Source organism: Vigna unguiculata, chromosome 9, assembly GCF_004118075.2.
Source record: "Vigna unguiculata cultivar IT97K-499-35 chromosome 9, ASM411807v1, whole genome shotgun sequence".
NCBI classification, from domain to species: Eukaryota; Viridiplantae; Streptophyta; class Magnoliopsida; order Fabales; family Fabaceae; genus Vigna; species Vigna unguiculata.
In genome coordinates this window covers 9,962,173-10,027,321 of record NC_040287.1, presented here as the reverse complement: position 1 = coordinate 10,027,321, position 65,149 = coordinate 9,962,173, and the positions used below count along the sequence as shown (strand labels likewise).

Below are 65,149 nucleotides of genomic sequence, written 5' to 3'. Positions count from 1 at the left end.
TGTCAAAAAAATCCTTACCCGCGGGTATCCGTGGATAAAACCCGCAACGGGTAAGAAACGGATATTAAAAATGGATACCCGCTACCCGTGGGTACGGATATTTTTGATACCCGCATGTTAATGGGGCGGGTATGGGTATCATAGTATCCGTATCCGTGGATACCCGTATCCGCTAAACTTTAATTTAGAAAAATACCCTTATATATATATATATATATATATATATATATATATATATATATATATATATATATATATATATATTAGTAAAAAACATTATGAGTCTTCATTTAATAATGTTGGTCAGATTCTTACCCCAATTACTTTCAAATACTGTGGAGGCATTGATGTGTCTCCAAGACTGGTTATGGACCAACATGGAAGGTAATGAAATTAACACTTTTACTTAGATATTTTAATTAAGTGATTGTTAGAAATTTTTAATGAACTTCTTATGTTTTCAGGCTCTTCTAGATTAAAATTGGACAACATGAAACTTTATAAAATGTTACAAGAGGTGTACATTGATGAAGTTAGTAATTTCTTTAATATTTTATTCAAAAATAAACTACAATATAAATTGGTCGTGATTTTTTATTTGTTTGTTTTTCAATAATCAATCAGAGAAAAGAGACTTCTTGATCCAAGCACCAATTATGGTTAAATATTTATTTTTTAAAATACCCGCGGGTACCCGTGGATACCCGCAGATATGAAAAAAATAGATGGGTACCCGCATAACGGATACCCAACGGATATGGGTACAGGTACGGGACGAATATTTATTCAGCAGGTAGGGTAGTCATTGCTTAAATAATCAATTAGATTATCTAACTGAAACAGTTTAGGGTTTTGAAATGAATAATTTAATGGATTGTGTTTAAATTTTAATCAATTATAACAGATTGTTACAACAAAATATATTTTAAACAGAACTTTCTTTTTCATGTTTGAAATACATTATTCTTTCCAAATATTAGAGAGTATGAATGTTAGATATATGAGAGTTTAATAATGTAAAAATCAATTTTAATTGTCTCAAGATTCGTCTAGAAAGATTGTTCAAGATTATAGGTTTCTTATTGTAAATCAATCACAATTAAGATTATATTGTTTCTTTACTTCTTTTTTTGTTTTGAATTCATAATTCTTCGGTGTGAAAGTGTAGGTAAATGATTCTACTTATTACCTTTTAATTTTCATTTCTCTCTTGAGATGCGTTTCAAGAGAAAGTTGTTTTATTTTTGGTCTAGTCGCATACCAGAATCTTGTAATTAGACATTTATGAAGAATTAGTAAAAATCGAATTAAGGTTGTTTGGATTAAATTCAATGAAAATTCTGAAAAAATCAAACTAGTGTAAAAAAAAATTGTGATTCTTTGTTAAAGACTATTAAACAATGCATTTAAAGATTAACATTTTTCAATAATTTTTAAAACTCATTTTTACTATCAATTCACCACCTCTTAATTGTATTTAAGGCATTATAATTTCTAATAATTGGTATAAAGACAATGTAATGAGTGTGGATCTTGGTAGGACAATTGTCAATTCTTTAAGAAAAAATCGATGTGTGTTGTATAATTATACCATTGTGTAGGCCGGAGAGAGTCATAACCAAAGAGTTTGATTCCCAATGAATAATTGTTGAGAGAAAAATGATTGCATCATGTATCAGTTATCCCATGATAAAGATTAGGTAGAAGAAGGTATAATTGAACCGTAACGCTTGAGCCGAATCACTTTAGTATATGTTTAACATTTACTACTTTGGTTGAACATGTACATTCTACGCCAATGACATAGGATGAAGATTGACCCAATAATGAATTGGACGATGCTAGTTTGACACCAATACTACCATAAATACTACCATAAATACTACCATTTGACACTCATATAAATTAATATTTTATTTAAATAATAGTATTTTATTAAGAAAAGTTAGTGTCAAATGGTAGTTATTTGGGAATGGTGGTGTCAAAGGAACTTTTTCCTAATGAATTATACCACGAAGAAGCATTGCCATACATTTCGTTGCCCAAACAAACCATTAAAAGATGAGACCTTTTGAAATGTTGATCCATTTGTATATTTAAAAACTCTAACAAAGTTATGTTTAATTCTCTCTAAGGATAATGGGCCTTACAAGACAATGCATTAAGTGATCTTGGATCTTAACCACTCAATTAATATGTTGTATTTTGCTTTATCAGTTATATTATATACATTCCTAAACATCAGGTTTACTTGAATGGGCCTTGGATTTGGGTGAAAGTCGAGGCCTTTTTATCATCCAATTGATAACGTTGTTTTTTACCTTTTATTGATGTTAAGTTTTGTGAATAAAATCAACTCCTACCTAACTTTTATCTTGTTTAATCATCTAGTTTATGTTATTTTTGCATTGTTTCGTATTTTAGTTGTTTTATGTTTTTTTACTTCTAATCTCTATTATGAGTGTGTGAAATAAAACAATAGGAAGCAATTCTGGTGGAGGAAAACAAGTTGAAACTCAAGAAAGCATGATTGGACATGAAAGATTGACTTTTACACAAATACCCATGTCGAAGGGCACCAAGATCAAGTCCAGCACTGCAAACATCGAGAAAGGACTCACCTATATGTATATACTGCCTTGGACCAACCTTGGAAGGCCAAAAAATGACCATTGGGCACCAAGGTCACTCGTTGGGCGAGCTGGTAGCTCGCTGGGCGAAAATGACAGACCAGAACTGCAGTATTTGAGTCGCTGGGCGAAAATATGGCTCGCCCAGCGAGTTGCATGTCCGAGAACGTCAATTTTAGGCCTCGTTGGGCAAGTGTGAAGCCGTTGGGCGAGAATATCAACCCCAATACACGAATATGGTTATTTAATCATGTTTCTACAAGAGTATTAGAGGATTCCTCATTTTTCACGAATAGAAACACCTTGGGTGCTTGGGAGAGACTCTTGGAGGCTATTAAGGGTGTTGGGAAACTCTCCCTTCTCCTTCTTGGGTTTCCTTCTTCATCCATGGAGGTTTTACCCCTTTTGGGTTGGAGAGGATGATGGGCTACGAAATTGAAGGCGGAGATGCGAATGGGAGGCGTAATTGAACCATGGAGCAATATTCAAGAACCTTGGGAGATGGATTGTTTCTACTTTATGGTTCCAATTTCTTCCCTATTCTTCAATTTTGTAAAACCCTAGGTTCTCCACCATGGAGAGCAATTTCTATTTGTTGAGATTAGATGTAAACCATTGAATTCTTGTGTAAAATTATGTTGTTAATTTATATGCTTTTCCAATTCATGTTAGTATTTGATTTCCTTGCTTAATGCTTGATGTGGATTGTTCCCATGCTTGATTTGTGATTCTTAAGGTATTGGGAAACATCTTTAGAATCTAGATTTGAAATTAAATACCTAATGGATGCTTGTATCTAGGAATAGAACTTGGTTCATTAGTAATCTTAAATTCTTGAAACTAATGCATGATTTCACTTGTTGAGGATTCAAAGAATTGAAACTTGATGAGCAATCATAGGCTCAAAGGCTCTAGGAATAGGATTTGAGTATTCTTGTGAATTGATTTTAACATGAATATGGAATTGAGATAATTTAGAATGCATGAGAATGAAATGGTTGAAGTCTAATCTTGACAAATTGTAAATACACTATGTTAATTTCTTGTTGCACACCAACTGTTTCATAAAATACAAAAAGAGTTTCCATATTGTTTGTGTGAACTTTGTGTCTAATTGAGTCGTGAATTGCGAGAGTTGTCATGTGTTGCACAAGTCCCTTGGAAGAGAACGATAACATACTTATTGCTTGCTATGTGTGACCAGTGTACTTACCGTGTTGGTTTTTCACTCAATTCTCATGTATGTCACCAGTCATATATTCTATACGTGAAGATATATGATTATACAACTTTGTTTTAGTTTATAAACTTTTTAAAATTTCTATCCTAATGTGACTGCTTAAATATTATGATCTTTTTATTACAACTTGTTTTCTATCTTATGACACAATAATGATAATGACAATTTAGTTACTTGTAATGTTTTGTTATTAATAAGTTTGATAGAGCCATAGTAAATGATTCGTCACTCTTTTTGTTTATATCAGTTGATATTAAATTATTAATATCACGATTTATTAAACATTTCATATAATAGCCCGTCAAATTTCTCAATAACATAACTGGATTACCAATGTAACATGGTCAGATAATAACGTTACTGCTAAAAGTGGTGATGGAGAACAAAAATTAAGAATTTTAACTGGTCAAAATTTGAACTATGGTATGAAAAAGAATCCAAAAGGTTTCAAGAAGAAGATAGTACACCATCAATCTAATGAAACAAGTATTTTCTTTATTTGGATGCAACTTATAATATTCCGTACATGCCTTTTATTTCATCAAAACTATTTTAATTCATAGTACAATATATGCTTTGTCTCTCGTACTTTGTTTCACTCTCTTCATCTTTAATGTATATTGTAAGAAAGGGAAAGATTAATGATGGAAAAAAAAAAAAAGCTCTCTTCTTGAGATTTGGTTGAAAGCAAATTCAAGCTCAGACTAAAAAGCATGGAAGCATTGAATGAGACCAATCATTACAAGGAAGCACATTTCATATTTCAGAAAACGTGGAAAGCAATTTGCTAAAAAAGTAGATTCCGAATCTTTCTTTTTTCTCTTTTTGCCAAGCATCACTAGGCAAAGCATGCAGGTAACTAAGTCAACTAGCATGCCATGCATTATGAAATTCTTTCTACTTGTAACATCATCTAATCAAGTAAATATAAAAGCACTTATATCCCTATTTCTTACCTGAAATTCCTTGATAAATTATCAACTCCGATACTCCTGTGATAGTTTTTTCGAGAGAGAAATCACTAAATAGATACAACAACAAATAAGACCATACCTAAATCCATACCTAAATCCAAACAAGAGACTTCACATTCAACTCAAAACCTTAAGACAATAAATTTATAAGTTTATATGATACTTAACTTTTTTATCTAACATGGAACTTAGACTTATTTGATTTTCAAACAATAATTTCATGGCTAGTTGTTTTTAATGTATTCCTAGTGACCGATTAAAGTAAAATTATGAAGAAAATCATCATGTTGATACAAAGGGTAGATTTCTTTTATGTGAATAACCAGAACCAACAGGAAATTTACAGAGCAGACAGGATTTTACCACAGTAATGGAAAGTACAAACTTGATAAACCTTCAAAGCAAAATACAGATAACTCAGCCGTATGATTATGCTGAAATAACTATTAATTACTTCTCAATTATTAACCCCAAAATTTGTCTAGCAAAATTTTTCACATACAAAACAAAAAGAGGGAAAAGTGGATTGAAACAATGGCATGTATGTTCCTGAAAAAGAGTCACCAACTAAACTTTTGTATTGCCACTGTAATTTGAAAGTTGCATGCATGCTATTACTACTCTGTTGCTGTGTTCTCTGTCACCCCTTCATCATTTTCTTGCTTGTCGAGTTGGCTAAAGTTACCTTTCTGCTTGAACAACTGAGTGTGATGGTGCCTACAATAAAGACGGTGTTCATGGGCAACATAATTTGATGGGCTAATTACACATCCTCCATAAGTGCACCTGAAACAAGCCTTATGGTAAGATGTTCCATCAACAGCTACCTGATGAAAAGGAAAAGTGGATATTAATATAAGACATAATATGATGTAAAACACTAAAATTGTTGCTCAAGTTAACAACAAATGTTTCAAAAATGGATCTTTTACTCTCTCTCTCTCTCTCTCTCTCCCTCATCTTTATGTCTCACCAATTCACCCTCATAATGATAACAATAAAAAAGACATGAATTTAGACATTTGCTAGATTGGTTCTCTCTATTATGAGTATTAGAGGTTTGGCTACATTTTTTCATTTCTGCATGAGCCGAATTTTTAAGACTAAATAAGTTCTTGTACAAATTCTAGATCTAGATTTGAATAAGGAACACTATATAAGTTCATACATGGATCCAAAATTCCTTAACAAATGTCCCTCCTTCAAAAGCTGTGAATATAAGACTCCCTTTCGTAGGAGTAAAAGTTTCAATGAGGTTTGAACTCGAGACATTAGGTTCGTTCCAAGATTCTGATACTATTGTTTCATAAAAGTTAACCCATTCATACAAAGATCCAAAATTCCTTAACAGAACTAATAGCTAATACTGTAAAGCAAAGAAATTAGGTGTCCTGTGTCTTCTTTACAAGCATAAAGGTCCAACTTTGATGAAAGCATATAGAGAACTAGAATTTAAGGATTCTGGGAATTTATTATAATTTAGATCGATCAGTTTTGCTTGATATGAAGCAAAAATATTGATAAATATAGTTATGTACCTTTTCAATTGGGTAAACTGTTTTCTTGCAAGCAACACATTTTTCCTGGGTTCCAGCAAATAAATTTGAAACCTTGCTATTGGTTTGGACCTGAAAAATCCCAGAGAGAATTTACATACAAGAAGAGTCAAACAGAAATGTTTAAAAACAACTCCATTTGAGAAGACTGAATAAAATTCTAAGATGAAAAGAAATATTTTTGAAGTTAAAATGATGTGGAAAAACCTGATCAGCAGATCTTTCAAGTCTAGCAGTTCTTGGAATACCTACAAGCAAGAAATATAGAAGTTAAAGAGAAAACAAGAAGATGAATTGTAAGTATTGTGTGTGAGAAAGAGCTAAATAACAGCAACTCACCTTCAAAACTTTTCTCCAAGCTACCAGTCTTCTTAAAGAGTTGATCAAAATGAGGCTTACAATATAAAACTCCCTCAAAGGAACAATAGTTACTCAGCTGCAGGGATGAATGAAGCAAAGAGGATTAAAAATGTATCCACCAATTTGATCTTTCACAATTTCAATCTTTAGGCTTCAGACAAAAACAACCATTTGAACTGGCACTATCTCCTATTTCATGTGACCCGATTACAGATTCTAACATTCAGAATCAGAACATCTAAAATCATTGAGTCAAAAAGCATACAAATGCATGATCATACAAGAGCAAGAAATTGTAGGGTTAAAAGACAAATTTGGGATGGCAAATGACATTGAAAAGAGTGTGATTTTCTTCATTTCTTTGTTACAGAAATGGAGAAAAGGGGCAAATAGCAGCTGCATAACCCGAGCTTCAATCAATAAAAATATAAAGCCTTGATTCCATTTCTTTAGATCAATCAAGAACCTTCTACTACTCAGGATCATAAAATCCTTCTCAAAATCATGTATTTACTTCATCCTAGTCAATCATCCTCAATGTTATGACTAAACTACTCATTTTCTCTAACAATTAGATTGAAATTATGTCAAAACCCTGTGTTTTATAAATGCTAGAAATAGAACAAATTCTCTACCAGGCAATCCAAATCAAGTTTCCTTATGAAGCACTCACCATTCACTGAAGCAATAACATGAAGATTAAATCATCACTAATAGAAGAAAAGAAACCAAGTGAATAAAAGAATAACAAAAAAGATGAAAGTTTTCAAATAAAACATGTGGGGATCAAACTGAATGCATCCTTCTCACTCATACATAAAGCAAAAAACTGGAGAAAAATAAAGTTTTGATCTTGGTGAGTTGTGAAGCAAGAGAAAAAAGTGTGATCAAACCTTTAGGGTACCCTTGCAGTGGTAGCATCTGAAACAAGATTTGTGATAGATCTTGTTGTCAGCAGTGAGCTGATCCACCAAATACACTGTCTTCTCACATGCTTTGCACTTCTGGGTAGTCCCTGCAAATGATGCCATCTCAAGTTGAACAATTCAGAACCTCACTGAATGAAGAGAATACCTTTTTCTTTTGTTCTTGCTTTCCTACACTCCCAATTTCTTCTTTTCACTTTTTCCTTTTCACACTCAGAGTTGTTGTGTGTTGGTAGAATTAACAGCTCAGATTCAGACAAATTCAGAGGAGCAGTTGAAAATGCTTGTCCTCCATATGATGCACCTAATTTTCAAACTTGCTAGAGACAAAAATAAAATAAAAAGCTAAAAAGTTTCACTAGTAAATCATAACGATGAATAGAATGGTTTGGTGAGTTGTAATTTGGTGATGACGTATTTGGGCAATTAAATGACTATGGTGCCACTTATGTTATGATGTTTACACGCAGCATGTATATCAAATTCAGTAGTGACACTTTTCTTTATATTTTGTACCAAGATTCGAACATATCATGATGTTTAATGAAGTTGTCGTGTTTCCACTGACCTTCACAGTAGTGGGTGTGTGCAGCACTTATTCACTCTTTAGTTCTCTCAAAATAATAATGACAATTAGGTTATACTGCAAAATTTAAGATATTGTTATTTTAGTTTCTACAATTAATAAAAATTAAAAATTTTATAAAGCAATATAGTATTTCACTTATTTAATTTAAAATTAAAAATCCTGCACTCTTATTAAATTAAAACATTTTTACCTATTAAAAATATAAAAATAATGAAATAGAACAAATAGAACATCTATATTACAAAGTTAATAAACAAAGTCTTAATTTTTTTCACTTGGCCATTTTAAAATTTCTTTGCAACTTTTATTTCAATAGAAAATTATTATAAAATATATATTTTAATTAATATTTTATTTTATTATTATAATGTAGAGTTTTATTTAAAATTAACTATCTTATAAATTGTATGTTATAAGATCAAATGAAAATCTTTTACATGTTAACTTATGACTCCAAACATGATTCTTATAATAGAATTGCTTAATATAGGAATTTACTTTAGGTTTTTTTTCTTTCTAATTAAATATTAATGTCGCAACTTTTTTATCAATATATTTATTTTTTTTCCCTTAATTTTGTGTTGTCATCTAAAATTTGATCATAATTTTTTTTTTATATCAATGATAAGTCAAGTTTGAGTTAAGGTTATATATTAAATCAAAATAGATAATATAATAATATATAAGAAGAATGATGCATAAGTTTATTATTTTAAATTTTTTTAATCAAGAGTGATATCACATTTTTTTTAAATATGATTGATTTCTGATTGATTTCTTATATATTTTTCATTTACTCTCTCATGCACACTAATACTTAACCAGTTTTATACTTTATTTTTTTTAATCTTAAAAATTCAACATATATAGGAGAGAATTGACTACTATGTTGGTCAATCAAATGAGATTTGGAGTTGCATATGTTGTTATGAAAGTGAATACTTCTTATTGATCAACCACTATCATACACATTTTTTGTACTTAAGTTTTTAAATAATTGTTTTTTTCTTCCATTAATTCAATTCACAACTACTTATTCTATAAAAAAATACTCCAAAGGTTATTAAAAATTCGATTACGTTTTCTATGGATAAAACACGCAAAAGAATAATTCCAACATGTTTTTGATATACCAAATTCTAAAATTTGAAGTAAGTTGTTGAACAAAATTACAAGATGATAAAAACAGATAGTTCAAAAATATATAATTTGGATGATCCAAATAAATCAACAAGCAAACAAAATTTGAATGAATTAATAACTATATGTTAGATTTAACACAAATAAAGTCAAATTGTAAAATTTTAGGTTGTTGGGAACATTTACATAAATTCCTATACATATTTTACACCAATATTCAATTAATAACTCTCTGGTTTAATTAAAAAATTGAATGTTTTTGCCCAAATTTTCCATTACATTTTTTTCTATAACCTTTGTTTCTATTTATAGCTCCTTTTTCTTCTTTTTTATGAAAGTACTACTTATTTCTTAATTATGAACATCTTTGTCGTGATTCACAATTTTGCTAGTTATAATAATTTTATTTTCATATTCTAAAAATGATATTAAGTTATATATATATATATATATATATATATATATATATATAAAAGCTTAATTTAATTAAGTTATAATTTGTGTTAGTAACTATATCCATTACTTTAATATTTAATACATTTTTATAATTAAAAATAATGGTCTGATGGCATGTTGATGTGTATCCAAATTTAAAAAGTTATTTGTTGATGAAATTTATTTGAATTAGCCATTTTCACTGGTATTATATTTTCTGTCAAAATTCTTATCAATTGATAGAAATAAAAATTACAAAGGAATGTGAATATATGTTTGACCTGTCTTAATTTTCTTTCTTATTTTAATTTCTTACTACGAGCATTGAACATATCAGACGTAGTATTTTTTTTCGCACATCTCAAGTACTTTTGTAATATTTTAGTATTTTAAATATAATGAATATACAACTTTTAAGGTTCATATATAGTGGTTATTGATCACATTCTCAATAAGAAAAATAAGAAACAGAGTACTAACCACTAAACTAAATACACTTTTCTGTGTGTAAAAGGTGCATTTAAGCATAAATTATAACTCGTGTAAATAGCAACCAGACAACAAAATGATAAGCATTATAATAGTCTTCTACCCGAAGATCAAAGATGACAAAAATATGTGTATGTGTGAGAATTTGATAAAATTCCCGCGAATATTTAGTATTATAATATTACTATTATCAGATATTTTAATATCAGTTTATACGAATATCATATTATTTCTATTCATGAATATTCGTTGCTTGTTAAAAAAATAAAATTACAATTTTTTCTTATTAAATTATTTTATTTTAAGTTGCTGTCTACTATATTTTAATTATCTACGTTGGCTCCCAATAACTTCTTTAATTCCGCTAATAAATTTATATCTAGTATGATACTCACATATATAAAAAATATAGTATAATGTATCAAACAAATTAGCAAGATTAAGAGGATTTGGAAATTTTACATGACTAAAATATACCGTAGAAATTATTAGCTTCTGCAAGTACATGACAATAAAAAGCATGGCGAGATTTAACTTTGGTTTGGAAAACATGGTGCTTCTGCCATTTCTTTTGGTTTCGAAAAATTTAACTTTAACCCGCAGATTTAAGATTTGGAGATCTTTATTCGACATGCAGTGGAAATTTAGGCACTAAAGATTTTGACTAATAAGCTTCTTTTCCTAATACTGCACCTTAAAGAGTAGAGACAATTGCTTTAAATTACATTTATTACCCTCTATTAAACTATTCTAATTGCACCGTTGGTATCATTGCACCACCACCTTGGTATGGTTGAGCCCATCTTTCCCAACGTGTTGAATGCTTCTGATTCATGTATCATAATTTTAGTATATTCAATATTATTTTAATTTTTAAATATTCACAATTTAATTTTTGTGTGTCTTAATATATTTGTGGGTATTCAAAGTGGGTCGAAAATAATTCAAAGATTATTTTTATGTGGATAAACGGGATGGATGCGAATAGTTTTTTTTTGCAAGTCATATTGCGGAGCAACACTATTCATATCTAACTCGACCCATGTTATACTCACGGGAAATAATACAATTTAACTCATTTTTATGACCATGAATTTGGAATGAAACATGGCTATTTAGACATGCTTTAAACACTAAAAAATTGTCATTTTCATTAAAAAAAAAAAAACTTTTTCCTCTCTAATTTAAAAAACAATTATAGGATAAAAAACACAATGCTCATGAAAATATCAAGAAAAAAACAAGGTAGAGGGTTAACATGATTTTGATACCGAGTGATATCAAAACACTTCTAATGATCTAAATATGATGAAAAGTTACATAATAAAACATACTAAGATTAGGGATATCAACGGGACGGATAGGGTACGGGTAGTAGTTCCCCCGTACCCTACCCGCTGGATGAATATTCGTCACGTACCCGTATCCATATCTGTCGAATATCCATTATGTGGATACCTGTCTATTTTTTTCATATCCGCGGGTATCCGCGGGTATTTAGAAAATTAATTAAAAAATAAATATTTAATCATAAATTCAAATAAAATACATCAATGTCATAAATTTTAAATAAAGTTCAAACAAACTCAAGTTCATACAAGTCCAAATAATTATAAAAATAAATATAAAATGACGTTCAACACTATGAAAATTCTTTAATTAGTGTTTTGATCAACAATCTCACTTTCTCCGATTGATTCTTGAAAAATAATCAAATAATAAATCCCAACTGTCACGTGCCAAGTATTCTTATTTTGATTCCATCATTTGACAACAAGCATACCATAAACGTCATTGTCTATATAGGGTTTGATGTATATGTCTAATCTCAAAGAAGGAAAAGAGAAGAATGTCAAGGGGTGTACTTGGAAGAAGACAATGTACCAATATTTGAACCTGGAAGAATGAAGAGAGAAGAAGATAAGATGTGTAGCTTAGAAAATATTAGATCAGAATGTTTTTTACTAATATATATATATATATATATATATATATATATATAAGGGTATTTTTGTGAATTAAAGTTTAGCGGATACGGGTATCCACGGGTACGAATACTATGATACCCGTACCCGTCCCGTTAACATGCGAGTATCAAAAATACCCGTACCCGCAGGTAGCGAATATCAATTTTTAATATTCGTTTTCTACCCATTGCGGGTTTTATCCGCAGATACCCGCGGGTACAGATATTTTTGACATCCCTAACTAAGATCATACAAATCCAAAAGGTAAAACTCTCATTACTTCTTTTAGTTTCTAAATCTTTGTCCTCTATACATGATTGGGTTGTATAATGAAGATAAGAATTGGCTAAGTGACTAAGGGTGTGTTTGGATGAAGTGACGTGTTGTTGGTGAAGAAAGAAAAGGAGACGAGTTCATGTTTGGAATAGTTGATTTGTGAACGAGCAAACTGATTTGTGGGAGATCTGGATAATTGCATCTTGCGAACAATGAGAAGATTTGGAGTCAAATGCCGGTTAATTATAATTTTAGCTTTGGAAGATTTCAAAATTTGCATTGTGCAATTGATACATTTTTAACATGCATTTGTTGCATCTTGCAAAGATTCTCTCTAGCAAGATTCCTTGCCAAAGTTGTGGGTGAATAGTTTAGATTCCTGAACATGCATTGACCAAGGCTGGTTTAGTATTCAATATAGCATTAAACACGTGAAGGATGTAATTGTTGAGTGTATTTATGTTGAGTGTTTCACCTTTGTGGTGCATTTGAATTGAACGTGAAGTTATAATCCTTGTTGCTCGTGTGCTCTATGACTATGTTTCTAGGTGGCCTTGTGTTGATACTAAGGAGTGTGGCTAAATTGTAAGGTGTTGTGTGGTGGAGTGGCACCAATGTAGGAAAGAGTTTATGTCGTGGTTATTTTGGCCATTTGGCCTCAGTTTAAAACTGGAGGCATATTCATCTGAGGTACAAAGGATCACCTTTCTACCTCGGTTCTCAACCGAGATATATCCCGTCATTACTGCCTTGGTTCTGATGGCAACCAAGGCGTAATATACGTTAAAAATTAAAAAAAAAATGCATAAATGATCCTTCTCTCATCTTCTTCGGCCTTTCACTCCGGCTTTCCACACCATCTTCACCACACGAAGCACGTTGAAACAGCTGGCAGAGCATATCTAGAAGTGCAACCACAAGTAGAACGAGAATGACACAACACCTTTGAACAACCATTGACGTTGCTTCGTTCACGTTCCCGCACTCACGAAACGAACTAGTTCTTCCCCAAAATCCTGTTGCAGCAAGACAGAACGAACTCAACGATCCATAACGCCCAAGGATTCTTCCATGCATACGAACTAGAGAACTTGGCCAATACGTGTCCACCATGCCAGAAAACTCAACGCTGCAACATCTGAATCAAGTTGTGCGAACCCTAATCACGAGATTCACCGCATAGTAGCGCCTCCATGAGATCTCAATAACCACCGCAACCAAAGTCACGAACACAACAATGTCATGAACCCATTTAGAATGCAAAGTCGTTAGCCATTCCATTGCTACACTTCTCCAACTCCTTGGTGAAACTTACGTAGAGGATCAGAGAGGGAAATAAGAGGGTTAGGGTTTTCGTGCACCGGAGGAAGGAGATGGACTGTTTCTGGTTTTGGGAATTTTTATCCCACCTTCAGCCTTAGTTCAATTGAAAATTGAGGCATATCATCATCTTCTGCCTTGGGTCCTAAGCCATAGAGTCCAAAAAAAAAAGAAAAAAAAATTGTTGACACTTTAATGCCTCGAGCTAGTAGCTACCGAGGCATAAAATGACTTTATTGTCTCAGGTCAATAACAACCGAGACATAAAGCTTTTGTTTTAAATTCAAAAATTCCAAGTGGCGGGAGGGTGAAAATTTGGATAGGCTTTAGGCCTTGGGTCCATTAGAACTGAGGCATAAGACTAGTTTCTACCTTGGGTCAACTAGTAACTGAGGCATAAAATGTTGTATAAATTACAAAATTATCACCGCATGTTTATATGTCTCGTTTTTACAATTATCGAGACATAAAACCTGAGTTAGAAAGCCCAAAATGTACTAGTGTGGTTTTAGTTGTTCGTGGTGCTCCAACTGGAGAGGTGTTGTTGAAGTTGTTTTCCTTCATCTAGGTCTTCAATATGATAGTAAATTGTGTAGACTAGATTAACTTAATTTGGCTTCCTAAAGTTCATTCACGAGACATGTTTTCTAAAATCAATAGACCAAAATCATGTTGAAATTTAAAACCATGTTACTGCACTTAATAAAATAGGAATTTGAGTTGGGTGATTTTGAAAATAAAACTCATAAATGATGATAATTATATAATTTTATTCTTTTTTATATATATCTTTCCCATTATATCATACACAAAGTTTCCTTTCAAATTCACTTAAATCATAGTTTTTTTTCTTAATCCAAACAACGTCACATTCACTTCCAAATCTACTCAAATGCATTCAAATCCACCGCTCCAAAACTATTCTTCCATCCAAACAAAGCCTAAAAATGTAAAGCATGTGAAGACAATGCAGAAATCACACACCACATAATTCACAGTATATTAATAAGTTGAATCAATATGGAAAACGAACTACAATCATCGTAATTATGTGAAGAGAAAAATCTAAAATTTAAATATCCATTACATTACATGTTGAACTTGAAGAGTAAAATAAGTTTAAAGAAAACATATTTTGTGTTGGGAATTTTAGGGCTTTTGATAATATGAGAGATATAAGAGATATATGTGATATGTTATACGGAGGAACATGTTTTTGTATTTTATTGATATACTCTATATATAGAGCAAAATATAACAAATATCAAGTATAAAATATTTAGAATATCTCACTCATAATCTAAAATAATAACAAATTTCTAAAACTGACACATATCTCTAAAACTGAAATATTTTCTAAAAACTAATTTAAATAAAAAAGATATTAAGTAATATTCTCAACATTCCTCCTTGCTTAATATCTGTTTATTTTATATCTTCAGATTTGATTCTCCATCTTTTGATGCTTGATTTTCTCCTCTTTTTGTGCTTGCAATATTTGTTTTTCTCCTTCTTCCATGGCATCACATCTTTCTTCAATTTGGCATCATCCTTCATATTTCTTCTTATATCAGCATCATCTTCTTTTTCTTTGTTCGGTGTGGATTTCATTGGAGTGCCATTGGACCTTTTGTGAATATTAAAATGTGAACCTCCATCTACTTTCTTCACTTGGACATCTACTTTCTTCCAAAGATATTTATCTTCTAATTTTGATCCTTCTTTCATGTTCACTTTCTTTGTATCAAATTCCTCCTTCATAAAATCCAGCGCAAATCTTTTGTCTTTCATGTGGACTCTAAATACCTCTATGTTGTTTGCATTTTTTATCACACATACTTTATTTTCAAAGGAGACCTTATAACCTTTCTCTAACAATTGAGCAACACTTAACAAATTCTGGGTAATCTCAGGAACATAAAAGACATCAAAAATTAATTTGATACCTGAATGAGTTTTAATTGAAACTGTTCCTGTACCTTTCACAGCAAGTTGTTCTCCATTCCCAATTCTTACCTTGGAAATATTTGATTTATTCAGCTCCTTGAAAATTTCTCTATCATGAGTCATATGGTTTGTGCAACCACTATCTATAATCCAATCTTTTGAAGATTGGTTGGTTGTGACACATGATGTTGTAAAAAGTAGATCTTCCTCTGATTTATCCTCATCTGATTTATTCTCCACAATTTGAACATCTTCTTCAGAATCTTTAGATTTGCATACCTTTTCCACATGTCCCAATTGACCGCATTTGTGACATTTGACATCTGGCCTCCACCAACACCAATTGGGTTGATGACCTTTTCTCTTGCAATGGGGACAAGATGGAAAAACTTGTGTGTTGTTGTATTTGCTCCTTCTATTTTTCTTGACTATGAGAGCATTATCTTCCGTGTAATTTAAATTACCTTCAACCGCCTCATGATCTTCTCTCATCAATCTTCGTTGTTCTTGTGCTTGCAAGGCATGTATCACCTCTGTAAAGGTGATTGTAGACAAATCTTTTGTATTTTCTAAGGAAGCAATAGATGCCTCATATCTTTCCAGCACCGACACCAGAATTTTCTCAACGAGTCTGGAATCTGAAAACTCTTTTCCCAACAATTTTATCTTGTTGGCAATACCCAACAATTTGTTTGAGTATTCTTTAATCGTCTCTGACTCTTTCATTCTTTGCATCTCAAACTCCCTTATCAAGTTCAAAACTTTCATGCCTCGAATCTTCTCGTTCCCTTCATATTCTGCTTTCAAGTATTCCCATATTTCTTTGGGAGACTTTAAAGTCATGATCCTGGTCATAATCATTTGTGAAACACCTGCGAACAAGCATGATTTTGCCTTTGCCTTTCTCGTTTTCTTTTCTTTATGCGCTTTCATTTGAGCCATGGTGAGATTTTCAGACAAGGGAACATCATCTTCCTCCACAACTTCCCATAGATCTAGCCCCTCTAGATATGTTTGCATCCTTACCGCCCATAGATCATAGCTTTCACCATCAAAGAGTGGAATAGCAACGTGTGACATATTTCCTTCCATTCTATCGGCAGTAAGAACAATGGCTCTGATACCAGTTGTTGGGAATTTTAGGGCTTTTGATAATATGAGAGATATAAGAGATATATGTGATATGTTATACGGAGGAACATGTTTTTGTATTTTATTGATATACTCTATATATAGAGCAAAATATAACAAATATCAAGTATAAAATATTTAGAATATCTCACTCATAATCTAAAATAATAACAAATTTCTAAAACTGACACATATCTCTAAAACTGAAATATTTTCTAAAAACTAATTTAAATAAAAAAGATATTAAGTAATATTCTCAACATTTTGAATGTATTTGAGAGTCCTACCCAAATGTATTTACAAGAGTTTAATTTTAGCACATAACCAATCTTAAAATTAACCAACACAATTTTTTAAAAACAATTTAAGTCCACTTTAATAGATTAAGATATTAAGTAATCGATTCAATTTTTGGTGATATGTTTCAGAACATGATAATTATTAAAAAATAGTAGAAAAAAGTGTTCCAAAAAATAATTGATTAGAATTTTTATAATAGTCAATTATCTTTCTTTTAAGTTGTTTTTTGAAATAAATAAAATGTTGAAATAATCGACTAACATATGCTTTAACTTATTAAATCAAAGAATATTTTTAAATGATTTTCAAATTTTACGGAGAATAATCAATTATCAACTTAAGATAATCGATTGAATGAGTGTAATAAGTTTTTAAATTGTTTCTGCACTCTTTAAATAAAAATTTTGATTCACTCTTTTAAACATATGATGTACTTTCAAAAATAATATTACATTTATTTTTTATCTTTCTGAATTATTTTCATTTTGTTAAAAGTGTACATTCAAGATTGTTCAAAGATATTTTTCGGTGGTTGAGTTGTGCAACAAAATTTCTTGTGATGCTTTTGTTATGTTATTTTCTTTTTAATATGTTTCTTTTGTTGAGTTGCTATCCATTGAGGAGTTGATCTTGTGTTATTTGATGTCTTATGTAGGTTTTCTTTGTGCTAAGTGTTTGTATAAAATTAGGGGTTGCAAAATGGACCAGTCTGATCCGTTTTGGCCCGATTCGCCTGTGGCCTGCTAAAAACGGGTCGGGTCGAGCTGGTCTGTCACTCAAAAACGGGCTAGATATTATATCCCGTCCCGTTTTAGGTCGGGCTGGTGGGCTGACCTGTTTTTTTTTTTAATTTTTTATTATTTTTTTAAAAATTTTTAAATTTTTTTTTAACTTTTTATAAATTTTTGTTTATAAATGTATTTTGTATATATAAATTTATTTATATAATATAAAAAATATTACTTTTTAATTATTTTTAATTTTAAACATAAAAAAATTAAAAAAAAATAAAAAAATGGGTTGGAGGGCTGGTGGGCTAAAAATTTCAACCCGGTCTGCCTTTTTTTAGCAGGCTGGCGGGCCGGTCCGACAGGTCTGACCTATTTTGACATCCTTGTATAAAACATATAAAAATAATATATTGAAGTTATTGTAAGGTTAAATAATTAGATATAGGATCATTTATAATTAGAATCACTACAAATTTGTGTGATTTTTTTCTTTCTCTTTCTTTTTTATCTTATTAATCTTTATCCATTTTGATTCTTAAATCAATTACAATCAATTTTGATAAAAAGAGTTTTTTTCAAAACTCTTAAAGCAAAGGATCAACCTTTTAAAAAGAAAATTCAAAACCAATTTATCCCTTTTCCTCTTTTCTTTTCTAACATTACATAGATTACCAAAATTAAAATGAAGATTTTAAATCACATAGATTTGCTAATCATTGAGATTTGATAACATCAACTTTAACTCTCTTCCATTTATCTTCAACTTTTTCTACTTTACATTATTTTATTCATTTGTGATATGTGTCATTTCTTTCATATAAAAGCTTTTTATTTCTGCGTCTCCTTTTATTACAATTAGCTCAAAATCAACATAAAATATTTTATTAAATTTTGATTTCAATAATCTAAAACAGATTTTTTACATGGGTTAATTGTGGCTAATTACGACACTTTACAGTCGATTTAAATACTAGTGAGATAGAACTTATTTTACATCGGTTAATCATATGACGTCATTTTTGTTGATTTATATCGTTAACAAACATAAAAAAAGAAGGATTTTACTTCGATTTAGGGAGAAATTAACATAAGCATTACCTATTCTTACATTAGTAAAATTTTAAACGACATAAAAATGACAAAAAAAAAATTAAGTAGAAAATACACGTTTTACATTAGTTTAAGGGTAACCAACATAAATGATAAGTAACTCTTCACACCAAATCTTGCATCGAAGATTGTGAAGACATACACAATACACAACAAGAAAGTATTGATGAATTGTGTATTTTTACAAATAATTGTCTAATAGAAAAGATTAGACAAAGTGTTAAATTGACAGATACACTGTCAAGTAATTTTTTGCAAGAATAGCATCTAATAATGATTGTCAAATACAACGTTAAAAATATTTTTCAAAACGTATTTTGCAAAAATATTCCTTTTTTAAGTTAATTGCATGTCAATAATATGAAATATTTTAAATTTTTTTTACGTCGATTTACCATCTACACTTTTTAAGTCAATTATTTTACAAATCAAAATAAAAAATTTAAGGAGTGAAACTAAATTTCATTTCTAACTTGTAACATCCCAAATAAATAGATAAACCCATTTAATAAAAACGCCACATACATAATATCCAGAGAGTACGAAGATTTGGTATATGAAGTACTCCGTATCCCAACATATCCATAAAACGTAAAAGAGGCCCCACACGGCCTAAAATAGAAAATACTAGAGAACTAATGGTACTAGATCTTGTACAGACAAGAAAAACATAACTAATAAATTCTTCAACGATGGGTCCCATAGTGGGCCTAATACCCGTCCAATCCATCAAGTTGTAGCATTCCCGCTATCATTACCACTGTTAGGAGTTCTTCCATCTGCTCACATCAATAAAATTGATGATCATCGCAATGGAGGAAACCACACACAATCATACAAACACGCGAAAGGGGTAAGCTAGAGCACAAGATAATTATATTATAACACAAGGTTCAATCACATAGTCAAGCATAATTAATGAAAAACCACAGAGGAGATACCAAACCATTACCACTCCAAATAGTAGAAAATTCGGATACGTATAATGATGCGCCACCACAAAACAGTGGAATTATGCCCTAGCGGTGAGGCGTCACCACGAGGCCTTCGCGGAATTACACCCTTACAAGAAGCACCACCACATTATCCTCGTGGAATTACGTCCTGTTGTGTAGGCATCACCATGAACCCTCACCTCGAGGTTCGTGGAATTAAGTCCAATGAATGAGGCACCACCATGAACTCCCCTAGGAGGACCCATGGAATTACGTCCATTAAAGGGCACCACCATAAGCTCTCCCTACAAGAGCTATGGAATTACGTCCTACTCACACGCGTTTCACCAACCAATCAGAAAGTTCCCTTAATACAAACATCATGCATAAACAACAATTCATACATCTCATGCTTCTCAGTTCAAACAACAAGCAACCATACCAGTGGGCCATTCACACTGAGCATAAAACCTGCCCCAGTCTCGCTCAGGCGAGAGACCCTCTTGCTCAGGTGAGTTCCTCCTCGCCTAGGCGAGAACTCGAGCCCTTGAACAGCGGTCACTGCGAATTCTCGCCCAGGCGAGTCCATCCTCGCCTGAGCGACGGTTTGCACGTGAAAGCCTGGGCGAGCTCTGTCAGTCTTGCCTAGGCGAGACACGCTCGCTTGGGCGAGAAAGACAGTGTCCACCACTGTACACTTCGCAGAAACACAAAACACACGCCGAAAGAAATCATGTTCTCCCTTCTATCATACAATCAACCATGAGCATACATCACACATATGATTCAGACCCAGAAGCATACGAAAATTACAGACACTATAAGCTCAAGCTCCCCTTACCTGGAAAGGGTTTAGCAAACGACTTTGACACCTGACTCAACAAACCTAACAACTTTGAAAACGAACTCAAGAGGTGACAAGAGAACGAGATTTGGCTAGCTTGAAAGGGGCGTAGGATCAAACCCTAGCAGAGCTTTGGAGGAGGTATGGAGCGTGACGGCTGCGTTCTCTGTAGAGTGAAAAGAAAAGATTAGGCTAGGGCAGACTTAGGGTATGTTTCCCCTCGTTGGGCCAGCCCTAGGCCCAATCAACTTTGGGGCAGCCCTTAAGGATTATGCAGAAAATAAATGGGCCTTACATTCTCCCCAACAGGAAAAATTTTCAACCTCGAAAATAAAACTTACTAGGTAAAAAGATGGGGGTGTGATTTCCTCATATCCTCCTGTAGCTCCCAAGTAGAGTCATTAGCCCTCCGATCCCAGATGACCTTGACCAATTTGATTGTTTTTCCTCTGTGTTCCTTAACCTTGATATCCTCTAGAGCAATGGGTGGTACTTCCATAGTGAGGTCCTCCCTGATCTGTATATCCTCAGCTTCCAACACATGAGCCGGATCAAATACATACTTCCTCAACTACGACACGTGGAATACCGGGTGAAGATTTGCCAACTGAGGAGGCAAAGCTATCTCATAAGTTACTGGTCAAATCCTCCTCGAGATCTGATAAGGGCCTAGAAACTTAGGAGAAAGCTTCCTTGAGCGGAGAGCCCTTCCCACCCCAGTGGTTTGGGTCACCCTCAAGAACACATGATCTCCGGCTGCGAACTCCAAAGGCTTCCTCCTGCGGTCAGCATAAGCCTTTTGTTTGCTTTGCGAAGCTTGCATTATGTTCCTCACCAATCTCACCTTCTCGGTGGTCTGTTCCAATAACTCTGGTCCAACCAACACCGCCTCCCCATCCTGATACCAACACAAAGGAGTCCTACATTTCCAGCCATAAAGAGCCTCACACAGTGCCATCCTGATGCTCGCATGAAGCTATTGTTGTAGGTGAAATCAATCAATGGTAACACTTCATCCCAAGCGCCCAAGTGATCCAGTATGCATGTCCGTAGCAAGTCCTCAAGTGACTGGATCGTCCTCTCAGACTGACCATCTGTCTAAGGATGATAGGCTGAACTCATCGTGAGCTTGCTTCCCAAAGCCCCCTGTAGTGTTTGCCAAAACCGAGAAATAAACTGTGGATCCCTATTTGATATGATGCTTGAGGGCACTCCATGTAGCCTCACAATCTCCTTGATGTACAATTGAGCCAACTTAGTCATAGACATTCTCAGGTTCATCGCCAAGAAGTGGACACTCTTAGTCAATCGATCCACTATGACCCAGATAGTGTCGTGTCCCCTAACAGTTCGTGACAAATGGGTCACAAAGTCCATCGAGATGCTGTCCCATTTCCACACCAGTATGTCTAAGGGCTGCATAATCCCACCGGGTCTCTGATGCTCCACCTTTGTCTTCTGACAGTCAGACAGGCAGACACGTACTATGTCGCCTCCTTCTTTATGTCTTGCCACCAGAAATTTTCCTTGAGGTCCTGGTACATCTTAGTCATGCCCGGATGCAAACTAAGATGACTTTTGTGTCCTTCCTCTAGGATCAACTTCTTCACCTCAACATCGTCAGGCACACACACTCTGCCCTGGAATCTCAATATGTCGTCATTACCCAAAGCAAAGTCCTTTGCCTCTTCCGACCCCAATTACTCTCTCACCTTGTTCAGACTAGCATCCAATAACTGTCTTTCTCTAACTGAGTTCAGGAAGTCACTAGATATGGTCAAATTACTACATCTAATGAATCATGATTCCAACTCCACCTGCAGTTTCATGTCTCTGAATTTTTCCAATAGTTCCACCTCTTTGATCATGAGGTGAGTGGTGTGCACCGTCTTCCTACTCAGAGCATCGGCTACTACATTCGCCTTCCCTGGATGGTACAAAAGCTCAAAATCATAATCCTTCAAGAATTCCATCCATCTTCTCTGTCTCATGTTTAACTCCTTCTGATCAAATAGGTACTTCAGACTCTTGTGATCACTAAATACCCGGAATTGAGCACTGTAGAGGTAGTGCCTCCAGATCTTCAAGGCAAACACGATAGCCGTCAACTCCAAGTCATGAGTGGGGTAGTTTCTCTCATGTACCTTGAGTTGCCTCGAAGCGTAGGCCACTACCTTCTTCTCCTGCATCAACACACAGTCCAACCCTAGATGAGAGGCATCACAATAGACCTCAAAAGGTCTTCCAATATCGGGAATCACTAGGATTGGAGCACTCGTCAACCTCCGCTTAAGCTCTTGGAAACTTTTCTCACACTTGTCCGTCCAAGTCAAAGGTTGGTCCTTCCGTGTAAGTTGCGTCAAGGGCGCCACTATCTTGAAAAATCCCTCAATAAACCTTCTATAGTACCCTGCTAAACCCACAAAGCTTCTTATCTCCGTTGCTGATTTGGGACTTTCCCACTTCATCACTGCCTCTACCTTTGCTGAGTCCACTGCTATCCCTTGGGCGAATATCACATGCCCCAAGAATTGCACTTCGTCCATCCAGAACTCACACTTGGACAATTTAGCATACAGTTGTTTCTTCCTCAGAATACCAAGCACTACCCTCAAGTGCTCGACATGCTCCTCCTGAGTCCTGGAATAGATAAGGATGTCGTCTATGAAGACTACGACAAACTTATCTAGGAACGGTCTGAATATCCAGTTCATGTAGTCCATGAACACCGCTAGAGCATTGGTCACACCAAAAGGCATAACCACACACTCACAGTGTCCGTACCGGGACCTGAAGGCCATCTTCTGCACATCATACGCCTTCACCAATATTTGGTGATAACCCGACCGCAAGTTAATCTTCGAGAACACCGATGACCCATGCAACTAATCCATCAGGTCATCTATTCTCGGGAGGGGATACTTGTTCCTGATCATCATTTTGTTTAACTGCCTGTAGTCCACACACAGGCGTGAACTCCCATCCTTTTTCTTTACCAAGAGCACTGGTGCTCCCCAAGGTGACGTATTAGGTCGTATAAACTGTTTCACCAAAAGCTCCTCAATCTAACTCTTGAGTTCCACTAACTCCGCCGGCGCCATCCGATATGGGGCCATCGACACCGGGCCGGTTTCCGGTACTAGGTCAATAGAGAATTCCACTTCTCTACTACGAGGTAAACCTGGCACTTCTGCCGGGAACACATCCTCAAATTCATGCCTGACTGGTATAACTGACGTCCTCTCCTCTTTCTCCAACTCCAAACGTGTGAAGATTATGTAACATTGTGCACCCCCTTGTAGTTCCTTCACAACCCCCTGAGATGTTAACAACTCAGGCTCCTCTGAGTTGGGGAAAAGTAGCTTCTTCTCTCGACAATCTATAAGAATGGGATTGGCAGAGAGCCAATCCATTCCCAAGATCACCTCTAACTCCTATAGAGGTAAGCAGATCAGATTTACTTTATACCTGCGTCCCTCTACCTCCACTGGACACCTAGCACACACGGACGATGTTCTGACCATACTCGATGCCGGAGTAGACACCACAAGTTCACACTGTAGCTCACACACCAGCAGACTCAACTTTTTCACACATGCATCTGACACAAATGGGTGTGTCGCTCTAGAGTCATATAACACACAACAAGCTTTTCCAACTATCATACAATGGCTTATAACGAGGTTACCTGAACCTGCTGCCTCCGCCCCGGTCATGGCGTACACTCTGCCACAGTCGCTTGAGGCTTGTTGCCTCTATGCCTCTACTGGTTCTACGCAGGAGTCTGTATTGGAGGTCGCGTCACTGCCCTAGTAAGGGTGGGGCAGTCCCTCCCAAAGTGACCTTCATTGCCACAGTTGTTGCACCTCTTGAAGCCTGCAAGCTGGGGACAGACATTTCTCTTGTGCGGTCCCCCACACTGGTAGCACTAAATCCTGTCTTGTTGGAAAGAAGACTCCCTAGACCCCTGAGACTGGAAATGGGGCCTAGTATAGGGTTTCCTCCTCTCTTCTTGCCTATGCTTGGACCCAGATGGTCCTCCCACTCTCTGCTGGGATGGGTGCTGAGTTTCCACCTCTACCTTCATCTTCTTCATGACCCTTGCCTTCTCCACCAAGGCGGAAAAGTCCTTGATGGATAGCGGGGCCACCATCAAACGGAGATCTCCACGGAGGTCGTTCTCGAACTTCCTGCATCACCACTCTTCATCCAGCGACATGGTGTAGAAACGATTGAGATGCTTGAACTTTTCTGCATACTCAGTCATAATTTTGCTTCCTTGGGTCAACTGCAAAAATGCTACCTCTTTAGCATATTTGACGCTGTCCGGGAAGTACTCGGAGAGGAACTTCCTCCTGAAGACATCCCAAGTAACTGGTTCCTGCCTCTCCTCCATAATGGACTTCATGTTGATCCACCAGTGCTCAGCCTCACCCGTGAGCATGTACACTGCGAATGCCAGTCTACTCTCCTTTGGGCACATCTTAGCATCAAATATCCTCTCCAGGTCCTTCAGCCATTGGTCTGCTGCGTCTGGACTGGTCTTGCCTCCAAATTTCACTAGGTGGTGTTTCAGAAACTCCTTCAGACTCTACTCCCTGGTCGTAGGTCATGGCTCCGAGCCAAAAGCAGGGACAACTACCCTGTTCTCCTCCAGCTAGCGGAGGGCCTCCATACGTTGTCTGTGAGCGTCCTTTGCAGCCACCCTAGCAACTTCCATCTACTACATCACTAGTTGTTGCTGCTCTAGTGCTACCGCCTGTCGCTGCATTGATGCTTCGTGTTATTGCATCATTGTCGTACTTTGCTGCGTCATAGCAGCTACCATTACTTCAATCGCTTTGGCGATATCTGGCACATCGCCCTGGGAAGATTGCGGAGTCCTACGAGATGGTGCCATAGTTCACTAGCACACAGGAAATCACTTGGTTAGGCTCGATAGGACAAGAATTAGCTAAGAACACACAAAAAGATACAGACAAAACTAAGTGGACACCAAGTCCACAGACCTAAGGAACGATCGCTCTGATACCATAAATGTAATATCCCAAATAAATAGATAAACCCATTTAATAAAAACACCACATACATAATATCCAGAGAGTACGAAGATTTGGTATATGAAGTACTCTGTACCCCAACATATCCATAAAACGTAAAAGAGGCCCCACACGGCCTAAAATAGAAAATACTAGTGAACTAATGGTACTAGATCTTGTACAGACAAGAAAAACATAGCTAATAAATTCTTCAGCGATGGGCCCCATAGTGGGCCCAATACCCGTCCAATCCATCAAGTTGTAGCATTCCAGCCATCATTACCACTGCCAAGAGTTCTCCCATCTGCTCACATCAATAAAATTGATGATCATCGCAATGGAGGAAACCACACACAATCATACAAACACGCGAAAGGGGTAAGCTAGAGCACAAAATAATTATATTATAACACACAAGGTCCAATCACATAGTCAAGCATAATTAATGGAAAACCACACAAGAGATACCAAACCATTACCACTCCAAATACTAGAAAATCAGGATACGTATAATCAAGCGCCACCACAAAATAGTGGAATTATGCTCTAGCGGTGAGGCGTCACCACGAGGCCTTCGCAGAATTACACCCTTACAAGAGGCACCACCACGTGGTCTCCATGGGATTACGTCCTGGCCGTGAGGTACCACCACATTATCCTCGTGGAATTACGTCTTGTTGTGTAGGCACCACCATGAACCCTCACCTCGAGGTTCGTGGAATTAAGTCCAATGAATGAGGCACCACCATGGACTCCCCCTAGGAGGACCCATGGAATTACGTCCATTAAGGGGCACCACCATAAGCTCTCCCTACAAGAGCTATGGAATTACATCCTACTCACACTTTGTACACGTTTCACCAACCAATCAGAAAGTTCCCTTAATACAAACATCATGCATAAACAACAATTCATACATCTCATGCTTCTCGGTTCATACAACAAGCAACCATACCAATGGGCCATTCACACTGAGCACAAAACCTGCCCCAATCTCGCTCAAACGAGAGACCCTCTCGCTCAGGCGAGTTCCTCTTCGCCTAGGCGAGAACTCGAGCCCTTGAACAACGGTCACTACGGATTCTCACTCAGGCGAGTTCATCCTCACCTAGGCGAGATCACGCCTCGCTCAAAAATAAACTTTAGTCGCCTGGGCGACAGTTTGCACGTGAAAGCCTGGGCGAGCTCTGTCAGTCTCGCCTAGGCGAGACAAGCTCGCTTGGGTGAGAAAGACAGTGTCCACCACTGTACACTTCGTAGAAACACAGAACACATGCCAAAAGAAATCATGTTCTCACTTCTATCATACAATCAACCATGAGCATACATCACACATATGATTCAGACCCAGAAGCATACAAAAATTACAGATACTATAAGCTCAAGCTCCCCTTACCTGGAAAGGGTTTAGCAAACGACTTCGACACCTGACTCAACGAACCTAACAGCTTCGAAAACGAACTCTCAAGAGGTGACAGGAGAACGAGATTTGGCTAGCTTGAAAGGGGCGTAGGATCAAACCCTAGCAGAGCTCTGGAGGAGGTATGGAGCGTGACGGCTGCGTTCTCTGTAGAGTGAAAAGAAAAGATTAGGCTAGGACAGACTTAAGGTATGTTTCCCCTCGTTTGGCCAGCCCTAGGTCAAATCAACTTTGAAGCGGTCCTTAAGGATTAGGCAGAAAATAAATGGAACTTAAATAACTAATGTGTAAACTTAAGAGAAAAAAAGGTATGCATTTTCTACAAGAAACATATCAGGTCTGAACTTAAAAAAGTAGCCATTTTCTAGAGAGAAAAAAAACTTTATTTTTCTACTATTGTCCTCAAATTATATATTTAGTCGTTTAGGTTCATATTTAAAAAAAATATATATTCATTTATAATCTTACTTGAATTGTTTACCTACATTTTAATATAAATTTGATTACATTTCCCATGATGTCAATCTTCAAATTGTCAACTTTTATAGATCTTTTATACTTCCCTTCAAAATTAAGTTTGTTATTCATCTTGTCATCTAATATTTCGATTGTCACTTTCTCTGATTATAAATCTACAAATTACAATTATCTTCAATTCTGATCGGAAGGAAATGTCCTTAAGCCTAATAGATGCTTAAAATATTTAGAATGAACTTCGCTGTAATCGTAAAATTGTTTTAATTCTCATTGGGCAGGGTGTTGCTTTTAAATGATAATTTTTAGATATAAAATATAATGTTACCATGAGATACGGACATCTATTGATCAATGATTCTTTTATTTGTCAAATCATGATTAATGGCAAAACCCTGATAACATGAATTATATCAGTAAAACTTTATATTAAATAGATATAAATTGACCCAAAAAAAATTAGGGTCAAAATAATAAAATGAATTCATTAAGAGAACACTAACATATTTAAGACTAATATACATTATTTAAAAAAAAACGAAAAATCTTCTATGTGTTCATTTTAATATAAGTTAATTTGTATTTGTAGAAAAAGTAATTAATATTTTTTCTTCTAAAAATGCTTATAGAGAAACTTATCAAAGCAAGATAACATACATATACAACTAGCATAATATAGATTAGAATTCCCATTAAAATGATTTGGCCAACACCACATTACAATTCCCTTCAATATGATTATCAGACAATTAACACTTCAGGCAAAGCCTGATTATAGAATTGCATTTAAACATCTCATAGAATCGTCACAACCAACCCCTTGGAAAACTCGGTTGAACGAGTCCTATCTGTTTCTCACACAAAAACCACGAAATTGTAATCATCACACAGCATATCTGAAATGGTTAAAAAACTAATAACTCACATGCAATTTGGTTCAAATATTTTTCCACTTATTCTAAAATGGCCAATAATAGTCCGAATTGTTGCCACCAAAGTACAACAAAACACAAAACTAACTCCCATATTCGCTTTATCAAGAAACTTCAGAATGTTACTGTTTCTGTGCTTCTTCTCGTGTAGCTCTAACATATATTTCGTAACAGCATCCTGAAACATTATAAACAAGCAAACAAGAAAATTGAAAAGACGGAACAGGAAGAGAAATTAACATGATTGTTTCAGGAGGAGTAACATACTACAGACTAGCGTATATTCAAATACACACAGATAGGTAATACGGAATATTTAGTGCATGTAGAATCGTCTATTAATAAGTGCTGTCATCATATTCACGCATGTTTCCAGTTGTGAACAATGCCAGAACGCAGTAAAAGGGGTCCATGAAAAGAAACAACTGAGAAATCAAGATTTAAACAAGCTAAAATATTTTCACAAAAATCTGAAACATTTTAGCAAATACTAGAATATTCTTTTCAATGCTAAAGTTACTTACATTTGAGGAAACGATCTACATAGAAAGGAGACATGTACACAGAATATTACTCAGGAAAGAAATACGTCCTATTGGCTCTATCATAAACAGGCCCTGTATGTAACAATGATAATATCTAAAATCCAAAAGTTACACACGCAAAGGACTAAACAGTACCATGTCCTCTTTCCAATTTCAGAAATTTTTTTCAAAATAAATCGTTTGTAATCTATCATATTCAGTAATCCAAATTTACTCCTGAAATAATCATGTTTCAGCAATCAACTGCTGAGACAATAAGGCCAATTGTAGTTCCAAATCACCGAGGGCTTTGCCTAAGCCAAAAATCAAATCTGGCTTAGACCATTTCCATCGAAGTTGCTCATGTGTTTGACCTCGGAGAAACCAATTTCAAACAGATTTGAACAATCTATTTTTCCTTTGAAGCTTACTCAAAAAAAAGACTCCCCTATGTGCATTAGGCTGGTTAATTTAATTTGGAAAACACCACTACGACCTCTTCATGTCACACAATCCCTCCTCAAACAACCAGATAAAATTAAACCATAAAAGAAAAAACTGATATCTTATCAGACAAAACTTAGATCAAATTAATTTTAAGAAATTACACGGATTATTTTTTCTAAAATTGGGCAACTTAAATCAATGGAAGCTATTGATATTGGAATAAAAAACATTCACAAGTCGTTACCTGCTTTGAGAACTTAATAGAAAGAATATAAAAACCATGATCTAAGTTTTCATCAAAATTATGGTTTTCAAAGTTCGTTTATTGGGAGTACAAGGATAAATTTAACGTTTAGAATGATGCATGAATCAGAGTAAGGCCAACAAATTTAAATGAAACAAAAGCAACATTCAAAGAAAAATCACGAGGCCCGATCAAATGATTTAGCAACTAATAGAGTTAAGATTCCAGACTGCTTCACAAGTACGTAAACTGTCACAACAAAGTCCAGTTCAAACAAGCATAAAATCTTTTAGCTCATTAACAAGCGATTTCAATCCTTAAAAGATAACAAAGTACCCCTCACAGTTCATTTTTTCACATCGAAGTCTTTCAACTTCCATTTCCAAACTCTCACTCCTTCAATCAAAATCAGAGTTTAAAGACAACATACCTGCAACAACAACAACTGTCAGAACATCTCCAATTCTTTTGAGCTTTTTTACACTCTTCTTATATGATTTGAAGGGTTTCAGAATTGAATCTTCGGCCAAGAGCTGAAACAAAACCCAAGCAGTAAAAATGAATGCACAAGCAAACAAAAAAAATCACAAAACTTGTGTCTGCTAAGCAATACAAATGTGCCAAGACCGATGGGCATGTTAACTTAAGTGAGGTTTTACATGGAATTCGCAAAAGGTCAAAAATAATATATATAAAAAGAAAAAAACGCAAATGCTTGTTTTATTTCCTTCAACGATACCACAAGTAGAAAATGCTCTACCTATTCATTGCAATACCTAAGTCAAAAGACTGATTCGTGGAGACAGATCAAAATCACATTTCAGAAATTTGCCTAATCCTAATGCCAATATTTGTTTAAAATCAGAATCTATTAAAAGAAAACCCTCCATTTTTATTCATTAACTTCATGAAGGAGGTCTTTTTAAACCGAAATTTTTTTCCCTGTTTAAATCAAAGTAATTATGAGTAGAAGTAGGTGATCTAGATGCACAAAATTACTTGATCGTGAAAAAATAATAACAAAAAAAAAAAAAAAACCTTACAGCTTTTTCACGAGGCCCAGGTTCAACGTGGAATCGACGGCGCGGAAAAGCAGCGGAATCTTCAGTCTTCTGATTTCTCAAAATGGATTTTCAGTATAAGAAAAAAGAAAACCGAAAGTTATATGAAATTGGTAATGATTATGATTCAATTTGTTATAGAAAAAGTATAACGATACCTGGGAATGAGATCGAAAATGGGAAGCAATGGCTGTTTTGTTCAGCAAGAACGCCATTGTTTAAGCGTTTTGATGCGAAACGACGTCGGAAAAAAGCTGAGATGGTTGAAGGAAGAAATTACGAACCAATAAAACCACCCTAGACATGGGAATTTTCCGTTAAAAATGTACTTTTATTCTATTATTAATTAAAATGTGTTTTAAATTATTAAATTTTGCAACTCCCTGTGAACTTATTTTATATTTTTTAATTCATCTTAATCATAAAATATAAATTTAACTGTACTTTTCTCACTATTCTTTTATTCCTCTATTATTTAATTTAACAATTTTGAGTTCGTCATATTTCTTTCTTCTTTTTTTTCAATTCATTAGGTCGTCCGTGTATTCTTTTATTTATTAAATTGTACTGTTTTTAAAATCGAAAGATACTGAATAACTTATTGGTAAACTTAAAATATAAAATAATGTTAAATATTGGGAATAGTCCAAGTGTGAGTCAAAAAGTCCCACATTGGATAGAAAAGACAAAGTTAAACACCATATAAGAATAAAGACCCATAACAACATTGCCTTAAGGTTTTGGTGTAAAAGTGGTGTCTAAGGTCTTATATGTGTAAGACTAATGTTATATAACCATATAGAACCACAATCTCTCAATGACCATAACTATGCCATGACCATGACTATAAACCATATATGAAAAAATATAACCTATCAGTGGTATCAGAGCCGATGGTTCGGAGTGACTGACCGCATAACCACCACCATAAACAAAAGGGGTCACCGATGTGACTGACCGCATAACCATAACCAAAGGGGTCACTCATTGATAGGTTATATTTTTTCATATATGGTTTATAGTCATGGTCATGGCATAGTTATGGTCATTGAGAGATTGTGGTTCTATATGGTTATATAACATTAGTCTTACACATATAAGACCTTAGACACCACTTTTACACCAAAACCTTAAGGCAATGTTGTTATGGGTCTTTATTCTTATATGGTGTTTAACTTTGTCTTTTCTATCCAATGTGGGACTTTTTGACTCACACTTGGACTATTCCCAACATCTCCCCTCAAGGGTGAGTCCCTTGTTGTTTTTTTTTCCTTTTTCATATGGTATATTTTCCCTTCAGGTGTATGAGTGTTGAGAATATTACTTAATATCTTTTTTATTTAAATTAGTTTTTAGAAAATATTTCAGTTTAGAGATATGTGTCAGTTTTAGAAATTTGTTATTATTTTAGATTAGGAGTGAGATATTATAAATATTTTATACTTGATATTTGTTATATTTTGCTCTATATATAGAGTATATCAATAAAATACAAAAACATGTTCCTCCGTATAACATATCACATATATCTCTTATATCTCTCATATTATCAAAAGCCCTAAAATTCCCAACAACTGGTATCAGAGCCATTGTTCTTACTGCCGATAGAATGGAAGGAAATATGTCGCACGTCGCTATTCCACTCTTTGATGGTGAAAGCTATGATCTATGGGCGGTAAGGATGCAAACATATCTAGAGGGGCTAGATCTATGGGAAGTTGTGGAGGAAGATGATGTTCCCTTGTCTGAAAATCCCACCATGGCTCAAATGAAAGCGCATAAAGAAAAGAAAACGAGAAAGGCAAAGGCAAAATCATGCTTGTTCGCAGGTGTTTCACAAATGATTATGACCAGGATCATGACTTTAAAGTCTCCCAAAGAAATATGGGAATACTTGAAAGCAGAATATGAAGGGAACGAGAAGATTCGAGGCATGAAAGTTTTGAACTTGATAAGGGAGTTTGAGATGCAAAGAATGAAAGAGTCAGAGACGATTAAAGAATACTCAAACAAATTGTTGGGTATTGCCAACAAGATAAAATTGTTGGGAAAGGAGTTTTCAGATTCCAGACTCGTTGAGAAAATTCTGGTGACGGTGCCGGAAAGATATGAGGCATCTATTGCTTCCTTAGAAAACACAAAAGATTTGTCTACAATCACCTTTACAGAGGTGATACATGCCTTGCAAGCACAAGAACAACGAAGATTGATGAGAGAAGATCATGAGGCGGTTGAAGGTAATTTAAATTACACGGAAGATAATGCTCTCATAGTCAAGAAAAATAGAAGGAGCAAATACAACAACACACAAGTTTTTCCATCTTGTCCCCATTGCAAGAGAAAAGGTCATCAACCCAATTGGTGTTGGTGGAGGCCAGATGTCAAATGTCACAAATGCGGTCAATTGGGACATGTGGAAAAGGTATGCAAATCTAAAGATTCTGAAGAAGATGTTCAAATTGTGGAGAATAAATCAGATGAGGATAAATCAGAGGAAGATCTACTTTTTACAACATCATGTGTCACAACCAACCAATCTTCAAAAGATTGGATTATAGATAGTGGTTGCACAAACCATATGACTCATGATAGAGAAATTTTCAAGGAGCTGAATAAATCAAATATTTCCAAGGTAAGAATTGGGAATGGAGAACAACTTGCTGTGAAAGGTACAGGAACAGTTTCAATTAAAACTCATTCAGGTATCAAATTAATTTTTGATGTCTTATATGTTCCTGAGATTACCCAGAATTTGTTAAGTGTTGCTCAATTGTTAGAGAAAGGTTATAAGGTCTCCTTTGAAAATAAAGTATGTGTGATCAAAAATGCAAACAACATAGAGGTATTTAAAGTCCACATGAAAGACAAAAGATTTGCGCTGGATTTTATGAAGGAGGAATTTGATACAAAGAAAGTGAACATGAAAGAAGGATCAAAATTAGAAGATAAATATCTTTGGAAGAAAGTAGATGGAGGTTCACATTTTAATATTCACAAAAGGTCCAATGCCACTCCAATGAAATCCACACCGAACAAAGAAAAAGAAGATGATGCTGATATAAGAAGAAATATGAAGGATGATGCCAAATTGAAGAAAGATGTGATGCCATGGAAGAAGGAGAAAAACAAATATTGCAAACACAAAAAGAGGAGAAAATCAAGCATCAAAAGATGGAGAATCAAATCTGAAGATATAAAATAAACAGATATTAAGCAAGGAGGAATGTTGAGAATATTACTTAATATCTTTTTTATTTAAATTAGTTTTTAGAAAATATTTCAGTTTAGAGATATGTGTCAGTTTTAGAAATTTGTTATTATTTTAGATTAGGAGTGAGATATTATAAATATTTTATACTTGATATTTGTTATATTTTGCTCTATATATAGAGTATATCAATAAAATACAAAAACATGTTCCTCCGTATAACATATCACATATATCTCTTATATCTCTCATATTATCAAAAGCCCTAAAATTCCCAACAAATAAATCCAAGAAAAAATATTAATACGAATATATTGAATGCATTTGTCTTCTAACATGTCTTTTGTCTATGATAAAAAAATCTAAAAAGACTTCTTCTAACGCAATACTAGACAGTATAGCAAAGCCCGTATGATAGATTTTAAAAAGATTCACTTAAATCTAATTAAGCTGTAATGATAAATGTTTTATGGAAAATAATTTTTTTACAAACAAATTTTTGATAAAGTTGACAAAGTTACCTGAATAGGATAACTTTTTATTCTTTTATGAAAGTTAAAAAATAAAATAAGAAAATTTTAAGATTATATTTTACCAAAAATAATCTACTATATATCTAAGAAAATGTTAGGATAATGAAGTTACTGAATTAGACACTCCCGTTTATTTTAGTCATTTTGGTGTTATAGTGTTTTTGGTGGTGCAGAGAGTTAAATGATGTGATGGACATTTGCTATGACATTTGAAAATTCTTCTTCTGCAAGGCAAGTTACCTGCGTCGTTCTTCTCCAGGTTTCCTTCTTTTCCCTTCCTCCTTCTTCTGTATTTCTTCATCTTCTTCTTCCTTCCTTTCTTAGTTCCGTAAGTTCATTTTGTTATATTTGAAAATTCTTCTTCTGCAAGGCAAGTTACCTGCGTTGTTCTTCTCCAGGTTTCCTTCTTTTCCATTCCTCCTTCTTCTGTATTTCTTCATCTTCTTCTTCCTTTCTTTCTTAGTTCCGTAAGTTCATTTTGTTTAACTTCTGAACTACATTTTATGTGTTGATCTTTGCTGTTGATATTTTATTTTATTTTCTTAAAAGTTAAATATTTTGTATTTACTGTTTTTTGTTCTTGATGCATCTTTCTTCTCTATCCTTTGTTTTTTTACTTCGTCATTGTGCTGTATTATGTTTTAAAACACGTTTATAGAAGTTTCTTTTTGTTTTAGATATTATTTGTTAATCGTTCTTAGAAGACGTTGTGATGTTTTTGTTGAAAAGAAATTTCTGATGTTATTTTTTGTTTATTTTTTGTTCCTTTTTTTTTTCCTTTTTTTTTGTACTTTGTTATTGTGCTGTATTATCTTTTAAAAGACGTTATAGAAGTTTCCTTTTGTTTCAGATATTATTTGTTCATCTTTTTTGGAAGATGTTGTGATGTTTTTGTTGAAAAGAAATTTTTTTGGTTATTTTCAGGACTTTTTTTTGTTAATTTTTTCAGTTTTATATGATTAGAACATATTGAAGACTATTTTGTTTTGATTTTTTTGAAGAAGATTCGTACCTTAATATTTTGTTTACTTTATTTTTGTTTTCTTTATTTGAAGTCGTTGTGTGTTTGGTTGAAACTTAACACCTAACTTATTGTCACATATTAGATGGCAAAAAAATTTGATATGATCAAGGATATTGATGGAAGAAGGGAGACGTTGAAACTTGCTGTTAGAATCGTAGATTTGTGGTATGTTGAGTCCTGGGATTCCAAATGAAGTATGGAAATGGTTCTGATGGATCAAAAGGTAATGTAAAGTACCATATTTTAGCATGTTGTAAATTTTACTTTATTAGATGACAACTATATTTAACCATATATGTTTTAATTTGTTGTTCAGGGTGATGTTATTGTTGCAATGATTAAGAAGGAAGATATGGGTGTTTGGGAAGAGAAGCTAAAAGAGGGTGAAAGTTACATAATGCATAACTTTAAACTCTTGAAGAACAGAGCTCAATATAGAGTTTGTTAGCATCCATTTAAGCTGTTGTTTATAGGAGCAACGTCTATACGACCACAACCCATTGCAAGCATACCTAGAAAGCTTTGGAAGTTCAAAAGTATAAAGGATATCATCGATGGAAAGTATTGTTCTGATTTGTTGGTTGGTAAGTTTATTGTTGTATCGTTATGTATGTGTCCTATATTTTGTTTTTTTTTTAATTTATTAATTTTTTTGCATGTTAGATGTGATTGGTATGCTGGACAATGTAGAGGAGAAAGGCCATTCCAAAAATGTTGTGTTTGACCTCAAAGATTTGAGGTTTATTTCATTATGTATGGTGTTTTATATTTACAATAGTTTTTTAATTATTTGATAACTATTTTGTAATTTGTTGTTGTTATGTCATTAATGCAGTGGTGCTATAAATTTTACATAATAGTGTCAAATAGTGTCTTAAGGAAATTATTTGGGGATCCGGACACTTCTTAAGGAAATTATTTGTAACCATCCTTATGTCAAATAGTGTCTTAAAACCTGAAGAGCTGTGGAGTAAAACATGGGAATGGTTGTCTGATGGAATACTATACAACGAACGGATTATTGCTAGAAATCAAGGTACAATCAATTAAAGCATATCAAATGTATGTTTCATGTTCCAAGTATGTTAACTGAATTTTTGTGTTGCAGAACTCATTCTCAATATTGAAACTCTTCAAATTTTGACTTTGATTGAGATTGAGAAGCTCTTGCAGAATAACAGGAGAACATTAAAGGAATGGCCATCTATGCCTTATCCCAATGATTTTGTGGTAGATTATTGTGGAAATAGATTGGTATATGCAGAACTTGATTACAACAAGGATCATGAGCTACATGTATTTGAATCTAACTTTAACCGTATGACAGGTTTGTGTTCTTTTCTCCATGCATTATTCATGAAGACATTAAAATTTAACTTAATAAATTCTGACCAATTGCAGAAGAGCAAAGACATATTTTTCAACAGATTATAGATGTTGTTCATCATGATCAAGGGGGGATGTTCTTTTTATACAGTTATGGTGGAACCGGGAAAACTTTTATGTGGACTACCTTATCTTCTGCTCTTCGATCTGAAGGAAAAATAGTGTTGACAGTTGCATCAAGTGGTATAGCTTCATTGTTATTGCCTGGAGGTAGGACAGCTCATTCTAAATTCAAGATTCCCGTTCCTACACTGGAGCACTCTATTTGCAACATTACAAAAGGTAGTGAACTATCAGACTTGATGAAATTGGCAAACCTAATAATTTGGGATGAATAACCAATGGCTCACAAGTATTGTTTTGAAGCATTGGATCGTACTTTAAAAGACATCATGAGGGAAAAGAACAAAACTGATTCAATTTTTGGTGGCAAAGTAGTTGTTTTTGGAGGAGATTTTAGACAAATACTACCTGTTATTCCACGTGGAAGCAGGTCTGATATTGTTCATGCTACTATCAACTCATGCTATCTTTGGGATCATTGCCAGATTATGAATTTGACAAAGAACATGCAGTTGTTGCAAAATGGGTTACAACAGTCTACTATAGCTGAAATTGAAGAGTTTTCTTCCTGGATAATAAAAATTGGCAATGGTGCATTGAATGAACCAAACGATGGATTAGTTGACATAGAAATCCCATCAGAATTACTAATATCAGAATATAATGATCCTATCCAAGCCATTGTTAATAGCACATATCCAGGATTAGTGCAAAAGTACAAAGATGAAGGGTTCCTCATATCAAGAGCTATTCTAGCCAGTCGAATTGAAACAGTTGATCAAATTAATCAATCTGTTTTGGAATCAATTCCAGGTCAGTCATTATTCATAATTAAGAATTTACTAAATCATCACTAAGATTTGTCAACTTAATCTGATTCATGTGTTTCAGGAGAAATTAAAGAATATCTAAGCTCCGACTGCATAGATACCTCTGAGCCAGCTGAAGCTGAAGCATACGATGGTATTACACCTGAATTTCTAAATTCTTTAAGAACATCTGGACTGCCAAATCATAGTATCAAGCTAAAGGTTGGTGCTCCAATTATGCTGTTAAGAAATTTGGATCAATCTCAAGGTTTGTGTAATGGTAGCCAATTAATAGTGACTAAACTTGCAAACCATGTAATCAGTGCAAAGATTATTAATGAAAAATCAAAAGGAACTGAGATTTATATTCCACGTATGTCCATGTCACCATCCCAGTCCCCTTGGCCATTCAAGCTGATTAGAAGACAATTCCCGATCATGTTGTCTTATGCTATGACCATTAACAAATCTCAAGGACAATCTTTAGATTGTGTTGGGTTGTATTTGCCAACATCAGTTTTTAGTCATGGTCAATTATATGTTGCAGCTTCTAGAGTTAAAAGCAAATCCGGATTAAATATTTTAATCCATGACAATGAAAACAAACCTTTGACTACTACGACAAATGTAGTTTTGAAAGAAGTTTTTAACAATGTATGACTGTATTGTATGGTAACATACCTGTGTTCCTGTATTTTGTGTAAAATTCCTGTCAGAGGCTACTTTTGAAGATATCAATCGTTGATTGTGCTGCATTCATATGCTAAATTGGTGTCCTGTTTTAAGTTTCTGTTTGAATGCATTGAAGGAAAAGATGGAGATGTAAGTAAATTGGTTCCTTCTGTCATTATTTACGTTGGTTTATTATATCTTCTTTTTACCATTTTTATTCCTTGAATACGTGCTTATTTTGGCAAATGCATTAAAATTCTAATCTACCATACACCAAAAAAACCAAACAACATATAATAAATGCATAGATTCAACAAACGACTGTTATTACTTATTATTCACACCAACATAATTATTTGGCACACCTACCACAATCAAATCAAATAGTGCCCATGTACCGTCGTATAATAATTACTTATGAAAAGAAGTATTTGTCAAACTTATATTCAGCCCAATTGATACTCAATATACTTACTAAACACACCACCATAATTATGCCATGGACCTTCATAACATAACTGTCACGTTATTAATTTTTTCAGGTAAACCAAGACTCTAAAACCTATAACTAGCCCAATTAATAATGACTATTTACTAACCAAACACCCATCATTCTTCACCGCACCTCCCACATAGTTGACATTATTATTGTTATAAGCTCTAGAAATCGTGATCCATTTTCATATATCAAATAGCTATTGTAATTATGACTATCATACCTATATTGAGTACATGAAATCATGAACTTTCAAATTACTTTTTCAATTCAGTTACAGATAATAATATTAACAAATGTTAACATCTTTAACTTATTATAGTTTATTTAAATATTTAACATTATTATAAATCTTAGTTGTACAAATTGAATTATTAATTTTGATACTACACATTATTTAATTAATTTAATTTTGTATAGTAAATAATTTTCTCAATCACAATACTTATATCAATGAAGTCGGATGTATTTTTACGTAATAATACTTATAAATTTCCAATTTTATTTACCAATTGCTATTTAGAATAGTTCATTAACTTTTAATTTTTCTTGCTCTACGTTTCATATAATACAAAATATAGTAATATATTATTTTAATTTATTCTAAGTTATTTGATATTCAAATAATGTACAAGTTCACAATTTTAATTTCCCGATATATTTTTTTAAATTATTCAAATCTTTCTTTTCTCTAATAATCTACTTAAAATAATATAAAGTAGTAAAATTAAATTATTTAACATTCACGAATCCCAAATACCACATATAATTACAATACATACTTCATTTAATATTATATATTCTGGTCTTCATAAACAAAGATGACAACATACCATAAAAGGTTAATATTCAAATACAAAATATTACACAAACATTAATGCCAACATACCAAAAATATCAATGTTGACATACAAAATATTAGTTCTGTTCAAATAAAGAAAACTAAATAGACATTGTTCATACGTGCCATACATTCGTTTTACAGACCAAAATAACTACGAATACTTATAGTTGCTAAATCTTCAGAATTTGGATGACATTGCTTTGGTCAGTCTGCACCATAAATCTAACACGATCTCCAGCAACCAACCCATTCTCCTGACAATATTTCTTCCAACCACAAGTCAGATAACATTCAAATGAACTCCTGCCTGTCCATCGAATCTTGCAGTTCCAGAATTGTGAATGGCCATTCGTTAGAACATAGTTTTTTCTCCCTTTCACCAAGCCTTCTTTGACAAATTTCGCATCCAGATACTACATTCAAAGAATTTGTCTTAACAAGATAAATATAAACCAAAATTATTAAGTAATAACTACAACTATCAGCCATACCAAAGAAGATGACCGAACATCATAAGAACTTAATATTTTTTAACAATCAACAAAACTAACTTCAACTTGGTTGCTACCACCAGCCTCCAAATCTCTCCTATAATCAATTTCAACTCCTTCCACCGAGAAGATCCTGTGAACAAAGACATTGTTTCCTACATAATTTAAATGTAGGAAACAAGGAGAAACGAACCCATAGTATGCAACATACTAACAAAATCCAAATAATACCATCCTTCCACCCTCATCTGTGTCCACAAAAATTTCAAATTTTTTGGCCAAAGGATCATACAACTTGACCGGATGGTTAAACGAAATTTTTTCCTGACAAAACATTTGGAAGTACTCGGGCAAGATTATCAACAACTACCAGAATAACCAACAAAATCCCTATATTAGTAAAAATAACACGAAATGTAAAGTAAAAATTAAAAAAAAATACTAAACTTACATACCGTGTTTGGAATGAACTGCACTCTAAAGGCTTGGAAAAATCTGACTGAGGACAGAGGGTCACATGCTAGACCATTGTTCCTTCTACCAGGATACACCACTTCATTCCAGTCCAGATCGAACAACCTCATACGAAAGTAGCGATCTCCACAGTAAAGGCTAACGACGTAATACACATCGTTTTGGTCATAAAAACCCATCAACTGCTCTACCACACGGAACTGTCTCTGAGGAAGAAGACTTGGTTCAAACTCTATGTTGATCACGTTTCCTCTAGGATCACTGAAAAAATTTGTCCCCAGCAGTAGAGATTTGCCCCATTGTTCATAAAATCCTTCTTCAAACTCCAAAAATTCCTGTAAAGCATAAAACCACAAACTTCCTTCAAAATAACAATTGTATAAAACTTTATGGACATGGTTGAACCAAAGGATGGCAGAAAAATATAAACTTTCGTCCAAAAACTAACTGTATACATCAAACACACAAAACATTAAAAAACCAAACATGCAAACGAACTAACCTCTAAGGGTTCCATCACCATCACAGAGTTTTGGTAGAAATTGGTGAAGCTGAAATCTTTGGAGGCAGACATTGATAGTCGGACGGTTCTGTGACTGCTGAGGAAGACTGTTTTTCTTCTTCGTTTGTGAACAAAACAACAGCCACGATATCTGCTTTTAACTAAAATAAAGGAAACGTTTTGTTGCACATCCAAACGTTCTGACCTTTAGAATAAAAACTTCCACAATATCAGTCTGAGAACGTTGACAAGACTAACCATAATTCCTTTTGCCGCCAACTCTTCGTATTCCCATAAATATCTTATTTCTAATTTAATGATATTAATAATTTCAACCAAAAAAAATAACGTCTCTTATTCAATTTCAAATATCTACTAATAGGTTTTTTGATCAATTAAAATCTTAATCACCTTATATTCCAAATTAAATAGTTATGATTTTAAATTTAAATTTACCAACAATTAATAAACTTTTAAATTATTAACGTTACAAATATAAACAAAATTAAGAAATTTAAATATAGTACATCAAATTAATTAATTCTTCTTAGTTATAATATATTATATTTACTTAATAATTATAATCATTTCATATACTGAAATTAACAAATCAACCATTTCAAAACATTTAAATCGAAATAAATCATTTATATCCAATAACATTAAATAACAATATATATTACAACAAATCAAATTACATATTACAGATATACTTAAACCTACATTACAACTAGGGATGGCAACGGGGCGGGGCGGGTACGGGTATCATGATCCCATCCCCATCCCCATAATAAAAATTCATCCCCATCCCCATCCCCAAACCCAACGGGTATACAACTTTTGACCCATCCCCATCCCCACCGGGTAACGGGTATTTTCTTATACCCATACCCATACCCATTTTTTTATTGTTCCATATATCAATTAAATATTTTTTATAAAAAAAATTTAAAAATCACACCAACGGAATCATGATACTATCAAAATATTCAATATTAAAATAACATACTCTTTTTGATTTTCATGATGTCAAATATTAAGAAAAATATTATAATAGTATAAATCTCAAATTAAAGTATCAAATAACAACTAAATAAAATTCAAATAATTATATAAAAGCTAAAAAATTACACATTACTAAAATTTTATAATAACCAAAATATTTATTAATTTTACAAATGATCAGTGGTTTCATTTGCATTCGATCCACCTACACATAGAAAAAAAATGAAAAATTAGATATGATATAATAATTGAAATTGAAAATTTTAATTACTAGAATATAATGTACCTTCTTCATCAGATTCATTTTCACTCATGAGAACATCTTTTCCTTTTAATTTTTTAACACCTACAAACACCAAATGTAGAATATTAGATGAGAATTCACAAAAAATACTAACAAAAAATATTAATAAATTTGAGTAACTTACCTAGATGGTTTGAGTTCCATATCCAACTTCTTGTACACATCAAAGCCTCTATAGTAAATAATTAAACATTATCATGAAACAAAAAATAAATAATAAATAAAATTATCATAAAGGAGTAAAGATAATTAAATGTGTGACCCAAATTTGAGAATATCCATTTGAACATAACATAACGAAAAAAAAAATGTATAATTAAGATTATGATAAAAGGAAAAGTACCTTGAAGATCTGCTTAAACCTTAAAGAACAAGCCAAACAATTAAAAGAGAGTAAAAAAGTGTATAACCAAAGTAACAAAAAGAAGAGCTACAAAATAAGAGTCGAACATTTTCATGAAAATAAATAAATAAATAAAGATAATCAAATGTGTAACCTAAAAATTATTTCATAAAATGAAATTGAGGAACACCTATTTGAACATAACCATGTACAGAGAGTAAAAATTATGTAATAAGAAGAAGAAAAATTACCTTCAAAATTAAATCTTGAAAAACAAACCAGACAATTGAGAGAGTAAACAAAGTGTATAACAAAAAACAAAGAGAATGAGAAATATGTTATATATATATATATATTATATTATATTATATTATATTATATATTATATTACTATGTATATATATATATATATTATATGTGTGGATATCTTATGTTTATATATATATATATATATATATATATATTTTTTTTTTTATAGATATATATTTATTTTAAGTATATATTATATTATATTATATAATAATATAAATATAATAATATATATTATATTATTATGTATATATATTATATGTATATGCGTAGATATTTTATGCTTTTATATATATATATATATATATATATATATATATATATATATATATATATTTCTTTTAAATTTTTATAAATTTGTCATGTTATAAATTTGTTTATAAAAGATCTCACTAGTTAAATGATTAATTTGTTTTATACGTATATATTATATATATTAAATTATATTATTATGTATATATATTATATGTATATTATATTATATTACATGTATATGTGTAAATATATATATATATATATATATATATATATATATATAAAAGTATATTTTATTTATATGTATATATACTATATTATATTATATTATATTATATTATATTATATTTTATGTGTAAATATATTATTTATTTATATATATTTTTTAGATTATTTAATAAATTATAAATAGTTTAGTAATTTAAGCGGGGACGGGTATTTGGGCGGGTATATATATATCCCCATCCCCATCCCCATCCCCAGTTGAAAATTTCGGGTATTACCCATACCCATACCCATACCCAGTCAAAGCGGGGATTCCCCGTCAAAACGGAGACGGGTTCGGGTGATACCCACGGGCACGGGTTTATTTGCCATCTCTAATTACAACTAATTTATTATCAATTATACTAAAAACAAATAATACTTCATTTCACCTAACTATATCAATAATATATCCTTAAATTCATGTAATCGGTGCATATAATTAAATTAAGTATTGAACTCTTCAAAAAAAAAAATTTCAATAATTATTTATTTATACATAAAAATATCAAAATAAATTTTTCAACATAATCAAAGTTTGAATGCAAAAAAACACGACCTGTGCGTATGCACGAGTCTCCTACTAGTTATTTGTTAAAGTTTGATAAAAAAAATTTTTTGTCAAAATGTATTTTTCATATTAATATCATTTTTCATATTTTATATACTAAAAACGACTATATTTATATAAATTGCTTAAATTGTTTTTATGACTTAATGTAAGGCCTAGTTTCTCTTCTCTGCCCTAATGTTTAAGGGTTGGCCTTAATCTGTTGGGTCTAAAGGCTGGTCCATAGGGTGCTAAGGCCCTAAAGCTGCTAGGGTTTCCCTATCAGTCTCACTTTTGCAATCTGAACCTAAACACTGCCTCCCTTCCCGTTTCAGAGCTCTGCTAGGGTTAGCCGTCAACCCTCTCCAAGTGAACTTCAATCGGACCTCCACTTCACGTAAGTTTGTTCTAACTCGTACCTTAGTTCCATTTAGATCCTTCTTCGTGGTTCCAACTAGGTCAGTCATGGTGAACTCGTTTTGAACTGGTTTCACTGTTTCCCAACTCACTAATCTACTCTAGGAGCTGCTGCGTTAATTGTTCGTACCCAAGAACCTAACTGCTAGCTTGTTTTCCAAGTAAGGGAAGCTAGACCCTCTTGTTTGGTGCAATGGTTGTTGCTTTGGTTGTGTTTTGTGATTTTCGTGCTTATATGTTGTTGTGGGTGTATGGTATGGTTGGTATTATTGCTTGGGTCTGGATTGTGTTTGTGGCAGAGAAGAACAGTGGCAAGGTCTGATACACTCGCCCAAGCGAGCCTGTCTCGCCTAGGCGAGACTTGCATGAACAGGCCAGGGCTGCACTCGAGCTCTTGCTTAGGCGGAAGCTCTTGTTTTGAGCGAGGCACCATCTCGCTCAGGCGAGAGACGCTCGCCTAAGCGAGCACGCGTGAAAGCCTTGGCACGTTGCTTCTGTTTTAGCCCAGGCGAGGAACCTCACCTTTGGGCGAGGGGTTGTCTCGCTCAAGCGAGAGGGGCTCGCCTAAGCGAGCCATGCGAGAGCCTCCCAACATCCTTGTCGCGATCTCGCCTAAGCGAGGGTACTCCTCTCGCCTGAGCGAGGGCTCCTGGCTTGAGCGAGATTCGCTGCGGGTCACACTGTTTTCTTGTTTGGCTAAATTAAATGCTTGGTTTATGTTGTACTCTTTATAATGTATGAGGCTTGTGAAATGAAATGCATGAGATGAGCTGTGGCTACAAGCTTGATTGTTGCGATTGTGTGATCTTGGCATGAGGAATACATGAGATGGTTGGTATTAAAGTAGTGTGGTATTGGCATGAGATGGAATTCACAACTATGGGTTGAGAATGATGGATGGGTATGGATTTACCGGGAAAATGAAAGAGGAGAAACAATAAAGAGTTGGTGTGATATGTAAATGTATATGCATGTTAATTCCTTTTAATTTATTGAGCATGATTGGTCCGTGTCAGTGCATAATTCCTTGGGATCTCTAGGTGAGATCTTCAGGGTCGTGCTTCAGTGGTCGGGATGTAATTCCATGGCCCCTGATAGTGGGTGTTCATGGTGGTGCCCCATCTGTATAACTTGGTAAGGATTCAAGGTAAGGATTGTATCTTGACGCTCTAAGGAGTCAGTTAGTCTCACTTAGAGCGGACTGACTCCTGTGGTGAGAGTATCAGAAGGCCTAAAATTCATTAAGGGCTAACCTTGTGGTGAGGAAAATTGATTCATTGTAACATTTGTAACACATAGCTCTGGGGTGAGCAGAGGTATCCACCACAAGTGCAAGCATTCGCTGCATCCGACCAGGTTATATGTATCCAGATGAGTCGAGTCGAGTCTTAGTGTATTATTTGAGAAGTCATAACATGCTTGGTTGAGATGTGTGTATTGGATTGTGAAAATGTACCTGCTTGTATTGATGAAATCTTTTGGCTCTAGCTTACCCTTTCTTGTTTGAATGCCTTGTATGTTATCCTTCTACTCTTGTGATGACCATCAATTTATTGATGGGAGTAGAGGCGAGAAGTACTCGTGGCCAATAGAGGGGAGAGAATTTCGCTGCATAGTCCACCTGGGTTGGACTCGATGTTTTATTTTATTGGGCTTTTCGTAGGGCTACGACCCATGTACTCGTTTGACTTATGATCTCTTTCTATTCCTTTTAACTTTATAACTGATTTTCTTGTGGCACCGTGGTGTGTCTCATGTTGTAAGGAGTTGGATTTAAACTCCAGGACTGCGCTATTATGCTATCTCGTGCGACGTGTCCGTTAATTATGTTTGTTAATTTAATGGGACGTTACACTCAATGTCTCTATGATAAACAAAATTTCAAGAAATATAATACACTTATGTTTAACTAATCTTAATTCATTATATATGCATATATAATTTGAATTGTTTCTTTTAACAAAATTAGAGACTTTTTTGGAATCAGAACTACCGATAAACATTGTAAAGATAAAATCAACATATTCTTTGTTGAGCATTCACAATCATAATCCAACTTGAAGTCTACACAAAAATGTTTTGCAAAATATTGTCTTATATAATAGCAAAAATCAAGTCTTAAGAAGTTATATAAATATTTCAAGAAGATTGAAGAACACACATCAACAATACATATTTCTAAGCTTTATTGTGCAATTGTGTTTTTTAGTCCACTATAGAGGTATAAGATATTCAGTACAAAACAAAGTTGTCACATTATCACTAAACAAGTAAAGAGAAGTATTTAACGATTTAAAGATTTAGGGTTAAGTATGTTTTTAGTCCCTGAACTTTGGTCAAAAATTGGAATTCGCCTCTGGTTGAAACTTTGATAAATTTTGGTCCCTAAACTTTAAAAATGAATGAATATAGTCCTTTTAACCCAATTATGTTGACTCTTTTTCAACAGGTGGAATGTATTTCATGTTAATATTGGAGTTGTTTATTCTGTTTGACACATTTTCGGCTCAATATTTATTGAGAAATGCGTTCGAAACCTAAAAAAGAAGTTCACAAAATTGGGTTTAAAGGACTATATTAATTCATTTTTAAAGTTTAGGGACCAAAATTTATCAAAGTTTCGACCAGGGACGAATTCCAATTTTGAGTCAAAGTTCAGGGACTAAAAACATACTTAACCCAAAGATTTAACTAGGAGTTCAAATATAATTATTATAAATTATTGTTTATTATTATTGTTTTCATATAATAATACCATAAAATAAATTAATATCAATAAGAAAAATGAGTTAAATATGATTTTATAGTCCCTAAAGTTTGTCCTAAAATAAAAATTAGTTTGTCTTAAATTTTGATATAATTTAGTTCTCAAATTTTAAAAATAAATAAATATAATATTACTTATACAATTATGTGAAATTTTATTGACATTTCAAATATCAATATAAATTAAAGTTTAAGTTGTTTACAACGTTTAACATATTTCAACTCAAATATCAAATCTTAGCCTCAAATGTCATTTATATCATTCAAAGTTTGAAAATCAAAATATATCAAAGTTTGAAAGATAGACAAATTTCAATTTCACTTCAAAATTTAAAGATTAAAAACATATTCAACCGTCAAGAAAATATACATTTAAATTTATAAAATTAAAGTTTGATCTTTTCTTCCGATAACATATACCATAACATATAACATAACATATATATATATATATATATATATATATATATATATATATATATATATATATATATATATATATATATATATATATATATGACAACAAACATGTAATATATTATCTTATTTAATTTCAATAATAACAAACAAAATTCATTAACAACTACACATCTCTTAAAAGAAAACTAACTTTAACAGAAGGATAAATGTTTTGGGAGCCAATCGGTTTAACTTCTTAAGTTGCTGATTTTATCCGGTGCAAATTAAATCCAATTACTTTTTTGGATTAGATCATCAATCCCCCATTAAACGAGCTGCTCCAATTTAATTTTGACAATGATGATTCTCAGAATTAATTGACTACATTTCAAAATGTATTAATATCCTTCATTGAAAAACACATTAGAAGATGATGATGCAAAAGAAAAAGATCATTGAGTATTTTACGACTCTTAAGAAATTGTTTTGAAATACAAAATTGTTAGTTAGAAAAAAGGCGTTAGATAGATAGCTTTTTCTTCTTTCCACATGATATATATGCATTAGACTTTCTAATTAGCAAATAATTTTCAGTTATTTTTTCTTAAAAAAATTAAATGATAAATAATTAAATGATTTTTTATAAATTAAAATTAGTTTATATATAAGTAAAAGTATAATTTAAAAAAAATTAATACAAAAGGAACTTATATTATTAACATGGGTGACCCCGAGGTTGCCACGCACACCAAGTGTTTGCGGTTAAGAATGAAGTTCGTGAGTAGCTATTAACCCTTCCTCTGCTTTCTTTCGACAACACAACCACAAAACAAAGCAACAATGGCTCTCCCTTTGAGAGTCGCAACTGCTGCTTCTGTTTCACGCATTTCAATACCCAAAAACCCAGCGTTCATTTCACTTCCACATTTCAACTGCACCCTCAAATTCCTCAACTCAGCTTCTCTTCATCCACGCCCCAACGTTCTTCCCACGCGGCCTCACCACTACATTCGAGCCATCAGCGAGGCAACTGTGGAACCTGAAATTTCTAAGAAGCAAAAAAATGATTCACCAAAAGATTGGAAAATTAAAATGCTTTACGATGGAGACTGTCCCCTCTGCATGCGCGAGGTTCTCCTTTATTTGTTCAAGTCATATTGTTTAATGATCGTGAGTCGTTTCTTTGAGTTTTGACATTGATAGAGTACTGTTTTTGCATGTTGTTATGATCAGGTGAATATGCTTAGAGAGAGGAATAAGAGTTACGGCACAATCAAGTTTGTTGATATAGGTTCTGATGATTACTCTCCCGACGAGAATCAAAGCATTGACTACGAAACCGTTAGTCTTTGCTCTACGTTTTGTACTGTGCCAATAATAAGTTCCCGTTTTTTCTGTTTTCTTTGACTTATATCAATCTTAAATTGTATTTAGTTAACAAGATTTTAACAAGAGTGGAAAAGTTTTTACATTGACAATCAATCATAAATTGTATTTAGCTATTACAAAAGTCAACAAACTGGTCTATTATGGAGTGTAAACTTTACTTGCAGACTTGATATTTTATTTGGTTTTGGGCTTTGCATTGCAACTACTTTGCCTTTGATTCATTCATTAAATTGTTGAAACGTCCGAAAAAATTGGTTGTTTTTTCTTTTGAAGATTCTTATTATACTAAGATATTTGTTTTCACATGTGCTAATTGATAGATGTTGTGTAGTGCATATATATGTGAGGTTTCAAGCATCTCTTGCAGTTGCGTCGAGATACAATACAATGACTGTTTGCTTCTACTTTTTAGGCTATGGGAAAAATTCATGCTATTCTCTCAGATGGAACTGTGGTTACTGATGTTGAGGTGTGGCTTCTTTCCTAATCTTCATTTCCAGCCTTGGACAATTCTTACCACTTCTCTGTAATCCTGCTTCACACGTGCTTTGGAATACAAGTGCTTTGGAATATTTACATGAGTCTAAGTTCAGAATTTTTTATGGAATTGCGGAGAATTCAGAAATTAGAACATTACTGCTGACAGTTGAATGACTCTCACAGTTCATTGTTGATATGCATTATAGTGTAATACTACTATGACTTGAATATCAATATCCAGTTTCCAGATAAATACACCCTGCTGCTGAAATATGAAATCTTTGTACCGAATGATTGATTACTGACCTTCATTCAATAAGAAAAAAGGCTTCCCAATATATATCCTATTAAGGGATATATAATAGTGAAATATGAATCTGTTTTTGTTGGGTAAAATTTGTTTGTTGCTTTACTGTGCAATAAAGATTTATATATTTATATATGTTTGTGTTTAACTATGACGGGTATTCTGCAGGCGTTTAGGAGATTATATGAACATGTTGGTCTTGGTTGGATTTATGCAATTACCAAATATGAACCAGTAAGTCTTCCTTTCATAGTTTTGAAGGACTTGTTATCTTGTTCATCTAGCATGGACAAATACTTTCACTACTGCTTACTGAAGAATAAGATAGCTTATATCTTTATATATTATGTTATTAATTGAGAAAAAAACATTTGCAGATTGCTAAAATTGCTGATTCTGTATATGGTGTCTGGGCTAAATACCGTCTTCAAATTACAGGTAAAAGAAATGCACACTAATAATTTTACACCAAAATATTCCTTTCAGGTATACTGCCATTGTGATAGACTAAAATCAAACACACAAAATGAAAGGAAAAAGGTATTGTATTATTATTCACAGAAGTACTCAACAACACACCTAAAACAGAATTGTAGTTAAACGGATTAAAATAAAACCAGAAATGCACATGACCTCAATCACTTAGACCCTACACTTCTCAGTTACGATTGTTTCAACAAACACCAAATTGCCCTTGTCCCTCACTCTCCCCATGCACTCCCTTGTAATTGTCTCTCTTCCAGGCTCCATCCTATGAGTGGCATATTAGAAACCACCTCCCAAGTAGTTAGCATTTATCAGGGTTGGGCTTTCTTCCTCCTTAGATAGACCTTCCAGGTTTGATAGCTACTGTGCAGGACTAGGCGGACTTCCTCATGCTGATTATTAGCCCATCACATTGTTAAGTTGCTACTTCTGCGACCTTACTTAGGTTTTGACTATAGTTGGGCATGAGCTGATGTACTTGTGAGTCTTTATTTAGTTGGAATAATCTGGTCGTGTTATAAGTCTCGGAATCTTAGAATTATTGTGATAGGCTCTCCTCTAATTTAATATTTGATGGCTTAATCAATCCATCAATGAGTAAAGACTATCACTTTTAGTTGTACTATTTATTTGTAACTATTTCTTTGGTAATAATTTCCGCTCCCTGAAAGCCAGACATGCATGTCTCTGTGGTTATACTAACTAGTATGATTATGCTAAGATTCTGTCAACTTCTTGGTTAATTTTTCCATTTTTTGGTTTCCAGGACGGCAGCCTATACAAGAAATATTAGAAGCTCGAAAGAAGAAGGTAGATAGACTCAACACAAAAAATATCATATTATATTCAGCATGGAACATGTCTGCAGAATAAAACATAAAACAATCAAGATGGCAAGGAAATTTTATAAGGAAAGAAATTTTGAAGTTAGAGACAGTATGAATTTTGAAAGAATGGGATTCTTTGCCCTCGTATACATTTGATGGTTCACATTGAATTTATGATCCATTGCCTTTATCAGTAGTCTGTATCCCTTTTACCATTATACCTGAAATTAAGCTGCAAAAATTAAAGACAAATTGTGCCTTTGCCGGTCAATGAACAAAATAGCTCTTAATTCATAACCTAGTTGAGAAAACACAAAAATATGGTATATACATGGATGGGAATGTCAAAGAGTTCATCAATAATTTGACTTTTAAGTATTTGTTCTGGACACATGTTTTTTCTGTCCTTTTACAGTATAACTTTGATATGCTTGATAATATAAATTTTTTAACGAAGTGTTTATCTATTATTTTTTCTTTGTAGGGTGAATTATGCAAAGACAGCAATGCTTGCAAGATGTAAATTTCCTTAGTATCAGATTCCAAATTGTTCGTTATGTGATTTGTTTCCAAATTTGGTCGTCATCCTCTGAAGCAGGGTTTTATATGATCTCATTTACAAAAAGAAGCCAACATAGATTAGTGTTAAAAACATTTTACGTCTGTCAGCATATGCAATTGATTAACGTTTTCAAATTTTGCTGCAATGCATCTGGCATACAAATAGTAGTGTAAATAAAATATATTTGTATTTACCCTGTACTCTCCATTAAGTCTTAGCAGACTGGTCAAGATTGTGCAAGTTACATGACACCAATATCTGTATTCTGGTGTACTTATCAGTTATCACAACAGACATGGCGTGGACATATTGAGAAATTTATTTTGCCTACACATACATACATGTATATATATACATACATAAACATATATTGTGTGCATTCATTTACCTACTGAGGGTGGCAGATAGTGTTTTAATGTTGGAGATTCCCTTACCTCTGCCAGCAGAATCAATTATATTTAACGCGTCATTAAAACCTTCATAACTAGGCTGATATATTTCTCTGGACTCCCACCTATTTTAATATCTTCACTTTTTTATCTTTGCTTGTTAGCACCAACTCACCACCAAACTCTCATCACTTTGTATCCCTTCTAGACTCCTTGACAACCCCACACACGCACAATTTCTCATGTTCTATCTGAAGCAACAGAAATATAACACTTTGGAATGTTGAATTGCTTAACTGCAAGAATGGGTCAGAAATTACACAGAAAAATAACACTCGGATAGTACTACCACTATAACAAAGGAAATCAGCTTTAACTAATGCCAGTGTTAGGTTTACTTTTGACAAATCATTATAAATTAAAGACATACTTGAACCGTGCTAGGTTTACTTTTGGCAAATCATTAAACTAAAGACAGATTTGAAATATGTTCTCCATAAGCACTGTTAAGGATAGAAAAAATAAAATAAATTTCTTTATATGCTAAAATTAATGTATCTTAGGAAACAAAAATGTAGAGAAGTTACACATGAAATAATTTTTATAAATGTTATTTAACTTACAAAATAGTTGGTTTCATCTTTTATTTAATTTTTCATGGAAGTATTTATGCTATTTAATGTAATACCTTTAATAAATGTTACAGAGCACAATTAATGTCTCGTAGTATAATTTATTAGGGACATGGTGACACAATATATATTCTTATATAAATGTATATCAATATTTTGTCAATACATTTACTCTGAGATATTTGGATTTAACAACTTATTAACTTTGTTTAAACTCATCGCACCTAACCGAACACTCAGTAAATAACGATCTAATACTTTTCTCATAAGTTCATCAGAAATAAAGAGCAATGTAATCATAACTAATTTAGTCTTTATTGGTTTTGCTTTCATATTCTTTTCTCACTATACATAACAGTGTTATGTTACTTTATATATCCAAATCATGAACCAAGTGAGTCTATTATACCAGAAAACAAATGTGTCTAATGCTTATTTAGAATTTATTTTAATGGTATAGGGCTTGGCTTATTAACTTTGTCATAATTGGCCTACTTCTGGAATTTCTCCTTTTGTTCATGTTGTGAAGAGAAATTAGACTTTAAACAAGTTCTGCCAAAGTTTTCTTCATTGATTATTCCATTACTAAAAAGTATGTGTATACATATATTTATATATTGTTGATCAGTGATCAAACATATAATGTATCAAAGAAAACCAATTATGATCTGTTTCCCCATCATAGAGCAGCAGCAGCAACAGTACAAAAATAAATGTCATAATCGCTGTTGAGCTGGTGCCAAGAAGTTAAGGACCACAAAACAAGGTATTGAAATTATACTCACCAAAATGAATAAAATAGGAATCTATGGTCATAGTTAGAGTTTGCCAAAAGGAGTGGTCCATAACACTCTTCTTTTGCACTCTTTGGTCCCATTTCTGTTATCACCCCAAGCAGATTTCAGCAACGATTATTACATTATTTTGCATAGTTTTGTAAATCTTCTCCAAAATACGTAAAACTCAAGAAAATCAAGTCTCTTGTTAGAGTAGCTATGAAATGGAAATGGTAATGGTAATGACTCTCTTTATATTAACCAGAACAAAGGTAGAAAGTCTACATGACCCATCACAAACCAGAACACACACACACCCTCTAAAGAAAACACTTATAGTAGTCTAATAATAGAGCCAAAAAAGTGCAGACACATTGATTGCCATAGAAAACAGAGATGCACCCACATAGCAGTACAGTGCATAATGAATGAAGAAGAAATGGCCATGAGATTTGGTTTTCTAAGGGCACTTAGTCTTGTTGCCATGGGTGGTCATGCCAGTGTAGCAAGTTCCACAGAGTTCCCTATTTCCAGAGGTACCAGGTGGGACACACTTGCACCTCACACAGCACGTGCCACATGCCCTAGTACACACGTTCGGCCTTGAATGAGCACTGCACCTTGATTTGCACAACCCTCCACAATCTGAAAAGTAACCCAACACCATCAAAAACTTCATTTTTCTTTTCTCTCTTTTTCATTATTGCTCATGGCTTCACCATTTAATAAAGGGTATCTACAAAACCATTATTTTTGTTATTGACTCAGATTAATTACCTATGTTTTGCATTAGCCTTCTGTTCCCGCCTCTCACCACAACCTGCAGAAAATTCAAGCAAGAAGTAATGGAACGAGACTTTTAGTTCATATAATTTTTTTATCATTAAAAGTTACACTTTTTATCCTTGAAAGTAGACTTTGAGACACCCCTTTTGTCAAATATGAAGATTAATATAAAAAAGACATATTTATAAGGGAAAAACATGTGTTAAAAGCTGAAAAATACAAAGTATAGTTTATTATATAAAGCGTACTGGTTCTATGGGAAACTGCAGTTCTTCTTCTACTGTTTCTTCTTCTATCTTCGGATCAGATGAAATCTGCATGAGAAACCCAGAAGATGAAAACTTAAGATAGATGTAAATAAGGTCATTCTCAACTGACAGAAGCTGATAAACTAAACCATGCATAATATTTTTGGAACTATTCTTTTAGTCATTAATTACTGTGAGATAACACTGTTGTGTTGGTGTACCTTAACAAGACACACCAGCAGCAACATCCCTAACATAAGAAATACTCGTGGCGCCATAGCAGACTCAGAATCTAAAGGAAAAAAGACTTTTGAAGTTTGAACTTCAAATCTCTATGAAGAGAGAGAGCCCTGTGACTATAGTAATGCACTTTATAGTTCACGCATTACTATAGCATTATATAGAGGAAAGAAAACAGCAGCAACGGGATTTTTCAGTGAAATTACCAAATGACCAAGACATCTAACATTAATATCTCACGTTTTTTCCGGAAAAATGTTTTTTTACACTGGATGCACAACTTAAAAAATCATTTTTAATAATATTTTAATCATTAATTATTGTATTTATAAAAATGAGAAAGTAACTAAAAGTAAAATAGTAATTGTAAAATATGTGTAAAAATTTGTTAAATGTAAAAATAATAATTTATTTTTATGATAAATTATTGACAGGCCGGGTTAAAAGATTTGCAGTCGGAAAAGTTATTATGTTAAAATAATAATAACTAAATTAAACTTTGAAGGGTTATCTTTACATTTCAATACTTTATATATAGTATTCTAGATGTCAGAGTTTGTACAAGTAATGATAATGTCTTCGAATTTAAAATGTTGTCTTAAATTTTTAAATTTTGCTCCTTCCATTTTATTATAGTGTTAAAATAAAGTTATTTTCATTTGAGAGAGGTATTAAAATATAACTTTTCAGTGTGTCAGTGCCATGTAGTGTGGGAATGGGTACTACTAGTATTAGGTTTGCATAACCTTTTTCTTAATACGACATATGTTATATTAACTTTATGCGAATAAATATAATTATCAATAGTCTTAAATAAATTTTAGAAAAAATATTACTTCATAGTGTACATTTTTCGACAGATAGATAGAGAAGAAGAAGAAATACTAAATATATACAGATCATGCCGTGAAAAGAAAGAACGAAATACACTTTAGAAGTGCTTAAAATAAAATTAAGCAAATAATCATAATTACAAAATTTACGAACTCTTATGGAATAGTATGATTAAAGTTTACATGATAAAATTGTAGACCGTGTAAGGCCCACAAAATAATTAGTATTTATTTATCGTACTACTAGGCTAACACTATAACGCCATATGCAAAATTATTTATCGCACTACTAAGCTAACATTGACACCGTCGTGTCACATTGATATAGTGTTACATGACACTAATTTGATATGATACCTCAAAGTTTTCTTTTACAAAAACAAAAATTAAAAATTAAGAACTTTTAAAAATTACAAATTAACATGTAATATTGTATTTAATATCATGTGTACAATATTAACGAAAAATAGATAAATTACATCAAATTTTTACAAATCAAGATAAAAGAATAAACTCGAACATCATAAAAACTTGATATTTATGAATAAAATAAAAACTAAATGATTAATTAAATATATATATATATATATATATATATATATATATATAATCTCCAGATATTTGTGACTCAAATATCTTAAAATAGCATCAATATATAATATATAATCTACAGTTATTTGTGAGACTCATATATCCTAAAATAGCATCAATATATAATATATACTTCGAAAATTTGCTCGCTTCCATCTTCAGCTTTAATAACATTGATTATTATATCAAATATAATTATAGCTGTTAATACTACTTGTAAGAGTTAACTAATACATTTTACTATAATATCATTTTATAACACTGTAATCATTATGTACGTAAATAAAAATGAATTCAAATTCAATCGTATATAATGTCAATATATGAAGGAATTTTCTTTTTTTTTTACTTATCTTTAATTAATTTATAACAAATATTTAATTAAATTTGACAGAAAAATTAGAGTTCATTTTATCAACAAAACTACCAACAATTTTTAAAAAATTCAATAATCCACGGATTGGCCGATGAATTTTCAAAAAAATTAATTACCAACAAACTTTTTAAAAAAAAAACTCATTTTTTACGAATTTAAAAAAGAAATATCAAGTACCAATAAATTTTATTATGAAATGACACTCATTTTATTGATAAAATTTATTGACGAAAATATTTGTCAATAATAAATATTCTAAATTACTAATGAATTTTACCAATATATTTATTATCGACGAATTTTACTAACAGATCTATTACTAACGAATATTTTTGTCAATAATAAGAATTATAATTTATCAATGGATATATTACCGACGAATATTTTGTTGGTAATTAAAATTCTTAAATTCATTCGTAAATTATATTTTATTGATCATTTTTTTCAATAGTTTAGCAATTTCTTGTAATGCTTGTCTTTGTGACTAAACACAGTGAAGTTTGGTTCCTCTATTAACATGAGTTTTTTGTTTATCAATATCATCCAAAACTTGATACCAACTTGAGTATACCTACACCACCCATGAAGTGTCATGCAACTGTCCATTTATGGGTACCTCAAAAGCCAATCTTTACACATATACATTTATATAAGTGATTCATTTAGGATCCATCACTCATGAAGGACCACAAAAAGTAGGCATATGTCATGCATCATAACATTAATCATATATCTATTTGTAGCACATATAATTTAATCTCACCTTTTATAGACATATGTATAAAAGCATAATAATATAACACAACATCATCATACTTTTAACACTTTATGCCTTAAGTGAGTTACTCTTATTTGAGCAATGCTTGCAACATACACAAGGAAATCTCCATTTCCCGTAAGTGAAATTATTGTTACTTGAGTAAAATGTAACTCAAGAGCAACACCCTCTCATGGTCCTTCTCGCTCTAGCCACTACCTTGTTACTTGAGCATCAAGGGCTTAAACATAATTTGAGCATTACAAGTAACACTTGAGCATCACCACTTTATTGGAAGAAATCCAACAAATTTCAAGACTCATCCACCTTCTTATGATGCTTAAGCCATAAGTCACATCGCTTAAGTGTCTTGTGTGATGCTTGAGTGATGTACTTCTAAAGGAGAGAAAACTGTATAATCTTCTTTCTCATTTATGCTCAAGTCATCACTTCAATGACTTAAGGTGGTGAATGTAATGATTACACACCACACATTCTTGTTTGAGTGGTAACATGTTGCTCAAATGATATAAGACCCAAAAGCAACATAACACATATCTCAATAGAAGTTTTCTAATGTTTCAACATCATATCAAACCCACTTTATTACATCCAAAATCATGAATACATTATTGTAATATAGTAACTCAACTTTAAACTTGTTAGAGAAAAACCCATCAAACCTTATAAGTTTTCATTAATGCTTTTGAAAAAACAAAGTTTACAACATAAATGTTTTGTTTAAAAGACGCAAGAATTGTGAAACAAATCATATGAGATTATATGAGTTTCAATTGTGAGACAACATGTTTGAGTTTCATCTTAAGAAAAAAATAGATTAGATTATATGCATCCATGCAATCAACAAGTTAACAATTGTAATTGATGAACTTGTTCTATATTGTAGTGAATATTCCTATCTCTATGTGCACCAAGAAGATCTCACAAAGCCCAAGTCAAAGACCTCTTGAAAGGTGTGCTAGCTTCACAACAATGAACATTCTAAAATTCCCTATGATAAGTCTAGAATGACGATTTGCTTCCTAGAGTCTTATACTTTTTCCTCAATATGGATAAAAGCTCCCTGATTAAGATTCAATAAGTCATGTCAATTATCATAATGTTGCCTGAAAGGAAGATTAACATTTAATGTTGCATGAAATGCATTTTAAGCATCCCAATGTTCATGCGCGAATAAGCGAACTAGTGAAGATGAAGACTTAATGTGAGGACTCACAACGGGCATAAAAGGATTTGCAACAACTCTTATCTCAACTCAAGTTGATTATAGAGAGAGCACTAACCAAAAACTAGAAGAGAATTCATTTAGTTATGACACCATGAGATACTAATAATCTCTAATGAGCAAACCTTTGTGCTCTTTTCTTTTTATCACATCTTTATACAAATCTTTTTGCTTTAGTCGTTAGTGGTTGTTGTACAAACTATACTCTATCTTAATCAAAAGAGATTGTGTTTTAAACAATACTTGGTAGCATTCAAAAAAAAATACCCAGTGTCTTAGTTTGGAGTGGTTGCATTACTTAGTGTCTTAGACAAGAGTGATTGCATTCCAAATGATACACAATGAGTTAGCTAAGAATGTGTGATTCCCAAAGAATGCTTGGGTTTCATGGTCAGGAGTGATTGTGTTTCAAATGATACTCAAGTTCTTAGCTAGGAGTGATTGTTGTTCAAATAATACTTGGATTGTTTTAACTAGGAGTGAATGAGGTCCAAATAATACTCATTTTTATCTTTGTAACAATAGTCTTCTTAGTAAAACTTAATCATATTGATTAGAAACTAGAGTAGTCAGTTGATTACAATTGGATAAAATCTTCTTTTCCCTTATCTCCTTGCATTACTTGTTATTACTTTTCACCTAACTTAAAGAAGACTCTTGCAAAGCACAACAATGCATATGTAAAATTTACATGTATTTTGATTATTCTCATTCGACGCTATTTTTAAGAAAATTATTCTTGTATGTAGGGATGTCAAAAATATCTGTACATGTGGGTATCCGCGGATAAAACCCGCAATGGGTAGGAAATGAATATTAAAAATGGATACCCGTTACCTGTGGGTACGGGTATTTTTTATACCTTCATGTTGACGGAGTGAGTATGGGTATCATAGTATCCGTATCCGTGGATACTCGTACCCGCTAAACTTTAATTCACAAAAATACCCTTATATATAAATATATATATTATATTAGTAAAAAACATTTTGACCTAATTTTTTCTCAAGAATCAATCAGAGAAAGTGGGCTTGTTGATCAAAACACTAATTAAAGAATTTTCATTGTGTTGAACGCCATTTTATATTTATTTCTATGACTATTTGGACTTGTATGGACTTGAGTTTGTTTGAACTTTATTTAAAATTTATGACAGTGATATATTTAATTTAATTTTATTTTATTTGAATTTATGATTAAATATTTATTTTTTAAATAATTTTGTAAATACCTACAAATACCCGTGGATATTCGCGGATATGAAAAAAATAGACGGGTACCTGCATAACGGATACCCAACAGATATGGATACGGGTACAAAGCGAATATTTATCCAACGGGTAGGGTGCGGGGGAGCTACTACCCGTACCCTACTCGTCCGGTTGACATCCCTACTTATATGCAAAGTAGGAACTATCGGCATATCATCACAGATACATTATTCAAAAGTTTCAAAATACTTTAAAACACAATTCAACATTCCCTTCTAATGTTTTAGCATGCTTTCATAAGTTCCATACAAATAACATATTTCTTCACTTTGCACTCATAAACACGCTTACCAAAACTTGAATTCAATTGTTCTAATCAAATCTTCATCTTGATATACTTAATTTGTAATGGAAAAATGCAAAGAAATAGAAGTATTCAAAATTGAAAATTTTAAAATAAACTAAGAAATAAGTCTCTAACTTCTATATATATAGATTCCATTTATTATAAAATAACATTAAAATATTTTAGATCGTACTGAGTTTATATAAAAATAAAAATAATACTAAAAAATAAAATGTAAATTAAAGGGTTAATATTATTCCATGATTATAATTTGAATGCAACAACAATACACATTCGAATAAAAATTGTTAAAGTAAAAAATATAAATTGATTTAAATTTGTTGCAAAAGAACAAATTAATTGTTCTAATTTTCCAAAACAATCATAACAAACCAATTACATACATTTACATTTGAAAAATTATATTTTTTATATTTCATTTATTTTAATCTCTTATAAAATTACTTAGCATATAATTACATTTTGTTAACAAAAAAAATAGCAAAATACATATAAAATATTTTCCTTTCCAATGAATAAAAAAAGGATAAAAGCATATTCAAAATTAACGTTTGTAAAAGTTATTACATTTCTTAAACATATAAAAAATGTGCTGATTCAGGTTTAATAAGAAATGTTTTTAAAAATAACTTTAAATTTAACTTAATTTAATAAAATTAACGTATACACTAAGATTTAAATCTTTGTATACTATATAATTTGAATTTGTCTTGACTACAAAAATATTTAATTTTAGAAAGGGTTAATTAGTTAGGGTTATAATAATCTCCAGTAAAATACAATATATCGGAGGTTTTAAAAACTCCAGTTAAGTACCGGATTTTTTTAAAGAACCCCGTAAAATTTAAATTTTAATTAATTTTTTCATTTTCTTTTTCTTTTGTAATTTTTAATATTTTAGAAACATTGGTGTCTCGGGAGCTGCAATGCTGCTTTCCTTTATCGCGTGGTCGTGTCTTAGAGGAGAAGATCGTTCTCCACTCTCCACCGTCCTCTACCATTGCTGCACATCCTTCTCCACCGTTCTTCCTCACTGTCTCATGGAAACTTCTACGTAATGAAGCTTGAGGTAACGAAGATTGCTCTCCCTTGCTTCCTATTTCATTTTCATACTTCATCTCCCTATTTCGTCTTTCGATTTTTCTCTTTCGATCTCCCGATTTCGTCTTCCAGCATTTCAATCTCGGTTTCGTTTTCATTTCATTTGCTATTGCGTTCGATTTTTTGCTTTCGATTTTGCCCTAATTTTGTTGCTCTTTTTGATTTTGTTACTGTGTAGGATTTTGCCACCGCCAAGTAACCATGCCATAACTATTGCAATCAGAGTGCGTTTGATTTTACCACTGCCAAGTAATCGTGCCATTGCTATCGGGGTTTTCGGAACCCTATGCATTACTGGGGGTTTTCAGAACTCCATGCATTAATGGGGGTTTCAGAATCTCAGACATTAATGGGGTTTTCAGAACCCCAGGCATTAACAGGGATTTTCGAAACTCCGAGTATTAACGGGGATTTTCGAAACCCCCGGTAAGTTGCCCTACTTCCAGAGGTTACTTAAAACCCCCGATAATCCGTTAGCCACACTTGCTCTTTTGAGAAATTTTAAACCCCTGATAAAATCATTAGTAGGATTAAAACTTCAGAAACGCCAAATATAATCTCCTCTAAAAACAATTATTTTTGTAGTGTTTATTTTCAATCAAGATTTTAAGTGTTTTCCACTAAATAATGTTATAAAATATTATATAATTAAACGTCAAGTACGTAAATCATTCCAACATTATTTAATATAATATTATAATATTAGTAAAAATAAAGTGTCAATCTTCATAAGTAGTTACAATAAATAATAGTAATACAAAATTAATACTGAATTATTAGTTCATCATTTTGAAATTGGCTCAAATCTCTTTATCTCCTATATTATTATGAGTATAATTTAGTTTATAGTATATCAGTGAAAACAAATACAATTTCAGATAATGTGCCCATTTTTATTATATAATAATAAAAAATAAAAAATTAATTATTTTGATATTTATTAAAATAAAATTTTAAAAAATATATGCTTTTAAAAAATAGTTATAATAGATGAAAAATTTAAAGGATAAATTAATAGAATAATTTATATTGATAAGATAAAATAGATAGTAAAATGTGTACATAAAAAACGATACAAAACGATTACCAAAAACAATTTATATATATATATATATATATATATATATATATATATTTAAAATAGATTTTCTTTTTCAATTAACTTAATTCATATTACGATAAACCAAATTAACTTAAATTACTGAGATAGCATATGTAGATAAATATTATAAGAATTAGAGCCGTCAAAATGGGTAATCCGACCAGATCGGACTCGACCTACCACGAGTTAATCATTTAGTGAGTCAACCCAACTCAACTCACTTATTAGTGAGCCAAAAAAATTTGAACTCGGTCCGGCCTACCACGTGTTGGTGGGTTAAACGGATTGGCTCACAAACTCACTTAATTAAAAAAAATATAATTTTTTATTTTTGTTCAGTCAAAACTAGATTATAATTCTAATTAAAATCTAAATAAGCTTTAATACAATCCAAATACAAACCAACATCACAAAAATACAAATTATCTATGTGTTGACTAAAAAAAAACAATCTAACATGACCCAAATGCAAAACACAACTTAACAAAAGACACTTGTGTGACCCTTTATTTACGAGTTGGCTCACCAACCCGGCTCACCACATGTTCAATACGGGTGAGTCGGGTCAAAAATCAATCCGTATTGAAATTTGTAAAAAAATTTCAACTCAACCCGGTCTGAACTCGTGGTGAGCCGGGTTGACTCGTAGATTCCAACCCATTTTGACAGCTCTAACAAGAAAAGTACAATTTTATGATCAGTTGAGCATTCGTTTCCTGAAACATGAAACACGAGTTGAAAATATACAATCATACAATCCTGCATGACAAAAGTAAAAGTAATTAATGTGTAATGTTTGAGATAACAAAAGTAAAAATAATTAATGTATAATGTTATGCTTTTGTTACCTCTATTATAATTTATAAATTTTTTCCCAAATTACTATTACAAAAAATAATACTCAACAAATTAAAAAAAATAAAATTACTTTTATATTTCCAAATTAAACCTACAATAACTTATTACACAATACTAACTTTTAAATTATTTTCTTAACATCTTATTTATCCATTTTTTAAAAAAAATGAAAAAAATAACCAGTTCAGAATTCGGTTTCCTGGAAACTGAATTCCGACTAGGACAACAAAATTAAATTGACCAATGAAGCACAAGATTCGGGTACTTAGGGACCGAATTCCCAATTTGATTTCCAAAAGCATGCTATCTTAGGTAAATATTATACATAATGTGCTATAGGGTAATTTTTAATTGGAACGGTGCTAGATGGAAACAAATCTTACAAAAGTAGCACGATTTTGAAAATTAGGTCAGAATTCAGTCTCCGGGGAGCCGAATTCTGACCTTGCTTGGACTGTATCAATTTGGTCATTATGATCATTTAAGTGAATTTCGTGTTGAAATTATTCAAAATAATCATCAACCTCCTTTATGAAGAGTTAGGACATCCTTCTTTTTCTATTATGAAAGATGTTTTCCATGTTAACCAAATTTTGTTAAAATATATATTTTATGTTTTTATGAATGAATGTTTTATATGATTAAGATTTACTATTACTCATGTTGGAAATGGTGATGAAATGCATTTCGATTTTACAAACATAAAAACATTAATTGAATATAATGAAACATTATAGTACTTTCTTTTCCATTTACTTCTCATAGTGGTGTCTAGTTTCGCACTATGCCGCACTATGGGCGATGTCTCTTTAAAATTTTTTGAATCAAAACAATTTTTATTTATTTCTTAAAAATTTTGATGTTTTTTTTTACTTCTTTCATATTATTAAATTTTATTAAATATACTTATATATATTTTTACTTGTATATATCATTTTTATTTCTTTAATTTTTTAATTCTATTCAACATACTTTCTCATATTCAATTATTTTTATAATATCATTATCTGATTTGATTCCAACTACGTTACTACTAAGTTTGTTATTAAAAAAATTATTTATTGTTAGTTGTAGAGAAGTTTTTTAATTTTTTTTTCATTTTAACAAATTTATTGAAAAAACTTTCATAATTTATTTATTTTTTCATCTTCTTTTGTTTAATATTTCAAAATAAAAGTATATATTTTAAAAATTCTATTTTTACAACGTCAACATGAATATAAATATATTGTTAATCTAATACACATATAACTCTTTCTAAAATTATAATTTAAAACTACACAAAATTCATATAAAAAACTATAGTTTACATAAACATTTTTTTTACTTTTTTTCGTTCCTTATAACAAAATAAACTAAAATTTTTGAAAGAAAATAACAAAAGCCAAAAATATCTTTACTTTATTTTTATAATCTTAAAATATAATATT

The 65,149-nt window shown here is 32.5% G+C and overlaps 5 protein-coding genes and 1 pseudogene across 6 annotated transcripts; 2 read left to right on the top strand and 4 right to left on the bottom strand.

Moving 5' to 3' along the window:
* Window positions 1-5,131: 5,131 nt before the first annotated feature.
* Window positions 5,132-8,051, bottom strand: LOC114196277 (LIM domain-containing protein WLIM1-like). The gene is made up of 5 exons (XM_028086870.1): window positions 7,654-8,051; window positions 6,740-6,836; window positions 6,608-6,648; window positions 6,383-6,472; window positions 5,132-5,671 (listed from the first exon to the last, which is right to left on the bottom strand). The coding sequence occupies exons 1-5, from the start codon at window positions 7,789-7,791 to the stop codon at window positions 5,462-5,464; spliced, it is 576 nt and encodes a 191-aa protein (XP_027942671.1). The 5' UTR covers window positions 7,792-8,051; the 3' UTR covers window positions 5,132-5,461.
* A 15,914-nt stretch (window positions 8,052-23,965) lies between these two features.
* On the bottom strand, window positions 23,966-24,616 carry LOC114163424. The gene is made up of 2 exons (XM_028047741.1): window positions 24,422-24,616; window positions 23,966-24,334 (listed from the first exon to the last, which is right to left on the bottom strand). The coding sequence occupies exons 1-2, from the start codon at window positions 24,614-24,616 to the stop codon at window positions 23,966-23,968; spliced, it is 564 nt and encodes a 187-aa protein (XP_027903542.1).
* A 3,903-nt stretch (window positions 24,617-28,519) lies between these two features.
* On the bottom strand, window positions 28,520-31,359 carry LOC114162443 (succinate dehydrogenase subunit 7A, mitochondrial-like). Of its 2 annotated transcripts, none has more exons than XM_028046339.1 (4): window positions 31,200-31,351; window positions 31,024-31,089; window positions 30,411-30,513; window positions 28,520-28,943 (listed from the first exon to the last, which is right to left on the bottom strand). In XM_028046339.1, exons 1-4 carry the CDS (start codon window positions 31,254-31,256, stop codon window positions 28,888-28,890), a joined length of 282 nt encoding a protein of 93 aa, XP_027902140.1. In that variant the 5' UTR covers window positions 31,257-31,351; the 3' UTR covers window positions 28,520-28,887. The 2 variants fall into 2 exon arrangements, with proteins under 2 accessions (XP_027902140.1, XP_027902139.1); XM_028046338.1 differs by having other exon boundaries at window positions 28,569-28,943; window positions 31,024-31,092; window positions 31,200-31,359.
* Window positions 31,360-36,360: 5,001 nt separating this feature from the next.
* LOC114163423 lies at window positions 36,361-38,724 on the top strand (annotated as a pseudogene).
* A 10,201-nt stretch (window positions 38,725-48,925) lies between these two features.
* LOC114162607 (uncharacterized protein At5g50100, chloroplastic) lies at window positions 48,926-52,523 on the top strand. The gene is made up of 7 exons (XM_028046549.1): window positions 48,926-49,286; window positions 49,389-49,496; window positions 49,957-50,013; window positions 50,500-50,565; window positions 50,709-50,769; window positions 51,584-51,627; window positions 52,129-52,523. The coding sequence occupies exons 1-7, from the start codon at window positions 48,996-48,998 to the stop codon at window positions 52,165-52,167; spliced, it is 666 nt and encodes a 221-aa protein (XP_027902350.1). The 5' UTR covers window positions 48,926-48,995; the 3' UTR covers window positions 52,168-52,523.
* Window positions 52,524-54,190: 1,667 nt separating this feature from the next.
* Window positions 54,191-55,432, bottom strand: LOC114162842 (snakin-2-like). The gene is made up of 4 exons (XM_028046821.1): window positions 55,259-55,432; window positions 55,038-55,103; window positions 54,781-54,823; window positions 54,191-54,648 (listed from the first exon to the last, which is right to left on the bottom strand). Exons 1-4 carry the CDS (start codon window positions 55,313-55,315, stop codon window positions 54,464-54,466), a joined length of 351 nt encoding a protein of 116 aa, XP_027902622.1. The 5' UTR covers window positions 55,316-55,432; the 3' UTR covers window positions 54,191-54,463.
* Between the last annotated feature and the right edge of the window lie 9,717 nt (window positions 55,433-65,149).

Excerpts from the sequence above, each read along its gene's own strand:
- LOC114196277 (XM_028086870.1), bottom strand. The coding sequence starts at position 7,791 with ATGGCATCATTTGCAGGGACTACCCAGAAGTGCAAAGCATGTGAGAAG. Across the intron at positions 6,649-6,739 it reads CTTGGAGAAAAGTTTTGAAG|GTATTCCAAGAACTGCTAGA; the intron begins GTGAGTTGCTGT and ends TCTTGCTTGTAG. Across the intron at positions 5,672-6,382 it reads CAGTTTACCCAATTGAAAAG|GTAGCTGTTGATGGAACATC; the intron begins GTACATAACTAT and ends CCTTTTCATCAG.
- LOC114163424 (XM_028047741.1), bottom strand. The coding sequence starts at position 24,616 with ATGACCGGGGCGGAGGCAGCAGGTTCAGGTAACCTCGTTATAAGCCAT. Across the intron at positions 24,335-24,421 it reads CTACTCCGGCATCGAGTATG|GAGTTAGAGGTGATCTTGGG; the intron begins GTCAGAACATCG and ends TTACCTCTATAG.
- LOC114162443 (XM_028046338.1), bottom strand. The coding sequence starts at position 31,256 with ATGGCGTTCTTGCTGAACAAAACAGCCATTGCTTCCCATTTTCGATCT. Across the intron at positions 31,093-31,199 it reads ATTTTCGATCTCATTCCCAG|AAGACTGAAGATTCCGCTGC; the intron begins GTATCGTTATAC and ends TTGAGAAATCAG. Across the intron at positions 30,514-31,023 it reads CTGGGCCTCGTGAAAAAGCT|CTCTTGGCCGAAGATTCAAT; the intron begins GTAAGGTTTTTT and ends GTTTTGTTTCAG.
- LOC114162607 (XM_028046549.1), top strand. The coding sequence starts at position 48,996 with ATGGCTCTCCCTTTGAGAGTCGCAACTGCTGCTTCTGTTTCACGCATT. Across the intron at positions 49,287-49,388 it reads GTCCCCTCTGCATGCGCGAG|GTGAATATGCTTAGAGAGAG; the intron begins GTTCTCCTTTAT and ends TGTTATGATCAG. Across the intron at positions 51,628-52,128 it reads TAGAAGCTCGAAAGAAGAAG|GGTGAATTATGCAAAGACAG; the intron begins GTAGATAGACTC and ends TTTTCTTTGTAG.
- LOC114162842 (XM_028046821.1), bottom strand. The coding sequence starts at position 55,315 with ATGGCGCCACGAGTATTTCTTATGTTAGGGATGTTGCTGCTGGTGTGT. Across the intron at positions 54,824-55,037 it reads TGCAGTTTCCCATAGAACCA|GTTGTGGTGAGAGGCGGGAA; the intron begins GTACGCTTTATA and ends AATTTTCTGCAG. Across the intron at positions 54,649-54,780 it reads AAGGCTAATGCAAAACATAG|ATTGTGGAGGGTTGTGCAAA; the intron begins GTAATTAATCTG and ends GTTACTTTTCAG.